The sequence below is a fragment of the Micromys minutus genome, assembly GCF_963924665.1.
Source record: "Micromys minutus genome assembly, chromosome: 32".
Lineage (NCBI taxonomy): Eukaryota > Metazoa > Chordata > Mammalia > Rodentia > Muridae > Micromys > Micromys minutus.
In genome coordinates this window covers 17,509,717-17,581,805 of record NC_137967.1, presented here as the reverse complement: position 1 = coordinate 17,581,805, position 72,089 = coordinate 17,509,717, and the positions used below count along the sequence as shown (strand labels likewise).

At 43.7% G+C, this 72,089-nt stretch overlaps 1 protein-coding gene across 1 annotated transcript; it reads left to right on the top strand.

Annotated features, from left to right (window-relative positions):
* Nucleotides 1-44,979: 44,979 nt before the first annotated feature.
* On the top strand, nucleotides 44,980-71,744 carry LOC308413724 (cytochrome P450 2B1; the record flags this gene model as incomplete). The annotated part of the gene is made up of 9 exons (XM_080908744.1): nucleotides 44,980-45,150; nucleotides 53,012-53,174; nucleotides 53,309-53,458; nucleotides 55,903-56,063; nucleotides 56,787-56,963; nucleotides 57,774-57,915; nucleotides 65,869-66,056; nucleotides 66,225-66,366; nucleotides 71,563-71,744. The coding sequence occupies 9 exons, from the start codon at nucleotides 44,980-44,982 to the stop codon at nucleotides 71,742-71,744; spliced, it is 1,476 nt and encodes a 491-aa protein (XP_080764870.1).
* Nucleotides 71,745-72,089: the final 345 nt, after the last annotated feature.

Below are 72,089 nucleotides of genomic sequence, written 5' to 3'. Positions count from 1 at the left end.
TTGGCTTTGAAGTCAGCCTGTGCTGTATGTCAAAAATCTGTCTCAAACAAAAAGCAACAAATGCAAACATAGTCAAAGAATGGTAGATTGTCTTAGTCAGTGTTCTATTGCTGTGAAGGGAGACCATGACCTGTCAACTCTTATAAAAGAAAATATTTAACTGTGACTGGCTTACAGTTCAGAGTTTTAGTCTATTATCATCAGTTGGGAAGCACAGTAGTATGTAAGCAGCCATGGTGTTGAAGAGGTATTTGAGAGTTCCACATCTGGATTGGCAGGCAGGAGGGAGAGAGAAAGACACTGGGCCTGGCTTGAATATTTGAGGCCCCAAGGCCCACCCCCAGTGACATACTTCCTCCAACAAGGCCATACCTCCTGATCCCTGTTAAGTAGTTCAACTCTCCAATGACCAAGAATTCAAATCTATGAGCCTATGGGACCATTCCTAGTCCACACAGGTTTTGGAGCAGCTGCCTAAGAGTTTTGCTTTATTCTGTAATTGATTCTAAATTGAATTTAATTAGTTGGGAAACTGTTTTTTTTTTTTTTTTAATAAACTTTTAAGAAAAAAATGTGTGTATGGGTGTATATGGGAGAGAAAATTGAGATCAGAGGAGGAACAATCTCTGGGGTGAGCTAGAAACCTAGGACAATGGAAACCCTTAGAGGGTGACGCTAGCTAAGACTCCTAGCAATGAGGGTTACAGAGCCTGAACCAACCATCTCCTATAATCAGAAAAGAATTTCAGTGGAGGGACTGGGACACCAAGTGAGCCACAAAACCTTTAGGCCCACATTTTGTCCCGCCTACAAGATGTGCAGGTGGAGCAGAAGCTGAGGGAATGGTCAACTAATAAATGATTGGTCCAGCTGGAGACCTGTACCACGAGAGACCCCACCCTGGCACTATTAGAGATATCCTGCAGTACTTTCAGAGAGGAGCCTAGCATAACTCATCTGCTGGCCTGGAAAGGCTTTGATGGGGACACAATGACACGGTTCCCACCCCCTGGGACAGGAACCACAGGCATGGGCCTCCCTGAATGTCAAGGTTGCTGTGGGCTTCGAGTTTGTTTGTATAATAATGTACATATTTTACGTTTCACCTTGAAGGAATGTCCTCCTTGTTAATGACTCGAGGATAATCAGAGACAGTAGGAGCCAGGGAGGCAAAGGTGTGGCTAATGTCTCAGCCAAATGGTAAACACTGGCCTCCTCAGAACAGTCCTTAAGGCTGTGGAAAGGAACTCTAAAAACACGGGTTTAGAAATATGTAATTTCTCAACTCTGAAGAAATATAAGGAGGCAGTATGAATTGTTTAAGGGGTTTCATGAACCTAAAGGAACAGAGGCAGCCGCACTGTGAGCCAACTTGTCGGAAAGATACTAACCAGATAAAGAGATTTAGGGAGAGGTGACTGAAGGAGATCCCACCCATCTTACAACGGTTGGCTTGAATTCTTATTTTTAAAGATAAGGGGAGTTTGAGAAGGCAGCTCCTCCACTACCATAAATTATGCACTCAAGTTTCCCACATTTTGGGAAATTGCAGGGGTCAGCACACCCCAAGTGCAATGGGTGAGACTTGCCCTGGGAAAACCACCTGCAGGATCATTGCATCTCCCCTGCCAGGCAGGTATGTTAAAAGAGAATGTGTCCTTGCTGTCTACTAAGAATTAGGGGCCGGGGTCAGGGGATGCTGAGTCATAGGATAATCAAAAGGGAACTGTAAAAGACTGGATTGATGTGTAAAATCTAAGACTAGGCTTATGATCTGCAAGAGATGAGATATTCACAGAAGTTTTTAGAATAGCAAGAGGAACCTGTTTGGAGAACTGAGAGAGAGGGGGGGAGGGAGAGAGGGAGAAAAGATGAGAGGAAGAGAGGGAGGGAGAGAGGGAGAGAGGGAGTGAGAGAAAACCCTCTGGAGCTCTCCAAACAAAGAAAGCAGAACAGAGAGAAAGCAATTTAGAAAGCTGTCTCGAACAGAATACAGGCTGCCAGCTTTGGCCCACGATTTAACTTCAGGTTTTTTTTTTTTTTTTTTTTTTTTTCTCTGCTCTCCAGATGCCCCTTCCTCGGAAGCCCTCTTCAAGCCTAGGCAATCATCCGAGAGGCTTTACCCAGCAGCTGACGGAAACAGATGTAGAAACCCACACCCAAACATTAGGCAGAGCTTGGGGAAGCCTATGAAGGAGGGGGAGGAAGGATTGAAGAAGCCACAAGGAAACCTACAGCACTAACCTGGGCTCATAAGGGCCCAAAGAAGCAGAACATATTCAAGGGATGGACATAGGCCCTCTGGACGTATGTAACAGGCGTGTAGCTTGGTCTTCCTGTGGGAATCCTAACAGCAGTATCAGGGGCTTTACCTGACTGTTGCCTGCCGTTGGATCCCTTTTCCCTAACTGGGCTGCCTTGCCCAGCCACAGTAGGGGAAGATACACCTAGTCCTACTTCAACTATACATGCCAAGGTGGGTAGATATTCGTGGGAGGCCTCCTCTTCTCTGAGGAGAAAGGGAGGACAGAGGATACAAGGGGAGGAGAGGTGAGAGGGAGGTACTGGGAGGAGGGAGGGGAAGCTTCCATTGGAATGGGAAGTAAATAAATTATTAACAACATATAAAAATTGAGTGCATGGGTGTTTTGCCTGCATTTTAAGTCGGTACACATGAGCGCCTGGTCCCGAGGATGCCAGAAGAGGGTGTCTGATCCCCTTGGACTGGAGTTGCTGTGAACTTCCATATGGGCCAAGGTAATTGAATCAGCTCCTCTGGAATATCAGCCAGTGAGCGCCCTTAACCAGTGAGTGAGCCATCTCACCAGGCCTGAGAGCTGGACTTTCAGGACTAGCCCATCTATTGAGTCTTTCTATTGAGCCAATCTATTGAGACTTTCATGAATAGCCCATAGCCAGTCTACTGAGCTGTCATTGCTGTCAGAGGCTGCTGTTTCTCTTACAACCTCCCCCACCCCAGGGAACTTCATACAGCACGTCTCCCCTCCCTCCATTTTGGAGGACTACATGCCAATGTATGTTTTCCTCTCTGGCCAACATAACAAATGACTCCAACTTCTGAAGCATATGTCAACACCAGTTTGCTGTCTGGGGGCTAGTACAGTCTGAATTGCAGAAGGCAGAATGGGGTGTCAGCAGGGTTTATTCCTCCTGGAGGCTGGAGAGGCTAGTCTTCTCCTTGCCTCCACAGACATCTAGAGGATGCTGATTTCCTGCTCTTGGCTCCTGGATAGAAATCATATCTGTTTCTGTTTTTTTTGTTTGTTTTTTGTTTTTTTTTTTTTTTTTGCCCCCCCCCCCCCTGGTATTAGAACCTTGTGATCAGATTTAGCTACCAGGAAAAGTTTGTGGCAGGAGTTCTCAACCTGTGGGTCAAGACCCCTTGGAGCTTGTGTGTGTGTGTGTGTGTGTGTGTGTGTGTGTGTGTGCAAGTGCATGTACATGTTGTCTAGCGACCCTTTTACAGGGATTGCCTAAGACCATGAGAAAACAGATTTTCACATCACAATTCGTAGCAGTAGTTCATTATGAAGTGGCAATGGTTGGGGTTGCCACAGCAAGAGGAGCTGAATTAAAGGGTCCCAGTGTTTGGAAGGTTGAGAAGCCCTGCTCTAGGAGAAGCTCCCCCTATCACCTCTGCAAATGCTCCTTTGCCATGGACTGGGGCCGGGCTGCAGATTCCAGGCAGCAGCGAGGGCGGTTCTTTGGGTTAATTATATCACTAATCATATCAACTTCATTGGATTTAGGTTTACCTAGGAGACGAGCTCCCACAGGTATGTGAGGGCGTTTCTAGATGGGGTGGGCCCTGACTGAATCTAAGAAGCATTTCCTTATGGGCTGAGGTTCTGGACTGAACTAAAAGAAGGAAATGCGTCAACGCCAGCACTCACCTTCCTTTGTGCTTCCTAACTGGGAACACAACCACCCTGTACTTCTAGCACCCCCACTTCACCATCAGGAAGACCTGGACCCAGAACTGCAGGTGAACTGTACCCTGAAGTTCGTGCGAGCAAGAGGCCTTTCTCCCTCACATTGCTTTTGCTGGCTTTTTGTCCCAGCGACGAGAAAGGCAATGGGGTACGGGGGCCATGCTTACAGTCTCACTTTCTGGGACAGGAGGTTTAGAGTCTCAGCCTCCCATAGGAGTCCCCCAGAAACCAAATCCTGGCAGGCTTGGAGCAGAGTCCTTTGGTACTCCACTCCACCCTCCCCACTTCCTCAGCTTGGTTTATCTCTGTTGCTAACTAATCCTGTATCGAGTGTTTACACTGTTACATATGTTTATGAGAGTCCTCCCCTGGGCCGTGGTTACCTGCGATTACATTTCTTTCTCACAAGGCATTTTTCCCCTTAAGTTAACAACTTCCATGGTTTTCGTTTGTTTTACACTTGTAAGTATCTCATTTTTAGACTCAGACATTGGTAAAACTCTGTGGCCAAGCCTGTCAATGACACTCGAAAGAACTCTATGAATCTTTTCGTTAGTTGTTAAGTTACTCTTTTTCTTTCTTTTTTTTTTTTTTTTTTTTTTTTTTTTGAGATGGAAGCATCACTATGTTGTCCTGGCTATACTGTAAGCTACAATGGCTTCTAAGCCCACCTGCCTTTGCCTCCTGAGCGTCTCCATCTCCTGTAATAGCCAGACCAACCCCAATTTGTTACCCATCGGGGATGACCTTGAACTCCTGATCCTCCAGCCTCCACCTCCCAAGTACTGGAATTACAGAGCCTGTATCACCAGGAGAGGCCTGTGCTGCTTAATTCTTTTGTGTCATTTGGGAAGACTTGACCCAAAAGAGTCATTTGGGGAGAGGGACCTTAACTGGGCTATAGGTAAATCTGTGGGGTCATTTTCTTGATTAAGATTCACCCGGGATTGACCGGCCCACTGTGGGTGTGGCCACCATTAGGCAAATGGTGTAGGGTTGTATGAGAAGGATTGGAAAGCAGGTCAGAAGCAGTGTTCCATGGTTCTGCTTCAGGTCCTGCCTGAGGTTTCTGCCTGGTGATAGGCTGTCAAGTGTAAGCTGAGATAAACTCTTTTCTCCGAGGTTGCTTTTGGTTATGATGTTTGACACAGTTGCAGAAACCTAGCCAGGACGGGATGTAAATGTTGTTTTCATTATTCATAGATGAAAAGAAGCCAAGTCCTACCTATAACCCTGGCTACTTGGGAGGCTGAGGCTGGAGGGTCTCAGGTTCAAGGCTACCTGGGCTATTATTAGACTTTGCCTCAAAATAAAAGGCTGGGACCAGCACTGACTGTTGGGTTTGTGCCTAGCAAGTGTGAGGCCCTGTGTTCAATTCCCATTCTACCAAAACAAATAAAGCTAAATTACTTACATATGTGTGCATACATTAATATGTGCGTGACTGTGTATGTGCATGTATATCACACACATATGGAAGTTAGAGGACAACTTGCAGAAATTGCTCCTTTTCTTCCACCATGTGTAGCCCCGGGATTGAACTTAGGTTGCCAGGCACAGCATTAGGTACGTTACCCTCTGATCTGTCTCTGCCAGCCTTCTTTAGCCTTTTCAGTAGAAACTGGACACACTGTACACCGGAATTCCCTTTCTCCCAATCCGAAGGTTTAGTCCTTTCTGCTGTGGTTGAACTCCTCTTTAGCCCCTGTGCTGATAGAATGGAAGCACCGTGTCCAGAAAGACTGGTTCCCAAGATACCCACGTCGTATGTAGTGGCACTGTCTTCTCTGTGCTGTCTGTGTTTACCGTTTTCTTTTCAAGAAAGGATCTGCTAGTGTATTCTGTCTGGCTTTTAACTTACACTGTGGACCAGACTGACCTCCCATTTGTGGCAATCCTCCTGTCTCTGTTTACTGAGTGTTGAGATTAAAGCCATGTGGCATCATGCTTGATCTAAATTTTCTTTCTTTCTTTCTTTCTTTCTTTCTTTTTTTTTTGATATGAGGTCTTGTTTGTAGCTCCTTTTGAAACTGCAAAAATCCCAAATGTTGGGATGTACACACACACACACACACACACACACACACACACACACACACACATGGAAACCACTCTCTCTCTCTCTCACATACACACACACACACATATACACACACACCCAGGCACCCAGGCACACACACTCACCCAGATACACACACACACACACACACACTTACACATACCCACACACTCACTTACAAGCAAACAGACACATATATACACTCACACACAGACACACTCACACACACACAGACATACCCAGACACACACTCACATACAGACACACTCTCATTCATACTCCCATACTACACACACCTACAAGCGAGTGCGCGAGCACACACACACACTGACACACACACACACACACACACACACTGACACACACACACACTGACACACACACACACACACACACACACTTACTCCAAGGATGACCGTGACCTCCTGGTCCTCTTGCCATCACTTTCCTGGAGCTCATTACAGGAGCACACCACCACGCACAGTTAACACTCAGGTGTGCGGTGCTGGGAACCAAACCCAGTTAGTGTTTGCTAGGTGAGCACTTGCCCACTCTGCCAGTCTGCTGTCTGTCTGTCTGTCTGAATAATCTATATGCTGTTATGTCTTTACAGTCTCTCATACGTACCTAGTATTCCTGTGTCACTGACATCTTCTGTATACTTTGTATTTGTAACAATCGGTAGCTATGCAATATAGTATCCAGAATAACATTAATGTTATTACTATATAATTACTGAGGACTTACTTTTTAAAGCTAGATTCAAAAGCTGGTGGTTGCACATGCCTTTAATACCAGTGCTTTGGAGGTAGCGGTAGGCAGATCTCTATGAATCTGAGGCCACCCTCATCCACAGAGCAAAATCCAGGACAGCCAAGGTTACACAGACAGACCCTGTCTCAAAAACCAAAAACAAAAAACTACACAAAAACCAAACCAAACCAAACAAACAAACAAAAAACCAAAATGAACATAAACCCAAAACCAGACCGACCAACCAACCCACCAAACAAAAGAACTAGATTAAATTAGTCTCTTGTTTGTAAAGCTAGTCTAATATTCTCAGCCATGCACATTCACAGGTACCACCATTCCATCTACGCAAGTACCCAAGTGTGGGGCCAGACCAATTCTTGATACTGCAGGGGAGACTCTTTTTTTAAAAAAATTTATTGGAAATTCCATGTATATACATTTCAAATGTTATTCCCTTCCACGCCCCCTTCCATTCACCCTCCCCTCCACTTGCTTCCATAAAGCTGCTCCCTCTCCCAATCACCCTCTCCACCTCAGTGCCTCGGCATTCCCCTATACGTGGAAAACACGCCTTCACTGGACCACAGGCCTCTTCTCCCACTGATGCCAGACACTGCTGTTCTCTGCTACATATGCAACTGGAGCCATGGGTCTCACCATGTGTGCTCAATGGTTGGTGTTTTAGTTCTTGGGAGTTCTGGAGGGTTTGGTTGGTTGATAAAGTCGTTCTTCCCATGAGGTTGCAAACCCTTTCAGCTCCTTCAGTTCTTTCTAGCTCTTTCATTGGGGTCCTCCTGTTCAGTCTGATGGTTAGTTGCAAACATCCTCAACTGTATCTGTATGACTGGCAGAGCCCCTGAGGAGGCATCCATATCTGGTTCCTACCAGTAAACACTTCTCGGCATCAGCAATTAGTGTTTGGGTTCGGTGGCTGCATGTGTGGTGGATCCCCAAGTGAGGCAGTCCCTGAATGATCTTTTCTTCATTCCCTGCTCTTTTATTTGACCTTGTATTTGTGATTTGTTTTCCCTTCTAAGAAGGACTGAGGCATCTACATTTTGGCCTTCCTTCTTTTTGAGTTTTATATGGTCTGTGAACTGTTTCTTAGGTATTCAGAGCTTTTTGGGACTAGCATCCACTTATCAGTGAGTTCATACATGTGTGTTGAAGTCTCCCACTATTATTGTGCGTGGTGCAATGTATGATTTGAGATTCAGTAGGTTTCTTTTATGAATGTGGGTGCTCTTGTATTTGGAGCATAGATGTTCATGGACCATGAACATATAAGAAGCCTACAGAGCTCCAAATAGATTAGACCAGAAAAGAAACTCCTCAAGACACATAATAGTCAAAACACCAAATGTTCAAAACAAAGAAAGAAGCACTAAAAGCAGTAAAGGGGGGGGGGAGAGCAAGAAACATATAAAGGCAGACCAATCAGAATTACGCCAGACTTCTCAAGAGAGACTATGAAACCTAGAAGATCCTGGACAGACGTCATAAGACCCTAAAAGAACACAAATGCCAACCAAGGATACTATATCCAGCAAATTGCTCAATTATCATAGATGGAGAAACCAAAATATTCCAGGACAAAACCAAATATACACAATATTTGTCCACAAACCCATCCTTACAAAGGATAATAGTTGAAAAGCTCCAACACAAAGAGGGAAACAACACCCAAGGACAAGCAAGAAAAAATCTTCCTGCAACAAAACCAAAAGAAGAAAAGCAGACAAACATAATTCTACCTCTAACAACAGGAAACATCACTATACCTTAATGTCTCTTAACATCATTGGACTCGATTCTCCAATAAAAAGACATAGATTATCAGACTGGATATGTAAACAGGATCTAGCATCTGGATTTCATTATATATCAGCAACAGAGACAGATACTACCCCAGTAAAAGGCTAGGAAAAAACTTTCCAAACAAATAGTCCCAAGAAACAAACGGAAGTATCCATTCTAATAGTGAATAAAATGGATTTTTAACCAAAAGTTATCAAAAAAGATAAGGCAGAACACTTTTTACTCATCACAGGAAAAAAATCTATCAAGAAGAGCTCTCAATCCTGAACATCTATTTTTCTGGTGTGTTGGGAAAACCACTACTTTCTGTGGTAGGAGAACTGGGTTCTGATGTTGCCAGGTTGTCTTGGTTTCCATTGCTTAGGTTCTCGAGCTTGCCTCTTGCCATCTTGTTATCTGTGATTGTAGGTGGTCTTGTCTCTGACTGGATCTTGTCTCTCCTGTGGGTCTGTGGGCCCGTGGGCCCGTGGGTTCAGGGGGAAGCTTGCTCCTGGGTGTTCAGCTCTCTGCAGGCAGGCCCTGAGTTCTGATGGAGGTGACTCTGTCTCTGGGCCGGAGTAGACTGTTCCCAGACAGCACTGCTCCTTGTACCTGGAGTTTCCCAGGATAGTCAGCGAGAAGGGAGTGGGGGGCTTAGGTGGGAGAGCACTTCTGAGGCTCTTCTGGGTGCTCAGCAGTCTGCAAGCAGGCCCTGAGTCCTGATGGTGGTGACCAAGCTCTATCTGGGGGCGTGGGTGGGAGGACTCTTAATACTAGATTCCAGTAACTCCAGACCTTTCATGGCCTTTCACATACAGCGTTCCACAGATATATCTGTGCTCAAACAGAACCACATTTCTTTAAATCCATGACACTCACAGACAAGACTAAATGCTTCGCAGGCCTGTTTGTTTCAGCGAGAAGTGATTTACCTTCTGGAGCCTTAGGTTCATTTTTTTCCAGTTCTGTGTCCCCCATCCTACTCCCGCTTCCCAGTAAAAGATGTGAACCTCCACACCACCAGGTGGCGCTGTAAGCTCGCAGATCACTGGGAGAAACTACAGTTCGGTTCTGTGGGAGGAAGATAAAGGGGAGAGAACCACAGCTCCCATTCAGTTTTCAAAAGTCCCCAGGAGGGGCTGGAGAGACAGCCTGGGCGTTAAGATTGCATACTGCTTTTGCAGAGGACTAAATTTGGTGCCAAGCACCCACACTAGGCAACTCACAACTACCTGCAACCCCCCATCCAGGGCACCTGCCCTCACTAGCACGGACCCTCACTCAGACAAATAATGGAATGTAAAACGGATGTTTTAAAATCAGCCCCCAGGAGAATGTGCTTAAGATTCTTCCCTTCCAGATAAACTGAGGCTCGGGCAGTCAACGCAGCTGCTTAAATTAACACGAAGCTCAGACACAGTACAACGTGGAGAAATTGGCAGATTGATTCAAGAAACTGACCAGGTGCTGGTGGCACATGCCTTTAATCTGAGTACTCCAAGAGCAGGGGTAGGTAAATTTCTGTAAGTTTGAGGACAGCCTGGTCTACAAAGCAAGTTCCAGGATAGCCAAATCCACACAAAAGAACCTCGTCTAGAAAAACCAAAAATAAAATGAAACAAAGGAAAAAAAAAAAAAAAAAAGGAAGAAAAAGAAAAAAAAAAAAAGGAACAGCAGAGTAGAAAGGGGCACTTGTTGAGTATACTACAAAAACACAACACACATGGGTATACAAATTCCAGGATAGCTAGTTGTCCCCCGCAACCGTCTCGCCTGCAAGAACGACGCGGCACACGAAATAGAATCCTTCTGAGGTAAACTTTATTGCTCTGGAAAACCAGTACTTGCTTCACGTGACGAAAAGACGAAGAAGGCGGAGAAAACCAAAAGACGAACACGATGAACAAGACGGACGAGCCCACGAACCAGACCACGAACGGAAACACGCGGGACCAACGAGCGGGGAAGAGAGGGGGAGAAGAGAGGAAGAAGAAGAGAGAGCTATCCAGCCCGTCCCCTTATAAAGGGATCAGTCCTTGCCTTGGACGCGGAGCCCCCTGATTGGTTGAAACTCACCAGGCCCTATGACGCCACGGAAGAGGCGGAACTCATGAAGCGGAAAAGTTACCCAGCCTGTGCGCACATGGCTTGTTTACTGCTAACTCCAGCCGGATATCAGCACCATCTTGTAATGGCGAATGCGTGGGAATGTGTGGGCGGCGCCCCACAGCTAGTTATCTCATTTAAAGGGAAAAACATCATGAGAGAGAGAGACATAGAAAGAGACAGAGAGAGAGGGAGAGGAAGAGAGAAAAGAAAAAAAAAAGATGAGGTGCTAATGTAGAGTAACAGTGATGTCACCAGGGTGCCCTTGTTCTATAGTGTAAATCCAGGATAAGGGGAGACACCCGGTCAAGCGCACTGGCTACTCTTCCAAAGAGTAGTACAAATTACCATCTGTAATTGCATCCAGTTTCCTCTTCTGGTGTGTCAAGGACAGTGTGCTCATATACATAAAATAAATAAAACTTCAAAAAAGAGATTTATTTACTTAGAGTGTGAGTCCTTGTCTCAGAGACCAGAAGAGGGCGTCAGATCCCCCAGATCTAGGGTTACAGATAATGTGAGCCACCAAGGAGATGCTGGGAATTGAACCTGGGACCTCTGTAAGAAGAGTGAGTGCCCTTAACCACTGAGCCATCTCTCCGCCCTCCAGGAGCCCATAATTCTTTAACTTACAATGATGCCATATTAGATTCCTCACCATTTTAGATCACGCGGCACGATCCAGGTCCAAGTTTCTTCTGCCTGAGGCATTTGAATAGACACAGGCTTTCTATGTCATTCTTTTCCTGGACTGAAATGGAAGATTATGGAAGCCTAAAGCTTGGAAACGTAGCGGCTGGGAGGCTAAGGCAGAAGGATCACGAGATTAGCACCAGCCTGGTTTACACAGTGAGACCTTGAGTCAAAGCAGCACATGGAGATAAGATGGTCGGATGCTTGCCTTTGAAGCCCAAGGATCCAGAACTGACATGAGTATCCAGGAAAAATTGTCCAACGTTGTCTCAACGATCTCAGCAGCTGGGAACCAGTGACTTGCCTGCCAGCCTGACAAATGGGCAGGCTCCAGCCAACGACCGACCCTATCTCACAAACATGGTGGCAGGACAGTGAACGGCTTCGTGGAAGAGGTGCTTGTTGCCGAACTGGAGGACGTAAGTTCAGTCCCCTGAAGTTACTGCAGGGAGAGAACTGACTCCTAAAAGTTGTCTTCAGACCTCTGCACAAGTACCATGGCATGCATACTTCCCTTGCCAAAATAAATGTAAAAGAGAGTTGGGTTGCATTCTGGAGAGACCATGCCCACATGCATGAATGAACATGTACAACCCTGTTCCCTGTGCAGCTGTACATACATGCACACACTCGTATAATTTTAAGCAGGAACACACAAAGAAACACAAAATCAAGTTATCATATAGGCTGGACTTTTATTTATTTTTTGTGAAGGTTTTATTTATTCCATGTGTGTGAGTAAGTACATCATCACTGTCTTCAGACGCACCAGAAGAGGGCATCAGATCCCATTACAGATGGTTATGAGCCATCATGTTGTTGCTGGGATTTGAACTCAGGACCTCTGGAAGAGTAGCCAGTCCTCTTATCTGCTGAGCCATCTCTCCAGCCCTGGACTTGTACTTTAAGCAGAAGGTAAATTATTTTTTTTTGCCTGTGTGTGGAAGAGTCGCTTTTGGTGGAAGACATGAATTTCACTAAGGGTCAAGCCAGTGCGTCTCTATTTTATCTTCCAAGTCATGGGCTGTCATGTCCCAAGACTTACATATTAACTGTTTATTATTATCATGACCCATGGTCATCTCTCTTCATTTGGTGACCATCTGCGCTGGAGAACTCTTCCTTTACATCACAGAACTCACTTGGGTCGTCACACACCTTGTCTGGCTTCTTTCATTGCCTTAGCCACTTTTCAGATGCTGTGAAGAGACAGCAGAGCCACTGTTTAGTTTATTATTATTAGAAAAATAATATTTATTCTGAGGCTTACGGTGGATTTACATGGATGTAGAGTCCATGACATTACTGAGGGAAGCATTGTGTGTCGGATAGGCATGCTACTGTAGCAGTAGCTGAGAGCACACCTGATCTACACGCTAACTAGGATTGCGGGTCTTTGAAACCTTAATGACACACCTCTTCCAATCAGGCCAGGTTTCCTGACTTTTCTCAAAGACTTTCACCAATTTTGGACCAAGACTTTAAACAAATGAGCCTATGGGGCCTGTCTAAGTTAGGGTTTGACTACTGTGAACAGATGCCATGACCAAGGCAACTCTTATAAGGACAATATTTCATTGGGGCTGGCTTACAGGTTCAGAGGTTCAGTCTATTATCATCAAAGTGGGAGCATGGCAGCATCCAGCCATGCATGGTGCAGGAGGAGCTGAGAGTTCTACATCTTTATCTGAAGGCAGCTAGGAGAACACTGACTTATAGGCAGCTAAGATGAGGGTCTTAAAGCTCACACTCACAGTGACACACCTACTCCTACAAGGGCCATACCTACTTCAACGGGGCCACACCTTCTAATAGTGCTACTCCCTGGGCCGACCATATGCAAACCATCACCTTCCACTCCCTGGCCCCCATAGGCTTGTTCAGGCATATGAGTCTATGGGGGCCATACCTAAACATAGCATAATGCAAAATACATTTAGTCCAACTTCCAAAGTCCTCATAGTCTGTAGCAGTCTCAACAATGTTAAAAGTCCAAAGTTCAAAGTCTCTTCTGAGATTCATTCAATCACTTAACTGTAAGATGGTAAACCAGCTAGCCAAATGCCAAACTCTGCATCTCCTTGTCTGGTGTCAAAGCGGTCTTCAGATCTCCAACTTCCTTTTCATCTTATTGACTGTAACAAACTTCTTTCTCCTGGGCTTGTTCCGCTTCTTGTTAGCAGCTTTCCTCAGCAGACAGCCCATGGTTCTGGTATCTTGAACATCTTGTAGTCTCCAAGGCAACTTCCATGTTACAGCTTCCTGTTTCAATGTCTGGGATCCACACCAGTTCAAGCTCAACCAAAAGTAAAAAAGAGAGTGCTAGAAAGATGGCTCATGGGGTTGGAGAGATGGCTGAGTGGTTAAGAATATTGAATGCTCTCCTAGAAGACCTGGGTTCAATTCTCAGCACCCATATAGCAGCTCAAGCTGTCTGTAAGTCCAAGATCTTACACCTTCACCCAGGTGTACATGCAGGCAAAACAATGTACATAAAAAAAGTAAAAAAAATGTTTTTTTTTGTTTTGGGGGCAGTTATTGGGTGGGTTTACCAGTCCCAATAAGAATGATGTCATGGAAATTGCCATGCAGACAGTGGTGGTGGCGATTCACAGTGTAAGGGTCCAAAAATCACTGAAGGAAGACCCAGTATGCAAAGACAAAGAGCATTTATTCTCCAGAAACTTCCAACATGAGCACTGTGTGTGTGTGTGTGTGTGTGTGTGAGAGAGAGAGAGAGAGTGTGTGTATACTGTTCTCCAAAATGGTGATCCCAGACAAAGGCATGCAGGCCTTCTTTAGGGAACTGGGAGAACTTTCTAGAAAGATTAGGTAACCTAGAATTTCATTGGTGGGTGCAAAGGGTTCACAGGTGGTCAGTGGTCTGCATTCTTACAAGCGCTCCATAGGTTGAGGTAGGGCTGCCCAGCACAGATGGCCCATTCTGAGATAGATATTTCCTCGTTTTTCCGGTTATCCCTAGGCTGTTCCTTGGGAGGAGGTTTGTTCTGGATTTTATAGTCTGTTCTTGGAGTTGGTGCCTGATAGTCTTTATTCAAAATCAGGTCTGCCCCTTAAATGGAGACAAACCGGGTCTATGTTGTCCTTTCAACAGGGAGAGAGAAGTGAGGGGGTTGGGGGCTGTTGGTGGTAGTGACACCAAAATGTCTGTTTTATATAGGTAAGTGGCTGGAACATTTAGGGCAGAGGGTGGGATATGCCAGCCACACCTTGTAGGTAGGGACTGAGGAATGCTGGGAGAACGTGGAGGTCAAGTCTGCTTTGATGTGTTAAGTAAATACCTCAGCTGCTTGTCCTAGATTTGAAATGAAGAACCCTTTCACAGGGATCCCCTAAGACCATCAAAAAGCACAGGTATTTACATTCTGATTCATACAGTAGCAAAATTACAGTTATAAAGTGGCAGCAGTTGGGGGAGGGTCATCACAACATGTATTAAAGGGTTGCGTATTAGGAAGGTTGAGAACCTCTGCTCCTGAGGTCCAGGTTTGGTTCTCAGTACCCATGTGGTAGCTCACAATTGTCCTTAACTGCGGTTCCCAGGGACCTGGTAACCCTTTCTGTCCTCTGAGAACACCAGACACTCTTGTGCTGCACCTACATACATGAAGGCAAAAACTCATATACATAGAATAAAAAGAATAAATACAACTTTGAGATTATATTTTATTAATTGGGGAGCACATGTTGAGGTTAGAGTATAATTTGTGGGAATCAGTTCTCTTACTGTATGGTCTTGGGGATCAAATTCAAGTCATCAGGTTTGGCAGCCAGCACCCACTGAGCCTTTTTCTAGTCTCAAGTCCAGCCCTTTGCCATTGCAAAATGATGCTGTTCTGTACAAAGTTCACACGTCAAGACAACACTATCAAACTGCAAAAACTGTTTATTTATTTATTTATTCAAAATAGCTTCATAGGTATGTATACACACACAATCCAATATTCTTCATTTTTTAGCTTTATCTCTGCCTTATCAATTTATCACTGAATTCCTTCTTCCTCCCAAGTCTGTCCACCTTTCTAATCATTTTGTTTTATGTGTGACCCACCGAATTTAATAAGGGTTACTGTGTGAGGATGGGTGGGTTGCGGAGGGGGTTATTGGCCTGTGGGCCAGGGGTTGGACACAGGGGCAAGGTCCTGAGAGAAAATGCGTGAGAGAATGGGCTGCAGTGGGGGGTGGGTGGGTGTGGTAATCTGAGGCCTATCAGCTTCAGCCTCCTGATCCTGATTGGGGATTGGCTGGAGGAGGTGGATGTGATCACAGTTTCGGAATTCCTTAGGCACTTTTAGCCAAAGGAGGCTGCGAAAGCAAAGTACACTGGAATGTCAACAGAGGGAGGCTTCAAGCCAAGACTGTTCTCTCGTCTGATTGCTGCCATGTTTGTGTTTCTGTCAATTGCAGCTCCCAGCTCGCACAGGTAAATTACAGGAGCAAGGTCCCTCTCTTCCAATGGTTCCCAAGAATTCCCAAGAGTGTCAGAGTAAGGGCGATGTCCTGTCTACCATTCCTGTGTGGACTTGGAAGCAGCTTCACTTCTGACCCCTGCTTGCCGGCGACCTTGTACAAATGCATGAAATGGGAGTTGGTTTATGAAACGCCTTGGCCAATGTCTAGGCAGGAATGACTCATGGTGCCACAGCAAGGCCAGTTTTGGTATGACTGTCGTTAAAAATATGAAAGATTGGGTTAGGTGTGCTGTGGTTCACCCTTGAGATCCCAGCATTTTGGAGGCAGAAGCAGGAGGATCACCATAGATTTGAGATTAGCCTGGTCTACACAGTGAGGTCCATGCAAGCCAGAGCTACATAGTGGGACTCTGTTTCAAACCCTCTGAAGTGGGTTGGCACTTCCTTACTGGATGTATGCATGGTAGAGAGCACCTACACAGCACCCAGCTACAAGAGAGATGGGGGCATGAGGATTGCTTGAGTTCAGGAGTTACAGAGACATCCTGGGCAATGTTGCAAGAAAAAACTGGGATTGTGGATGTAGAGGACATGGTAGAATGCTTGTTTAGCATGGAAGAGGTCCTGGGTTTGAGCCCAAAGACTGCATAGAATTGGTGTCATGGCTCATGCCTCTAATTACAGCTTCTGATAAATAGAAGGAGGGGAATCAGGTATTCAAAGTCATTCTTGGCTACATACTGTGTCCAAGGCAAGCCTGGACTCATGAGAACCTGTTCTCAAAAACATAAAACAAGACCCAAACTGGCACTTTTAGAATTTGGAGGTGTTTTAGTTGCTTGTCTTGTTGCTGGGATTAAAAAAAAAAATTACCCAATACAAGCAACTGAAGGAAGGATTGACTTATCTTGGTTCACACTTCAAGGGCACCATCCACCACAGAGTCAGGGTAGAGATGGCAACAGGAACTTGAGGCCACTGGTTACTCCAAGTCAGGAAGCAGAGGGTGATGGATGGTAATGCTCAGTTAGCCCATCCCCTTAAAAAACACCCTCTTTTCTTTTTCCATTTTTCAGTGTGTGTGTATTGTGCATGTATGTGTATGCATGCTTGCACATGTGTGAGCATGTGTGTGTGCATGCTTGTAGTTGCATGGCACTGTGAGGTTGATGTCAGGGATCATCCTCCCACCTCGTTACATCGAGGCAGGCTCTCTCAATCAAACCCAGAGCTTGCTGATATGGCCAAGTTCTTTAGTCTGCTTGTTCTGCAATCCTTTGGCTTTGCTTTCTGAGGCTCGGTTACAGATGGACCAGTTCACCTCCCACCTGGTATTTTGTGTAGGTGTGGAGGATCTGAACTGTGCACTCTTAGCACATGCTCAGAGTGTGAGCTACTCTTCTGCGGCTGTGAGAAAACAGTATGGCTGGTAGTGATCTAGAAGAGGAAGAGTTTATTTTGTTGTTCTAGAGGGAGGGTTCATGGTGGCAGCAGAGGGAAGGCAGCTGAGACTATATCTCCAACCACTTGCAGAGGGCAGAGGGGAGGGGGATGGAGGATGGGGAGGGGGAATGGGGAGGGGGATGGGGAGAGGTGCTGGGGACGATACAGACCCTCAAAGCCCACCTCCAGTGATGTACTTCCTCAGCAAGGCTCCACCTTCTAAAGGTCACATGACCTCTCCACCAGCAGGGAACCAAACGTTCAAATATGTAAGTCCAAGGGGGACATTTCTCATTTAAATCACCACAACTGCTGCACCATCTCTATAACCCCAAGTTTCTCCTGAAAGGGATGAGACAAGCCTGTCTGAAGGCAGTGAGTTACCCCAATCATTTGCTTATAGCCACTTACAGATTGAACTCCTATACTTTCCCTCCTTCTCAGTACTGCACTTGACTAGAGAAGCCCACCGACCCCCAAACTCCCCTAGTGTGTTTTACACTGGGCCTGTGGGCTCACTTTGGAGGGGGTGGTCTCTCTATCTTGGTAATGGGAGACCCCAGCGTGCTGGACTTCCGCAGAATAAAACACTCTGCATTTATTTGAGTCCTGGGTGTCATTCTTCAGTGAATCATGACCCCTCAAACTCCTTTTTAATGTAGTATAGTGTAGGACCCCCTTTTGGGGACCCCCACTCGAGTCTCGGGACACGGGGTTACCCAATGAAATGCGAGAGACCTTCTTGCTGCAAAAGCATGAGGTAGTTTAATGGCGGAGCTCCAGGCCGATACGTATCTCACACAGGAGATAGAGGTACTGACCAGGAGGCTTGAAAGCTGGGGGGGGGGTTATAGGGAGGGGGTTGGGAGAAAGGGTTGGGGGCTGGAAAGTACAAAGTTTACAAAGTTTACTCAACACCCATAGCCTAAGTGCAGTTAGGAAGTCAGGACACATGTGATTAACATCTAATTTACATTTGAATAGACTCAGGAGGGGCTCATTTGACAGAGGACTCAGTTGTAAAAGACAGCCAGGACAGGAATGTTTTAACAATGGGCTTAGCTGGGCATGCCGGGACTTGTTTTACAACATTCTCAGTCCTAGGCCTTTAAGCTCACAAACTAACCTTTTTTGCCCCAACTTACGTGAGTTTTTTTCTTTTTTAGACCTTGAATTTAATTTCCTTTCAATAGGACTTCTGCTCATGGGATGGTGTGTGCATGTGCATGTGTGTGTGATGTGTGTGATGTGTGTGTGTATGTGTGTGTGCATGTGTATGTGTGTGTGCATGTGTGTGCATGTGTATGTGTGTGCATGTGCATGTGTGTGTGTGTGTGTGTGTGTGTGTGTGTGTGTGTGTGTGTGTGCATGTGTATGCTTGAGGAAGCCAGAGGACAATCTTGGGCATTGGTCCTTAGGTTCACTTGGCTTTTGAGACAGAGTCTGTCGCTGGCACTTGAGGCTCACCAATGACGCTAGCATAACTAGCTGGTGAGCTTAAAGGATCTGCCCATCTCTGTACTTCCTGTACCAGAACCCCAAGTGGGTTCCACCACACTTGGTTTGTTGCACGGGTGCTGGGTATCAGACTCAGATCTCCGAGCTTGTACACCAAGAATGCTGCTGACACCAAGAATGTGATGTCTCCTCAGCACTTCCTGTCAATATTTTGCTCTCAGGGCCTCTGTCTTCCAGAATCAAGAAACAAGGATTTCTGTTGTTGAAGGTATTTTGTCTTCAAGGCTTTGTTCCTACAGCCTGGCTGACTGCCACAAATGCTACCTTGCTCGATGTGGTGACATATAGCTTTACTTCCAGCACTCAGAAGGCTAAGATAGGATAGCTGAGAGCTGGTCTATGCTACACAGTGAAGGCCTGTCTTTAAAAAATATTTACTTATTCCTGCAGTGCCTGTGGAGGTCGGTAGAGGGCATCAGGTCCCATGGAGCCAGAATTTCAGGTGGTTTGAGTTGACAGGATGTTGGTATTAGGGACCAAACCTGGCTCCTCTGCATGAGTAGTGAGTTCACTTAACCTCCGAGCTATTGATCCAGCCCCTATTAGTTAATTTTTGTTTATTGAGACAAGATCTTCCTTTGTCGTCTTGGCTGTCCTGGAACCCACTTTGTAGAACCGTCAGGCCTCAAACCCATATAGATCTGCCTGCCTCTTGTCTATGCCCCCTGAGTGCCTCACCACCCCTGGCTCCAGACTCAATTAAAAAAATGTCTTAGCACTTCATACATGAGCACCGCATCTACATCACCTGCCGTTCTCCCCCCTCCAACTCCTCCTATGTCTCCCTCCTTCCAAGATTCATGACCTCTTTTCTTTAAATTATTGTTATAATTTATGTTTTTATTATCCGTGTGTGTGTGTGTGTGTGTGTGTGTGTGTGTGTGTGAATGCAAGTTCCAACAGAAGCCAGAAGCATTAGATTCCCCAGGAACTGGAGCTGAAACCTACCTAATATGGGTACTGGGGATGAAACTTGGGTCCATTGTAAGAGCAATACCAATTCTCAACTGCTGAGTCATCTCTCTGGTTCCCAAAGCTCTGTGTCAGAGGGGCCAGAAACCTCTGAGAAGCTGGACCACAGACTCAATTGATTGGGACCTATGGAGACTCAAAGAGATCAGAGACCCTGTAGGGGTCTGACCTAGGTTCTTTGCTACGGCTGAGTATCTTGGTGTTGTGGGGGCTATGATAGTGTAAGTGGGCCTGTCTTAGATCCTTCGCCTACTTGTAAGACCCTATTCTTCTGCTGGGTTGCTTATCCAGTGATGGCATGTGTCTGGTCTTACTGAAGTTGCGTTTGGTTGACATCCCTGAGAGGCTTGTTCTTGTCTGAGGGGATGCAGAGGAGGGGATGGATCTAAGGGAGAGGGAGGTAGAGGACAGAAACTGGGGGAGGGGAGGGAAGGGAAACTTCAGTTAGAATGAATATATGAGAGAAGAATAAAAAAAAAAAAAAAAGAAGGTAAAAAACCCAACAATAACAAAACGAAACAAACCACTATAATAGCAAAAAGCAGGTCTGATGGTGTCTCTACATTTGGTTTCTGGGATAAGAGCTTAGCTGAGGGCAGGTCACACTGTTGGGTCACTTGTGGTATCCAGGTTCCTTGTGTTTCATCTTCTAACCTTGGTGTTGTTCACATGACAGCTTCATGCCAGGCTAAAGCCCAGAGTTCCCCTCTGCCCTCTCTCATAGCCCTTAATTCTACCTGAGGTAACAGTATATAAGCAAGTGTTTATCTGGATTTTAGAAAATTTGTACATATGTGATGAGATGTTTGGAAGATGAGATTAAACTCTAACCCCTAAACTTTATATTCTCCATATGTATCTATAGATAGCAGGAAGATAACTCTATACAGAATTCTACTTACACCCCGTTTTTAAACATGTAGTCAGATGTGGAAATTACTCACTAGAGGCCTTCCGTTGGAACTTAAGAAGCTTCAATTTGGGGGTACTTTTACTATTAGGGTTAGAGATAGTCAGTCAGTGGTATGGTAAAAATTAGGCCTCTACGTTGGGCACATGATTGAATCCAGTGCTACGAGGGTGAGAATAGAAAGTTCAGAAACTCTGGGTTACTCTTAGCTTCACAGCAAGTTGGAGAGATCCTGTCCCAAAACACAGAAACAAAACTAAACCAAAAGAAAAAAAGAGTTTGGACCTTGCTCATTGTCACTGACGCTACTTCCAGCACTAGAATGAGACATGTGTCAGGGCATTGTGTCTGCTCATGCCAACATAAGCAAAGGCCACACAGTGGCTCAGAAACTAGGAATATTTCTTTTCACAGTTTTGGAGGTAAGGTTCAAGGTCAAGGTCGAGTTGTGGGTGGGTTTAGTTTCCTCTGAAGCTTCTGTCCCTGCAGGTTACTGCCTTCTCTGTTTTTCCCCACAACCTTTTCTTCTCTTTTTGAGACAGAGTCCCACTCTGTGGCCCTGGTGTAGAACTTGTGTCGACCAGTTCATGGGAATCCACCTGCCTCTGCCTCTCAAGTGTTGGAATTAGAAGTGTGCTTTGCCACTCCTGGATTTCATGATTTTTCCCAACTGTGCACCTGTATTTCTTTACATATTTTAGTAGACATAAGCCCCCAGAAGTGGAACTTTCTGGTTTGTTTGGAAAGTTGGTTATGTCATATGATGTTTTTTTCTGGGGTAGACATGTGAGAGAATGCATGATGTTTAGAAAGGATATAAATATGACCCCATGGGGAGTGGGAGGAGGCTCTGGCATTGGTTCACCTTGCATCGATTTGCTGATCTTCGTTTGTTGTCATGACTTCGTAGAGAGTAACGTGCCAAAGAACTTCTCATGATAATCTGGTGGCTTTTTTCTGTGTCTGTGGATTTGGGCTGATTGGTAGAGCCATATGCTTTCTTCTGGATTGAACACTGCTGCTGATTCATGTTGGTGCTTTGCTTGAGGAGCGAACTGCTGATAACTAAACAGGCCCCAACGCCCATTTCCTATTAACCTTTCTTTTCCACTACCGCGAGTGGGTGGTGGGATACGCGGGAGGTTGAAGAGTTAAAGAACCCTTATTAAAGTAGGTTTTGAAAATCTAAGCATACCCTCCCCTACCCCCAAGGCAAAAGATGAATATAAGTGCTTGTGGAACAGTGAAGGGATATGTGTGAGCCCTGATTGACCTCTGGGTTGATCCTATATAACTCTGTGTTAAAACTACTGCAGCAAGCTATCACTGATTGGGTAGAGTCAATAACAGAAATACTGGCTCAGTTTTTGGAGGCCAAAGTCCAAGACCAAGGTGTCTTCAGGGTTGAGGCAAAGTCTTCTTTTATTATTTAGTATTAGGGGACTGACCTAGAGCCTTGAACATACTGGATCAATACTCTGTCATTGAGTCCTGTCCCAGCCCCTCACTGGAGGATTCTAGGCAGGGGTTCTACCATTGAGCCACGCTTCCAGCCCCTTATTGGGGGATTCTAGGCAGGGGCTCTACCACTGAGCCACGCCCACAGCCCCTCACTGGGGGATTCTAGGCAGGGGCTCTACCACTGAGCCATGCCCCCAGCCCCTCACTGGGGGATTCTAGGCAGGTGCTTTGCTGCTGAGGTCAATCTCCAGTCCACCATAGTGGAGAAGGAATGGCAGTCAGGTATCTCCTGAGTTGTTTGCGGTGCAAAAGCACTGACACCTGGTTACATCTACCAGACAACCAGGAAACAAAGAGCGTGGACATGAGACTTTCTGAAGGTCCCACAAGTTCCCAAAACAGAATCACCCGCTGGAGGCCAAGTGTTCAAACATATGAGTGTGTGGAGGCCTTACCAGAAAGCCTGACCCAATTCTGAGGGTAGAGAGTTAAGACCCTGAATGCAGGACAGCCTTCTGGGGCCCAGAGAGGGTAGAGTCCCACATGCGACACTTGATGTCCCATGATCCATTCCATTTACACAGATCTCCGTCATTCGCACAGAGCCTTGCTCTTCACAAAGGAAGGTTGCTTCTTGTCGGCTTCTGCCTTCCAGCCATGCCTCCATCATTGCATCGAGGAAGTGAAGTGGGCAGCCTGAACCACTAAAACAGTGAGTTCGAGTTCAGTCAGGTGTGGAAGTGCAGTGTTTGGGAGGCTGAGGCTGGAGGCTTGCTGTGAGTCTGAGGTCAACCTGGACTCCATAATGAGCCCCAGGCTGGGTTGAAATATATAATAAAACATTGTCTCAAAATAAAGCAGGACCCGCTGAGATGGCTCTGTGGGTAAGGATGCTTACAGCCAACCCTGACGACCTAAGTTGCATCCCCAGGACACACCCGACAGAAGGAAAGAAACAACTCCTTATAGCTAGCTGTCCTTTGACCTCTACAGGCATGCTGTGGCTCCCCCTCCCTAAAAATTAATGAAACAATAGGAAAATAATCAAATCTCCCTTTCTCTGAACCGGAACCCCACTCAATCTCATAAGTAGTCTTATACGGTCTGCAGGGCCTCCTCGATTGGTTGGGCTCTCAGTCTTTCTTCCTGACATGACTTGGCTCCACGTTCTATCTTCTCAGACTCTGGAGGCTCTCTTGAAGCTAAAGTAGTGCTTCAGTAATAATCCGTGATGGCAATGGTTAATTCACCGTCTTTGCTTATGGATGGCTATGGATTGCCTACCCATTATCCCTCTCTACAACCCCTGCCTCGCCAAGTGTACTGTCTGCTCTTGCTTCCCAATGGGTCAATGTGACGAAGGAGACAAGTCTCCCATGAGCTCATTTTTCCTGTTGTCCATTGCAGCATGTGCTTTTTGTTACCATCCCATACCTCACACATTAAAGAAAAATAACTTATAAAATTCTACTGGCTTGTTGCTGCCAGAGGTCCATCAACTGCTGCATGCACGTGCCTGGTGTCTTATTTAGGGTTGCTATTGCTGTGATAAAAAGCCACGCCCAAAGAAACATGGGGATGAAAGGTTCATTTGACTCATACTTCTATATTGTTGTTCATCATTGAAGGAAATCAGGACAGGAACTTAAGCAGGGCAGGAATCTAGAGGCAGGAGCTGATGCAGAGGCTGTGGAGGGTTCCTGCTTACTGCCTTGCTCCCCATGCATATCTCAGCTTGCTTTCTTATAGAACCCAGGACCAGTCCAGGGACAGCCTCACCCACAATGTTCTGGGCCCTCCTCTATCAATCACCAATTCAGAAAATGCTTTATATCGGCTTGTGTACAGCCAGACCTTCTCTTTTGTCTTTTGGAGGTATTTCCTTTTTCTTCCTTCCTTCCTTCCTTCCTTCCTTCCTTCCTTCCTTCCTTCCTTTCTCTCTCTTTTTTTTCAGATTCTTTCATTTATTATGTATACAGTGTTATGCCTGCACGTATGTCTTCGTACCAGAAGAGGGCATCAGATCCCATTACAGATGGTTGTGAGCCACCATGTGGTTGCTGGGAATTGAACTCAGGACCTCTGGAAGAACAGATACTGTTCTTAACCTCTGAGCCATCTCTCCAGCCCTGGAGGTATTTTTTTAAATTGTCATTTCCTTCTCTCAGATGGCTTTAGCTTGTGTCAGGTTGACATACAACTAATCGTTACAATTGATCTTTCTCAACTTGACACAGAAACATATTGACGTAGGAGGAGTTTCCCTAATTGTTGATTGGCCAAATAAAGAACACAGAAGCCAATCACTGGGTGAAAGATAAAGCTGGATTTCTGGGACAGAGGAGTGGGAGTTGGATTAGGCAGGAAGTGGTTAAGAAACTGCAGACAAGGTCGCTCTGGGCACAATTTGTAGCATCTGCAGGCAACTGCAGAGGCCAAGGAGGGTAGGGCATGCCTGTGAGTTATCTGGCCAGTCTAAAATACAATGTTTCTAGTGTTTTCTTTCCTCCGGGCTAAAGAGAGCTGGGTGAAGCAGCCATTTGCAGCACCAGGCAAGTAGCAAGCAGAGACCAGGGCAGCTAGTGTTGGAGCCCAGTAAGACTGGGGCAGTTGTTGGTGGCTTGATGAAATTAGCTTGCAAAAGGTTGAAATAACTTCAGTGGAGCGGTTGAGAAGGAGCAAGCATGGGTGGTTGTGGAAAAATGCCAGTCAGCAGCATGGTAGTGGCTGTTCTCAGAGCATAAGCCAGGAGGGGAGAGCACTCCTGGTTTGTGGGAAAAGCATTAGCTTGCAGGCAGATGGCTGCTAGTCCCAGAGCCTACCTGGAACTAGCATCATTTTCTAAAATTACGCCCAACATCACTGTTAACCCCCCACCAGCATTCCTTTCTGATTCATCACCAAGATCACATTAACACTATAATTAACTTTAAAAGTACAGTAGTGTTTACAAATTCAAACCCATTAAAAATCAGTTCCTTTAAAATATCCAGTCCCTTTAAAAATCCAAAACCTTTTAAAAAAGTTTGAAGTTGCTCAATTGTAGGCTTCTGTGAAAAATCAAAATTAAGTTAAATATTTTCTTACTTCAAGAGGGAAGACCCAGGGCACAGTCACAGTCAGATAAAAGCAAAACCAACACCTAACAGCGTAAATAATGCAGTGTCCAATGTTTGGGATCCACTCATGATCTTCTGGGTTCCTCCATAGGTTTGGATGAGTTCTCTAGCCTCACTCTCTGCAGCAAACACAGCTTGACTTCTAGGCTCTGGCTGGCTGCAATCCACTGCTGCTGCTGTTCTTGGTGGCCATCCCATGGTACTGGCATTTCTAAAATTCTGGAGTCTTCCGCTGCAACTGGGATCCACTTTCACCAATAGCCAGTCATAGGCTCTTTTTATGGTACCAAGCCTCAGCTTGTGCATGATCCCTTCAATACGGGGCCTTCAGCTACCACAGCCGCTGCACCGTCATCAACGGTCTCTTAGAGTGCCAAGCCTCAGTTGCTCCTCACGGCTCCTACATGCCCTCAAAATTGGTATCATGCTACAAAATTTGGCTCCCAGTGAGAGGTACAACCTTGGCTGCCTCTGGAACACAGCTTCTGTGTGCTGACTCTTATGAGATATTTCCTAGAAGACTTCAGTTTAATGATGCTGGTCTCTTCTTAATCACTACTAATTTCTTAGCTTCAGTTAACCAGTGTCCACTGTCCTAGAGTAACATGAAAGTTTCAATTTAGTAGTGCCGGTCCCTTGTTAATCTTGATTGACTCTCCATCCCCAGCTGACCAGAATGACAGAATCTTACTTCAATATAGCAAATGGTTAGAGTCCTTAAACTTCCCTCTGAAATGTCATAAGCCAGGCCCCCATCTTCCACACTCTCAACATTTTTATCTTCCAAGCTAATACAGAATACCCAACTGAGCTCTTTCTACCCCAGTGTTTCAAAGTCCTTCCACAAATGGTCAGGTTTCTCACAGCTATACACTGCTATTCTGGTACCAAATTCTGTGTTAGTTAGGGTTACTATGACTGTGAAGAGACACCATGACTCTTTTATAAGAGTTTTATGAGCAACTCTTATAAAAGAAAGCATTTCATTGGGGCTTGTTTACAGTTTCAGAGGTTTATATCATTTCTATAAATGGTGGGGAGTATGGTGGCAAACAGTCAGATAGTGGTGCTGGAAAAATAGTTGAGGGTTCTTCACCTAGATCTGAAGGCAGCAGGAAGGAGAGTGACTGGATCTGGCCTGAGCTTTTGAAACTCAAAGCCCAACCCACAGTGAAACACATCCCCCAACAAGGCCACACCCACTCCACTGAGGCTACACTTTTGAATCCCTTTCAAGCAGTGCCACTCCCTGGCAACCAAGCATTTAAATATATGAGCCTATGGGGGTCATTCCTATTTAAACCACTATATCTGGGGGCCTGTTCCATTGGTGCTGCCTACCACCTTGACATCCCTACCTGGCTGAAGTTGACAGTTGATATTTGATGACTAGAAGAACAGACTTACAAACTGGCCAAGAAAAGCCTAACTCCCTTACAATTAGTGTGATCTGGGAGGAACTCCCATTGTGTGGAACTGGTCCATTTTATGACTAGTAATAAAACCTTGAGGATCTTTTAAATCCAAATATCTTGTGCCTGACCTCTCCAGAGATCTCCACCATTTGGTTAAGGAAGCAATCACCATCTACATTATCTTGAGAGGAGCAGAAATGATATGTATACTATATTCTGCCAGATTCTGACAGGGAACAGACTTTACCAGCTTGCTCATTAGTAAGATCAAGAGTATTTGGAAATATGAGAATCCACAGTCTCTGCTCTAGTGGCATACATTCTCATGTGTATGTGAGCAAGAAAATCACTTTAGAAAATGCTTCTGATTTGAACCTGGACATTCTTTTCTCTCCCTCTCTCCCTCCCCCCTATTTCTCTTTTCTTTTCCTCCTCTTCCCCCTCCTCCTCTTTTTCTGATTCCTATTCTTTTTGAAACAGTGTTTCTCGGTGTAGCCCTAGATATCCTAGAACTCACTCTGTAGATCAGGCTGGACTCAAACTCACAGAGATCCACCTGCCTGTTTCCCGAGTGCTGGGATTAAAGGCATGCATCACCATGCTTGGCCTTGGATAGACTTTCTTCCTTCCTTTCTTTCCTTTCTTTCTTTCTTTCTTTCTTTTTTTTCTTTCTTTCTTTCTTTCTTCCTTCCTTCCTTCCTTCCTTTCTTTCTTAAAAAGATTTATTTATTTATTTTTTCTTACAACTTTATTTAAAAAAGAGAGATACATGTACAGATTTTTTAAAGGCATTTTGGCATAAAATTATATGAATATATTTTTGTCAGTACTTAATTCTTTTAGAGGTTTTATAGTATGCATTGAAACCTTACTAGTTACCATAAGCATAAAGTACATGTAGAACAGAACGTAATATGGAAACAGCCAGAATTTTCTTAGTGTATATAGATTAAACATAATGATTTTGAATACCAAAAATTGCCACAAGGCTATATCCTTAGCTCTTGAATTATTAATGATTTAAGGTCCAGGTGTACCACACTCTGAGAGGGTGCTATACACTTTTTTTTTCTAAGGACTGAGGCTTTCACTTTTTGGCTTTTTTTTTTTTTTTTTTTTTTTTGAGCTTCATATGGACTGTAAGTTGTTTCTGGGGGTGTTCAGAGCCTTTCTGGGGCTAATATCCAATTATCAGTGACTGCATATTATGTCTGTTCCTTTGTGACTGGGTTACCTCACTCAGGATGATATTCTCTATCAAAATAGGAATTTTGAAGAATCATTGTTTCTAATAGCTGAGTAGTACTCCATTGTGTAAATATACCACAATTTTTGTATCCATTCATCTACTGAAGGACATCTGGGTTCTTTCCAACTTCTGGCTATTATAAATAGGGCTGCTATGAACATTGTGGTGCATGTGTCCTTATTGTATGTTGGAGAATCTTTGGGGTATATGCCCAGAAGTGGAATAATTGGGTCTTCAGGTAGGACTATGTCCAATTTTCTGAGGAACCGCCAGACTGATTTCCAGAGTGCTTGTACCAGCTTACAACCCCACCAAAAGTGGAGAAGTGTTCCTCTTTCTCTTCATCCTCACCAGTATCTGCTGTCATCTGAGATTTTGATCTTAGCCATTCTGAGTGGTGTGAGGTGGAATCTCAGGGTTGTTTTGATTTGCATTTCCCTGATGACTAGGGATGTTGAGTACTTCTTTAGATGCTTCTCAGCCATTTGATATTTCTCAATTGAGATTTTTTTGTTTAGCTCTGTACCCCATTTTTAATAGGATTGTTTGATTCTCTGGCATCTGACTTCTTGAGTTTTTTGTATATATTGGATATTAGACCTTCATCAGATGTGGGGTTGGTAAATCTTTCCCCAATCTGTTGGCTGCCATTTTGTTTTCTTGACAATGTCCTTAGCCTTACAGAAACTTTGCAATCTCATTAAGTCCCATTTCTTGATCCTTGGTTTTAGAGCACAAACCACTGGTGTTCTGTTCAGGAAATTTTCTTCTATGCCTGTGTATTCTAAAGTTTTCCCCACTTTCTCTTCTAATAGTTTCAGTGTGCCTGGTTTAATGTGGAGATCTTTGATCCACTTGCACTTGAACTTTGTACAAGAAGATAAGAAAGGGTCTATTTTCATTTTTCTGCATGATGACTGCCAGTTGAGCCAACACCATTTGCTGAAGAGTGTACTGGCTGTTTTTGTGTCAACTTGACACAAGCTGGAGTTAATCACAGAGAAAGGAACCTCAGTTTGGGTATGTTGTGCTTTCATTTTCATTAAATTTTAGAAAATTCTTAATTTCTTTCTTTATTTCTTCTTTGACCATGCTATTGTTGAGTAGAGCATTGTTCAGCTTCCATGTGCATATGGGCTTTTTGTTGTTTTTGTTGTTATTAAAGACCAGCCTTCTGTATATGTACATTAATTCCATTTGGTTTATAACCTCTGCTAGTTTCACTGTGTCTCTGTTCAGTTTATGTGTCCATGATCTGTTTATTGGTGAGAGTGGGGTGTTGAAGTCTCCCACTATTATTGTGTGTGGTGCAATGTATGTTTTGAGCTTTAGTAGGATTTCTTTTATTAATATGGGTGCTCTTGTGTTTGGAGCATATATATTAAGAATTGAGAGTTCCTCCTGATAAATTTTCCCTGTAATGAGTAAAAAGTGTCTTTCCTTATCTTTTTTGATAACTTTTGGTTGAAAAATCTACTTTATTAGATATTAGAATAGCCACTCCAGCTTTTTTCTTGGGGCCGTTTGCTTGGAAGTCTTTTCCCCAGCCTTTTATTCTGAGATAGTGTCTGTCTTTGTCTCTGAAATTAGTTTCCTGTATGCAGCAAAATGCTGAATTCTGTTTATATATCCAGTCTGATAGTCTATATCTTTTTTATTGGGGACTTGAGTCTATTTATGTTAACAGATATTAAGGAATAGTGGTTGCTGTTTCCTGCTATTTTTGCTTTTAGAGGTAGAATTATGTCTGTGTGTCTTCTTTTGGTTTTCTTGCTTAGTTATTTTCTTGCTTTTTCTAGGATGTAGTTTCCCTTCTTGTGTTAAGCTTTCCATCTATTATTCTTTGTAGGGCTGGATTTGTGATCAGATATTGCATAAATTTAGTTTTTTCCTGGAATATCTTGGTCTCTCCATCTATGGTGAGTGAGAGTTTTGCTGGGTATATTAACCTGGGCTGACATTTGTGTTCTCTTAGGGTCTGTATGATGTCTGTCCAGGATCTTCTAGCTTTCATAGTCTTTGTTGAGAAGTCAGGTGTAATTCTGATTGGTCTGCCTTTATATGTTACATGTCCTTTATCCCTTACTGCTTTTAGTATTCTTTCTTTGTTTTGAACACTTGGCATTTTGAACATTATGTGTCAGGAGAAATTTCTTTCCCGGTCCACTCTATTTGGAGTTCTGTAGGCTTCTTTTATGCTCATGGTCATCTCATTCTTAAGGGTAGGGAAGTTTTCTTTTACGATTTTGTTGAAGATATTTACTGTGCCTCTTAGTTGATATTCTTTGCCCTCTTCTATTTCTATTATCCTTAGGTTTGGTCTTCTCATTGTGTCCTGGATCTCCTGGACATTTTGTGTTAGGAGCTTTTGGTTTTTGCATCTTCTCTGAATATTTTGTCTATGTTTTCAATGTTGTCTTCAGCCCCTGAGATTCTCTCTTTCATCTCTTGTAGTCTGTCGGAGATGCTTGCATCTGTGACTCCTGATTTCTGTTTTAGGCTTTTGATCTCCAGGTTTGTCTCTTTTTTTTTTTTCTTCATTGTTTCTATTTCCATTTTTAATTCCTTCATCTCTTTGGTTGTTTTCCTGTACTTCTTTGAGTGATTTTCGTGTTTCCTCCTTAAAAGCTTCTATTTGTTTATGTGTGTCCTCCTGTGCTTGTTTAAGGGAGTTATTTATGCTCTTCTAGAAGATCTCTATCATCATCTTGAGGTATGATTTCAAGTCTGAGTCTTCTTTTTCTGGAGTGTTTGACAATCTACTACTTTCTGTGGTAGGAGAGCTGGGTTCTGATGTTGCAAGGTTGTCTTGGTTTCCATTGCTTAAGTTCTTTTGTTTTCCTCTTGCCATCTTGTTATCTGTGATTATACGTGGTCTTGTTGTCAGTGACTGGCACCTGTCTCTCCTGTGGATCTGCGGGCCCGTGGACTCAGGAAGAAAATTGCTTGTGAGTGTTCAGCTTTTAGTGGGCAAGCAGTGAGTTCTGGTAGCAGTGACTCAGCTCTGTCTTTCTGGGCTCAGGTGTGGGAGCTCTTGTGAGGCTGTTCTGGGAGCTCAGCTCTGTGTCCACAAAGGCAGGGACCTGGCTCTTTCTCTAGGCCAAAACAGACCCTTTTTCAGATAGCACAATACTTTCTGCTCTCTGAGAACTTCCGGTGTGCCCTCCCTGGTCCTTTTTGCCAGGCTCCCCTCTGGTCCAGGTGTATGAGGGCCTGTAGAGCTGAACTTCAAGCATTGCCTTTCCAGGGCCGACTCCAGTTCCCATTGACAAAGGCCTGTGCCTTACTGTGGGCCTGTGTGTTTAGTCTGTGAGCCTGAACTTTCCGGGAAGATCCCGAGTCCCTCTGCCAGAAGTCCCACCCTACTGTGGGCCACAGGGGCATGTTTTTCTTGTGTTCTGCCTAACCCTCTTTGCACTTTGGTTACTCACAGCACAATCTCACCTGGCCTGTGTCCCCGGATTTCTGCTGTTCCAGGTGGCAAAGGCTTATTTATTTATTTTATGTGAGTACACTGTAGCTGTCTTCAGACACACCAGAAGAGGGCATCAGATCCCACTACAGATGATTGCGAGCCACCATGTGGTTTCTGGGAATTGAACTCAGGACCTTTGCAAGATCAGTCAGTGCTCTTAACCACCGAGCCATCTGTCCAGCCTCTTTCTTTCTTTCTTTCTTTTTTAAATCATTAGTCCCTACAGAGTAGAGGCTACACCTATCCGTATGGTATTCACATTGCATTAGGAATGATGAAGTATCTTGATATGCTCTGGCACGTAGGTGTACCCTACCTTTTGACATTGTAACATAATGTTGTCATCTATAAAGATCTGTGCAATCAAGTTATATAACAAAAACAGAAACAAACAGAAGCTAAAGAGATAGCTTGGCTGGTAAAGTGCTCACTGGGAGCACACGAACACCCATCTCTAGCCCCCCCCCCCAGCCCTGCAATACTTTACTATGGCTATCTTGCTGATGAACAGATTTGTGAGACCTGGGCTCTTTACTGTGGCTCTTTTCTCTCTAGGTTTATAAGTCCTTGCCCTTTGGCTGTCAGCTAGGGGAAGAGTGAGTGAGAACTGTTTGTTTTACAGGCTCAGATCTGGCAGAGACCTAGAACTCAGTCACCTGACCATACCTCACTGCCCAACAAGCTGAGGAATGCAGTGTAGCTGTTTTTGTGGAGCAATGAAGAGGTGGTGTGTACTGGTGTTGGTTAGGTTCTGTTTGACGACTGGGAAGGGAGCAATGTATCTGAAGGTGAGCTGGACTCTGTGGGACAGAAACTCATGCCCTTCCTGATTCTGTTTGAGTCCACTTGCTGTTTCTATAACTGAGTAACTGAAGCTGGAGACTTTATAAAGTCCAGAGGTTCCTTTCGTATATGTGCTTCTGGAGTGAACATGGAAACATTTCTTTAGCTCATAGTTCTGAAGGCCTCAGAGCATGATGCTGATGTTTGCTGGAGCTCTGGTAAGGCCTCAATCCCACGGTGATGCCATGTCAGCATATGCCCCTACGCAGTGTGAGAATAAGAGATTGGCAAGTTGGTATGTGGGGAAGAGACTGAAACACCGAGGGTAACCTTGTACTGCAATAACCCATTTCTGTGATAACTAACCTGTCCCCGAGAGACCTAATTTAGTCTTTTGAGAAAGACATTCATCTTCATTAATTTATTTCTTCTTCTTTTTGTTTTCATCCTCTTCCAGTTGTCTGTTGAGAATACTTATTTTTTTACTAAAATAAAAAATTGTGTGTGTGTCTGTGTGTGTATATATGCACACTTGTGCAGGTGCCACTGGTGGAGTCCAGAAGATGGGATCAGATCCCCTGGAGCTGGGGTTGTGAGCTGCCTGACATGGGTGCTAGAAATGCAGCTCGGGCCTTTGGGATGGGGACTGCACACTCATAACCGCCGAGCCACCTCTTCAGTCCTCTTGTCTTTTGATACAAGGTCTTACACTGTAGCTCGGATTGGCCTTGGACTCACTATGTAGTTTAGGCTGGTTTTTAACTCAAGTCAATTCTCCTGCTGTAGCCTCCTGAGCAGCAGGACCACAGGTGTGGACTGCTTTGTGCCATTATTAATTTGTTCTTAAAGCGGAAGCCACCACGACCTAATTCATTCTCATTTATATTCTTTCTCTCTCCTAAACCAGGGGATGCTGAACCCATTTCTGGTCATTCAATCATGTTATTTTTTTTACATTCCAGTTATTTATTGCGTACTAAGGTGTGTGGGTGGAGGTCAGAGAACAAACTGGGACTAGATTATTTTCTTTTACCATGTGTGTCTGAGGGACAGAACTCAGGTCATAAAGTTTGGCAGCAAGCATCCCCACTCCTCTTATATCTTTTAAGAGATAAAGACTCACAGCTCCATTTTACAGATGAGGAGGGTGAGGCCAGAATTTGCAATGTCCTTACAACAACTCTGTGCTAAGTCTTGCTTTGCTGAGTTGTGGCTATATAGAACTCTAGAGACAACTCTGGAGTGAGACTCTGGTCATCTGGTCATCTCGCACTGAGCAGACCTGCTGGTCTTGGGTCCTGCTAACAAGCCTACAGTATTCTGATCTCAAGGCTTTGTTCCAAAAGAAATTCCATTGGAGATTAAAAGCTTATTGTTTGAGGTTTCTATTTACTCTCCGAGGAGTGTTCCTGTGAGCCCTGCTGGTAGGAATGTCAACAGAGAACCCTCCCTTACCCTCACACTTTCTGTTCATCAATCTTGCTTTTGTTGGGTAAACTTACAGCATATCCAGTCTTTTTTTTTTTTTTTTTTTTAACCAACTTCCCACATTCTGCTTCAAGTTTTGAACCCTGCAGGGGCTGGACAGTGTCAGCCTGTCTTTCATGGATGAAAGTCAGCACCTGTAAGCAGTGTGTGGTGACTTGTGTCTGTAATCTCAGCAAGTGAGAGGTATACACAGGAGTTCAAAGCCACTCCTAGCTGTATAGCAGGTTTGAGGTTAGTATGGGCTACCTGAGACCCCCGTCTCAAAAAGAAAAGTGGGATCTGACATCTACAACCTGCTAACTTGATGACCTTTATGACCTTGAGAAAGGCCCTTGGCCTTTATGTCTACCCTCCGCCCCTCTCCTTTCTCACACAGCTCCAGCCTAGTTCCTGCACAGGCTATGGCTCTGGTTCTCATCTCGGGAGGTTTTGCACTGGCCATTCATCCTGCATAGAATGCTTTCCCTAAAAGGTCCAAGTGTCTCCCATCCTCACTTCCTTTATCCCATCAATTACCTTGTCAGGGCAACCTTTCCCCCCTCCTTCTGTGATGAAAATCACCTCCTCTCTCCGCCCTCAGAATTACCTTTGCACCCTCTTTTCTTCCTGTGATACTTGTTGTCTGTTTTTCAAATGACTGAGAACAAGGACTCTTCTGGCAATGGACATATATTTTTAGATGGGGTTTTGTGTAGTCCAGGATGATCTAGACGTTCCTCTATAGTCAAGGGTAATCTTGAACCTTTGCTCCCCCTGTCTCCTCCTCAGTGCTAGATGACCAGAGTTTCTCTCCAGAGTCGTCTCTAGAGTTCCAAATAGCCACAACTTAGCAAAGCAAGAGTTAGCACAGAGTTGTTGAAAGGACATTGCAAATTCTGGCCTCACCCTCCTCATCTGTAAAATGGGGTTCAGCATCCCTGGTTTAGGATGAACAGTTAGTTAATAAAAGCAGTTCTTTAGAACGAGTAGAAGAGTCTATTTCTCTGTGTCTTTGAAGAATCCATGCTCCTAAGATATAATCTGTTTGTGCTTTAAATTCTTTAAAATTCATAACCCTGAGGCTGGAGAGGTGGCTTAGAGGTTAAGAGCTCTGTCTGCTCTTCCAGAGGTTCCAAGTTCTAATCCCAACAACCACATGGTGGCTCACAACCATCTGTCATGGAATCTGATGCCCTCTTCTGGTATGTCTGAGGACAGTGACCGTGTACTCATATAAATAAAATAAATAAATCTTAAAAAAAAGGAAATTCATAACTCTGTTTTTCCTTAAAGGAAACCACATGGTGTAAAATCTAATTGACACTAACTAGGAATCATATAATTGCCCACACTGGGATTATTTTGGAAGGCAGGTTGTTAATAATTAACACAAGACAAGAAGACAATCTTAAAAAAGACAGATCTAAAAGAATCAACCTTGCAATAAAGTCACCACAGACATGGGCCAGCAGTGAGCAGATGTTATGAACTGGATTTACAAATCATTCTCCATGCCAGCCACCCTTTGCATAATTCTCGCTCAGGACTGAGTTACCTAAGATGCAGGGTCAAGCTGTGTCTTCTGAACATTCTTTGGCTCACAGGCAAGGACATGTGAGAAGTATGGCCTGCCACCCCACTTCAGTGGGATCTGGATGGTTGCGGGGACACAGAGGAAGTGAATCTGTGGCTCCTTCTCTGTAGGCAGCTTCAGCTCCCTGGGTACAGAGAGATCAAGAGAATGTACCTATTCCTACAGTCACTTGATATGCCAGGAGGGTTGGTACTCAGTGGGGATTCTTCCCCTTCTCCTGAGAGGAGGAGCTATGTAAGGGGGTGACTGAAAGTCGGGGCTGTGATCAAGATGTAAAGTGAATAACTTAATGGAAAAAGAAAAAAAATCTCTCTAAAATATAAACAAAAATAGGGTTGGTGTTGGTTCCAGGGCCAGCCTGGGCTATGGAGTGGGCCCCAGTCTCGGATAAAACCAGGCAACTCTACTAGAGGATATAGCTTGGTTTTCAGCAGTGCTTGTTCCTCACTGTCAAAGCCTTGGTTCCATTTCCAGCATGGCATGAACTGGAGTTAGTGGCTCACACCTTTGCTTCTAGAGCTTGGGAGCTGCAGGAAGTGTGCTCAGGAGTTCGAGGTCATCCTCTGTTACATAGAGGATTTGAGGACAAGCCTGGGCTACATAAGATACTGTTTCAGTTTTACCCCTATCCCTACCATACAATAGAAAGTCCCTTTAACTTTAATTTTTTCAAATCCTATTTTTAATGATAGTTCTTAAAATGTTCTAACTTCCCTTGTAGCTCACCACCCACCAGAGGTAGTGGATCAGAAAGGATACGGGGGAAGTAAACCTGTTTAGGAAGGTTCTTTGGAGGAAATCTCATCTGTGTTGCCTGGAGATCAGAAGTTCGGTTCACAGATTAGTCATGGCCGCTCTATTCTAGTTTGGTAGAGTTGGGTCAGCAACAGTGGTGATGGGGCCTAGCAGAGACAGCCAGGTCTTAGCCTCAGCTTGAGTGAGCAGGAAGGACCAACAGGAACACCAGGAGAAGTTCTCCATTGTGCCTTTCTCGAGGAAGCAAAGATCAGTGAAGACGTGAGACCCACCAGCATTGCGCAGCGAGCCGCACCAGCAAGCCAAGCTCTGTCTTCGTCACCCCGTGGAGTCTTATTTATACCCTCCAGACATCACATGTCCTCCATGTGCCTTGCCTCAGCACGTGCATCCAATCAGCTCAAGTGCACAGAGTCTCAACAAATGCACTTCAACTACCCAGTGTAAGGCAAACCAAAACATGCGTGTTGTTAGCTAAGAACCCTTCATCATGTGTCCTTTCATGTGTTTACTTTAGCAGAACATCTTCTCTCCTATGTCTACTTCAGCTGAACATTCCTTCACGAGTCTTTCACCTGTGTCCGCATTAGGAATACCCTCCTTCATGTGTGTGCCCCAGCAAAACACCCTTCAACATAACTGCCTCTTCAAAGAACCCTTACGTTTCTACTTCAGTCCCCAAATAAAAAACAAAAACGCAAGTCAGGTACTGGGGTGTTGTATCTCAGTGGTACTTAGGTAATTTTTAATGCCTAGGACCCTAAACCAAAACAGACAAACCAACAAACAACCAACAAAACAAAACAAAACAAACCCCCCCCAAGAATCCTATTTGGTCAAGTCTCTGCTCACAATTTTCCTGTGCTTCGGTCTCTATAAGCAATCCATTCTCCTTTGCCCCAGTGCTGTCAATCACTCATCTATCATCCTGTCAGTCATACAGTACAATACAGTCATTGGCTCAACACACCAAATGGGTGGAGCTATCTCTTTGGCCTGTCCCTAGTAGCCCTATCTAGGGTGAATAGCTGTATGTATGCTCATGCCTCCCCAGGAAAAGTCACACAGCAGACATGTATCAGAGACAGGGAGATGGGGGGAGGTGAGGGAGACAGAGATGGTGGGAAAGACAGAGCTCAGAGATGGACAGAGAGAGAGAGAGAGAGAGAGAGAGGGAGGGAGGGAGCTCTTGATGAGACAACGATCAACGATGAGAGTGTGAGGTAGGGAACAGATCAGAGGTGATTTCTGAGCCAGTGTTTGAGCCTGGCTTAAGCAGGACATAGCAGTGAGCACCTATAATCTCAGCACTTTGGAAGCTTAGGCAACAAGACTGTGAGTTGGAGACAAGCCTGGGCTACATAGATCCTGTCTTAAAAGAATATTAAACTGTCATGGTCTGTTTTATGTTGCCACAGCAGACTATCCCATATTGGATGACAGAATAGAAGTTATTTGTTTTTGGTTGCTGGCGGGGAGTCTGGTAGCATAGTGTTAGCATCTGGTTATGACGGGGAGTCTGGTAGCATATTGTTAGTATCTGGTTATGACTTCTGTGCTGTGATAAGCATGGCATAATATACGAGGTGGAGAGGAACTGAGGAAGATGACTCACCGGGCATTATGGTAAATAAAAATGTGCCGGCACCATTAGGGTCACATGGCACTGAGGGGTTTCTTTATTTCAGTGGCACCATGCTGCCCCCAAGTACTCTCGGACTCAGGCTCCCTGCCAGCTGGGAACTTAGCTCACATTCTCCACAGCCCAGTAAAGCCACGACTCAATAATCAATAATTTATCAATCAGACTTATATGTTAAATTCTCAATCCACAATACATCCACACAATTAGCTAATGACCATTTGACAAAGATGTAAACTGCCCACCTAGATAAAACAAATTGACCCATAGAAACTCTTAGAAATAATCAAATCTACCTATTGCCAATTAAGACCACCTGGGTCTAGAACCTCCTCCTTTGGCTCCATCTTGACTCTCCCTCCTTTTCTCTTGCTTTACCGAAACTTTATCCCCGCTCCATTCTCTACCATCCAATCATGTATCACATTGACCTAACTAGTGCTACCCCTTACCTGAAATTAGACATCAACCTACACTGGGGGATTCTAGGCAGGGCCTCTACCACTGAGCCACGCCCCCAGCCCCTCACTGGGGGATTCTAGGCAGGGGCTCTACCTCAGAGCTACATTATTTCTTTGAGATAGGTTCTTGCTCTGTAGTCCAGGCTGGTCTTAAACGTGCATTAATTCTTCAGTTACCCAAGTACTGGGATTACAGGTGTCACTACTCCTGCCTCTTGACTTAAATTTTTTAAAAATATATTTGAATATTTACTTGCATTTATGTTTTTGTCCTTTGGAGGTTAGAAGAGACTATTGGATCCCTTGAAACAGAAGTAACAGATAACTTTTAGCTGCTATATGGGTGATGTCAACCAAACCCAGGTGTTCTGGAAGAGTATCTGGTGCTCCTAACCACTAAGCTATTTATCCAGCCCCTGTTTTTTTCCTCTCCTATTTTTACAAGTGTTCGCATCTCACATACTAGTCAAGATTGAACTATTTCCCAATGTTTGCATTGCTGTGTAATTTTTACGTAACTCTAACAAAAGTGGTTATGAAAAAAAAACTATTTATTATTTTGGATTAGATGTGCTGCTAATTTGGAACTTTCAGTGTATACTTGAATTTAGATTAAAAAAAGAAAGCAAATCAGCATTGTTCTAACAACACCTTGGGTGTTTTCATTGCCTGGCACAATCTGGATTTCCTGAATGAATTGGGCATGCTCAGGAATAAGTATAATTGGGGCAGATCTGGGCTTCTCTTTATTCCATTCACCTAACCCTAGCTGCACCACCTGTCAAAAGACAGGAACTGGCTCACCTTAAAGAAGAAAGAACAGAGAAATTTGGAATTCTCCCCAGAGTCACACAGCACAGACACTGACCTAAAGAGAGGGGCAGCAAGGCAGACTTCCTCTTAAAAACTGCTTAGGTTGGGATGAAGCTGGGTCCTAGAATTGGTCAGGACCATGGAGGATGGAGTGGAGCAATGGGAGAACTGTGGTACCCTGTAGGGGGAGCTGGCACAGATGATCATGGCTGCTTACCCAGAGATGGCCTCCTGGCTATGTCCCCCAAACTCTAGGGTCTACTAGGGACAGAGGGTATGAGAGTGTAGATATGAAGTTAGCTGTCTTGCTGGGCTTCTATAACCTTCTCCTACTGTAACATGTGCATAATCGTGTCTGTCCAGTACAGCCAGTGAAGTAAAGATTGCCCTGTCTTATAATGGGACCGCCAATGGCCCAAAACTTTAGTGGAGGTGAATGATGTATCAAATGACCAAACACACGAATGGCTTTAGCACCATAATGGCCTGCAGTGTTGTGACTGTGTAGTTGATAGAGACAAGTTGTTCTCCACTCACGGGGGGGGGGGAAGCGCTGTGTGTGGCTGATACAGAGCGCGATCACAGTTAAAAACTCCCAAGTAATAAAAAGATGGCCCATTGCTTAAATGCACTGGCTACTCTTGCAGCAGTTGCTGGTTTGACACCCCACACCAACATGCTGGCTCATGGCCCTATGTAAATCCAGTTCCAGGGGTTACATTCCTTCTGGCCTCTGTGGGTACCTCACATGACACAGGCATTCATGCGACAAAACAACCTCAAACTGTCCAGCCTCCTGGTCCTGTCCCCAGCCCCCTCCCCCAGTCCCCAGCCCTCTCCCCCTGTCCCCAGCCCACTCCCCTGTCTCCAGCCCCCTCCCCCTGTCCCCAGCCCCCTCCCCCTGTCCCCAGCCCCCTCCCCCCTGTCCCCAGCCCCCTCCCCCTGTCCCCAGCCCCCTTTCCCTGTACCCAGCCCCCTTTCCCTGTCCTCAGTCCCCTTGCCTTGTCCCCAGCCCCCTCGCCCTGTCCCCAGCTCCCTCAGTTTGCTGTGTCTCTCTGGCTATTTTTAGCTTTCTGTGTCCTCTGCTGTATATGTGTTGGGGGCTTCATATCAGCCTGTGTATGCTGTCTGGTTGGTGGCCCAGTGTCTGAGAGATCTCAGGGGTCTAGGTTAGTTGAGACTGTTGATCCTCCTACAGGGTCGCCCTCCTCTTCAGTTTCTTCCAGCTTAAAAACAATTCAAGTCCAATTTGGGCAGCAACAGTCTTTTGTCCCAGAGAGCATCAAGTGGATTGTGTTGTGCAAAGGATATCATGTTCCCTGGGGTGGGAGTGAGGATCTGACTCGATCATTAAAGAGCAAGGCTGTGGGTTCATAAAAGTCCAAGGTGGCATCTTGCCAAGCAACAGTGCAAAGGTCAGGAGTACTCTGTTGGTTCTCTCTCATGGGGTCAGAAGAGTATATGTGACCTCTGTCTGACCGCCCCACCTCTACTTCAGCCATCTTCACCCAGACCAGGATTATCAACAACAGGTCTGCTTGCCTCTGCAAGCTGTAGCTTGCTTATATCCCCTTCCTTAAAAGATCCATCCTGGGATCCCTTACCAGCTACTTAACCTCCATGGTGTTCTAAATGAATGCTCATATGTAAATGCCACACAGAACAGAAACTGTACAATGTTCGTCTTTCTGGGCCTGAGCTACCTCACCCTAGACAACCATTTCTAGTTCAGCACAGTTACCTGAACATTTCAAAATTTAATTTTTAAACAGCCAGATGATAATTAACTGTGTAAATAAAACACATTTAATTTTTCATTATCCATTCATCACTTGACGGGCATCTTGACTGGTTCCAATTTCCGGCTGTTATGAATAGAGCAAACTCGGAGAGCAGGTATCTGTGTAGTTAAATGGAGAGTCCTTCCGGTTCATGCCCAGGTACATGCTCCAGTAGTGTATCTGGAGTCTTGTGGTAGGTCTATTTTCAGCTTGTTGAGGAACTACCATAGTGATTCCCTTGGTGGCTAGACCAGTTTGCACCCCCATCAACTATGAATCCGTGTGGCCATTTTCCTGAATCCTTACCAACATCTGCAGTCATTTGCTTTATTAATCATGGCCATTCTGACAGGGGTAAGATGACATCTCAAAGTAGTTTCTTCACCCTCTTCCTCCTCCCCCTTTTCTTTTTGAAGAGATTATCTTGAAGCAGCTGCCTGGGTCCTCTGGCTCTCACAATGTCCCTGTGATGTTCCTTGAGCCTTAAGTACAGTGTTTTGTTTGTTCGTTTGATTTTTCTAGTGCATTTACTGGGTACAGGTGCAGTCAGTTGATCTCTGCATCTGACTCGTTGTATCTTTCTGTAATGATCTCTAAGGGGCTTCTTTGATGAAGCCTCAAGAGATGCACTTACCCATGGAGAAGATCTATTTTTTTTTAAGTACGTTATGTGTATAGTGTTTTGTCTGCTTGAGTTTTGTCTACTTGCACACCTGGCCCCTGCGGAGGCCAGAAGAGGGTATCAGGTCCCCTGGGGGTGAAGCTACAGACAGTTGTGAGACACCTTGTTGGTGCTGGAAGATCAGCCAGTGCTCTTAACCTCTGAGCCATCTTTCCAGCCCCTGCCCCAAACTGTCTGATGTTCTGCTTTGGGTGCTTTGTTTCTGTGCTTACAAATGGGAAAAAATCTAAAGTAAAGGCAAAGTTACATACACAAGACTCACACAACCATTTCATCTGTGCCCAATCGGTGTACACTATTCAATGCTTACAAAATGCTTTTGTTTTCCTTTGAAAAGGTCTCTCTTTTTCCCTTTCTTTCTCCCTCTCCCTCTCTTCTCTCTCTCACTCTGCCTCTCCCTCTCCTTTCCTTGCTCTCTCCCCCACCACAAGCATGTGTGTGGCGTATGTGTCTATGCTTCTGTGTAGCAGACAGATGGTGATGTTACTATCTTCCTCAGTTGTTTTCCACTTAATTAACTGATTTAATTAATTTGAGACAGTCTTTCAATGCACCCGAAGCTTATCAGTTCAGTTAAGCTGGCTGACTGGCCAATGAGATCCAGGGGTCTATGTCCCTCTGCCTTTGTACCCTTCACATGCAGGGTTTGCAGATATATGTTCCATTATCCATGCCTAGCTTTTCTGTGGATGCCGGGGACCCGAAATGAGGTCCTTGTGCTTTGGAGGCAGGTACATTTCTGGCTGAGCCAGTTCCCCAGTTCCTCTTGAGCTTTTCACTAACTTTTGCAGAATATAAAACGATGGATGCCATTGAGAAATTTCCATACACATTACACTTTACTACTCCACTACCCTGTCTCTCTCTGTAGTAGGGATTGAACCCGTGGTCTCAGTTATTCTAGGCTAGCGTTTTACCATGGAGCCCCAAGCTCCTACTGTTGTCAGAGTCTAGGTATGGTCGTTTGAGTGACAATGGCTCATAGACCCATAGACCCAGTTTCTGAAACTGTTGGTGAAGGATTAGGAAATGTAACCTTTGTAGAGGTGTGTTATCAGGAGTGGGCTTTGAGGTTTCAAAATCCCACACCATTCATAGTTATTGGTTCTCTCTCTCTCTCTCTCTCTCTCTCTCTCTCTCTCTCTCTCTCTCACTCTCTCTCTCTCTCTCTGCCTTATGCTTATAGACAAAGATTAAGCTCTCAACTAGTGCTTAAGGGCCATGCCTGGCTGCCATGCTCCTTGTCATGATGTTCATGGATTCTAACCTCTGGAAATGAAAGAAAGCCCCAATAAACCGTTTCTTCTATAAGTTGCCTTTGCCATGATGTCTTTCTACAGAAATAGAAAATAAACAAAGATACCAGGAAAATGGTCTACCACTATGGTATATAACCGACTCTTTTTTAAAAAGTTTTGATTTTGAGATTGGGTCTTCCTAAGTTACCCAGGCAAGTTCTGATGTTTAATGCCAACCTTCCTAATGCTGAGACGAGAAACAGGGCTGCCTGCCCATCCTTGGACCTCTTTCTTAACAACAATTTATTACCCTTTAATGGGGAGAGAGATGGAGGGAGAGGAGGCAGCACCCTTATTGTGATGTTCAGCCAATGCTTGTCTGGATCCAGGACACGTGGAAGATGTGCACTTCAGTGATCTCAGGGGAAGGTCAGAAAACCATGGAGATTTCAGACACAGAATCTGTACTTTCCTGACCTTGGCACAGTGCCACCATCAACTTGACTGACACCAGGACCTTGCTCCTGCCAAGCTGGATGATCTCGTGCTGAACGCAGGTCATGATTCAAGCCCAGGATTTCCAGTGGCAGCCTTGAAGGGCATTTTACTCAGTAACTGGCACAATCTTCACATATGTAGAGGTTTATTGCCTTCATCTCTTAATAGACAGAAGTACAGAGAGATTAAGAGCCTTATCTAAGGCCACACAGTAGATTAGAACTACAGTGCACACAGGATAGCTACTTTTCAAACACGACCATTGAGCACTTGAACTGTTCCAGATGTGGCAGCACACGTCTGTGGTTCCAGCAGTGGAGAGGCCAGGGAGAACATTATGAATTCAAGGCCAGCCTAGGATATATAGGGAGAACTTGTCTAAGACAAACACATGAAAAGTCCAACCAATGAATTTAAAATGTTTGGTGGTTTGAACCTATTTACTTGAGAAGTTGAGGCAAGTGGTCCCCATGTTAAAGGCCAGACTGAGCTGCAAAGGGAGACCTAAAACAGATAGCTGTATATGATAGCACGAACATGTAACCTTTACACTTGGGAGGTAGAGGCAGAAGGACTGAAAGTTCAAAACCAGCCTGGGAAGCACAGTAAGACTCTTTTCCCCCAAATTCCTGCTACAAAGCAACCGAGAAGAAGGATTTATTTTCTCTTAGTTTCATTGCATGGGAGGTATGACATTCGAGGCTTTGGCCTCCATTTCTGTGATAAACAACACAACAGAAAGCCACGTGGGGAGGAAAGGGTTTATTTTGCTTGCACTTTACAGTTTGTCCTCCAAGGAATCCAGGGCAGGAACACAGGGCAGGAACCCGGAGGCAGGAGCTGATGTAGAGGCCATGGAGGGGATGCTTCCTACTGGCTTGCTCATTATGGCTTGTTCAGCCTGTTTTCTTATAGAACCCAGGACTTTTGTATAGAGGTCCAGGGGTGGAATTTCCCATAATGGGTTAAGTTCTCTCCCATGTAATCACTAAATAAGAAAATGCTCTACAGGCTTGCCTGCTGTGAGATCTTATAGACACGTTTTCTCAATTAATGTTCCCTTCTCTCAAATGACTCTAGCTTGTATCCTGTTGACACAAAACTTAGCCAGGTCAGAGACCCAGAGGCTCCAACTCTTTCACTGTTAGGTTTCATCTTTTCTCTTTCTCCACCTGACTCCTGAGCCTCACCACTCCTGAATCAATGACTATCATTTCTCCCCGCCCCCACCTTTCTCCCATCGGTGGCTATCTTGGGCCAGAGAGTTAAATGGAGACTCTTGTGAAATTATATCTGCAGACTTTTGGAAAACCTGGGCCGGGAAATGAACAGACAGAGACACGCACAGGATCATGGGACACTATTCTTGTCAACTCAAACATAATCACATTTACACAGGACAAAAAGAACATTCAAAGATGTCCTTATAATTTAAGATTATATATATAATATATATAATATATATATATATATATTGCAGATACTCAAGAATAGACTAGACAGCACATCTAGACTTAGATACAGAAATACACATCTGTGCATTCATATCAGAAATGATCTTTCATGTATAAAATGGATACAGCACACACACAATCCCATGCCCTAGTAAGTAAACAGGCAAAAATGTGCTGAAAGTGCACACTATCACCATAAAACAAGAGGCGTTACTCCCAGTGCCCTTTTGCCCTGTGTATGTTTCATGGTGCCCTTGCCAACATCCACGGTGCGGGTAAGGGAATGAGAAGTGAGCAGCCAAACAGGAAGTTGCTATGGGTGCTCAGTCTCTGGGCAACGAGAGAGAGGAGGCGGGATCATCTGATGTTGCATAACTGAGTGGAGAGGTGGTTCAGCATAAAAGATCCAGTTGGAGTGTGCATTGAGGTCAACAGTGGTTAGATCAGGACCATGGAGCCCAGCATTTTGCTCCTCCTTGCTCTCCTTTTGGGCTTCTTGTTACTCTTAGTCAGGGGACATCCAAAGTCCCGTGGCAACTTCCCACCGGGACCTCGTCCCCTGCCCCTCTTGGGGAACCTCTTGCAGATGGACAGAGGAGGCCTTCTCAATTCCTTCATGCAGGTGAGACATGCACAGGGCCTGAGCCCTGTGGGTTTAGCCCTGTGTTTCCTCTTGGAGATCACTCAGCAGGAAGGGCAAGGGGCTCCTTCCTGGCTGTAGGTTCGGGTTGGAAGGTTGCTGAGGGGAGAGTGAGATATTTATTCATGGGGGATGATGCTCAGATGGACAGGCAAGTCATGCTGTTGTGTGGGGGCACTGTGCTTAGTGAGTGAAGGTGTAGAGGTATTAGGTATAAGCAGTAGAATTTTACTCCTTGGGGCTTGTCTGTTCCAGAAGAGAAAGACAAATATCAGAGGCATCTACATGAAGGTTTGCTTCTGCCAACAAGAGATTAGCCTGAGGTGTTCTAGGACAAAGGTGAAGAAAGGCAGGGCAGGAGGAGGGTTGTGTAGGAGTGTTTATCAGTTTATTCCAACAGCTGTCTTGGCATTTACCCACCAGCATCTTATTGGTGCTTCATACATGGGGTTTCACATTTCACTACCACTTACTAATAATCATGAGAGAGCTGAGGCAGTGAAGTTCACCCTTCTGTCTGCTGCAATGGCTGTGGATGTCACAGTCTTGAAGCTTCAGCCTGGTTTTAAAAAGATCCTCCTTTACCCCAACGCCAATGGTAAATTCAGTTGTATTCATTTATTTTTTGGGATGGGGTCTTCTTGTGGGCTTTTTGGTTTTTGTGTTTTGTTTGTTTGTTTGTTTGTTTGTTTTTGTTTGGCTTCCAACTCATAATTCCCTTGCCCTAGCCTCTGGAATAAGTGTGTCATAACACCCTGCCACATGTGTTTTAAACACACGCCTCCCATGTGTGATAAAGGTCAAGCCAACATCCCATTTAATTTATTTTAAGATATCCATTGAGAATTTAATGTACACACATACTGGATCTTGTCATCTGTGACCCCTCCTTTCTCTCTCTCAGAAATCTTTCTTTTGGCTAACACTACCTTTCCTACCTTGATATCCCTTTTTTGTTTCTACCCACTGAGTTTGGTTAGGGTTGTTCAGGGTGGGTTGATGTGTGGTTTATTTCTTGGAGATCACTTAGTATAAAGAGAAAGGTTGGATGCCTTCTGGGCTCTAGGTTTAGTTGGGAGGGTTGGTGAGTAAAACATGAGATGCTGGCAACTTCCTGATTGTGTGGGGACAATTTGTCATAACACGAACTCAAGAGTAACTATACCACTAAGTAATCAACTCCCTACCCCAGCCATCTGCGCCACTCCCCACAGTCCCACAATGCTGCATCTTTCCTCTGCAGTGAAGGTGATCTTTTCCCATTAATTAACTAATTGACTAATTAATTAACTTAGCGGACACTCAAAGTCCCATGCTAACTTCCCACTAATTAATTAAGTAATCAATTTGGGTGTCCCTCATCACCTCCCCTTCTCTTCCGAGAGGGTGGAGACTCGCTGGGTATCTCCCCCACCTTGACACATATGTGAGGCTAGGCACACCCTCTTCCACTTCAACCAGACAAGGCAGTCCAGCTGGAAGAACATATGCCACAGACAGGCTTTTGGGATAGCTCCTGATCCAGTTGCTTGGGACCCACATAAAAGCCGAGCAGCACCTCTGCTATTTATTTTCAGGAAGGCCTAGGTCCAGCCTGTGTATGCTTTTTGTTTGTAGTTCAGTCTCTGAGACCTACAGGGGTCCAGGTTAGTTGACTCTGTCGGTCTTCCTCTTGTGGGGTTGTTATTCCATATGAAACCCTTAATCCTTCCCCCAACTTTTCTCTAAGACTTCAGGGCTCCATCCAATGTTTGGCTGCAGGTCTTTGCATCTGTTATAGTCACTACTGGGTGGAGTCTCTCAGACAACAGTTAAGATAGGCTCCTGTCTGCAAGCATTACAGAGAATCATTAATAGGGTCAAGGATTGGTTCTTGCCCATGGCATGGGTGTCACACTGGGTTAGTTATTGGTTGGTCATTCCCTCAGTCTCTGCTCCATCTTAGTGACAGTGACCTTAGGTTATGACCACACAGGGCTCTTAGGGTCTAGGAAATGTGAATTTGGCAGGAAATCAGAGCCTATACCAACTCTGATGTGATGATCTGGTTGCCTTTCTAACTATACATTTTGAACAATAAAGATTCTCCTGATTGACTGCTTAGCAGTCATAGTGGCAGGATCAGAGAATGAGGCTGCGTCCCTGACACCCGAGAGGTGACAGTCGGGGTAGAGATGTAGGATAAACTTGTAGACGTTTTTGGACCTGTTACATGTTCACCTGGATGATACAGAACATAGGTAAAATAAGAGGATGTTTCCCCATAAGGTTTGTAAGTATTTTATTTGCATGAGGGCTGCCTGCATGTGTCCACGTGCATTACTGGTGCTCAAAAAGAGTGTAGGATCCCCTGGGAATGCATTACAGGTTGTTAGAGCCATGCAGGAACTGGAAACTGAGCATAGGGCTTCTGAAAGTATAGCAAATGCTTTTAAACATCAAGCTATCTTTCCAACCCTCAACCCAATTGAGTTTTGAGATCATCTGTATGCCCATAAGGGTTTATATAAGATGTAAAATCTGATCAGATTCATTCAATGGAGTGAAAATAAATGGGGAAACAAAGGTGATTCCGGGCAGCAGTGAGGGGCAGATGAGGAAGGAGCAGGTCCAGGTGAACAAGAGAATGATGTAATGGAAGAGCTTAAGTAATGTTGAACTTTGGGGTTATGGGGAAGAACTGGTCTGAACGAAACAAAGCTAAGTTAGCAGAGAAACAACCCACCTAAGCCAGCAAGGTAGGTTTTTCTGGTGTCTTGGTTTTCTGTTGTTAAAACAATAAGCAAGAGGTCTTTTATAAAGTAAGGAGGTGTATGGATCTAGAATGATGACTCAGGGGTTAAGAATGCTTGTTGATTTTCCAGAGGACCCAGATTGGTTCCCGATGTCTGTATATGACAGCTAACAACTACCTGTACTGTCAGTTCCAGAGAGCTGACATTTTCATCTAATTTTTGGGAGTACCCACGCACATGTGGCAATACACACACAGGTACACACAGACATCACATAGTTACACACATACACATACACAAATGACAGTTAAAAGCTAAGAGGTTCATTCATCTCATAATAATGGACATCAACAGTCTATGATCAAGCACTCCTTTGGTTCAGCCTCTGGTGAGGACCCTCTGCATGTGTCACAACATAGTGGAGAGGAGAGAAGAGAATATGTCACATGCAGAAGATGCTGACCATGTCAGGTGACCTCATTTTGTAGTAATCAGTCTGCAAGGATCCAGCCATGTCTGCTGGTTCGGTATGTAGGTATCCTGTGGATCTTCTCTGAAGACCCAATCATTCTCCCTAGTATCCAGCACTTAAAGACTTAACCACCTCTCAACACAACTAACTTGAGGACCAAGCCTCCAGCATGTGAACCTATGGAGGACACTTAAACCATGTTCAAGGCATAGTACACGGAACAGGCAAGAAGCCAAGGGTAGCTGATCCAGAAAGTTGGCCCTTGATGCCAAGTGGTGGGTATGTTCCAGGAGCCCCAGGAGAACCCAGCTTGGCTGTGTCAAGCGTGTTGCAGTTGAGCCAGGAGCCTGACTCAAATACAGCTGCTAAGGGCCATGTCAGCTCTGTGAGTTCTAGCTCAATTCCAAATTGCTTGTTTTAGGTTATGTGCTAATGGGCCTGGGTTTTCCAGTATGCCTTCTGGAATGTTCTCTGGAAACTTCAGCTGTGGCTCAAGAAACTGAGTGCTACTCTCCCAGGTGTCTGTACTGCTGAATGTTATTATGTGGGCTTTTTATCAAGTATGCATTTTTGAGAGTGATTGTTTAAGTACAATGACATTCTGTTGGGCAGGAATAGAGTAAGAAGCCTAAGCTTTGGCTTCCAGCCACTGCCAACACTTGCACTAAAAACATCCAACTAAAAATTTGCCTTTCTCAGTCTTTAAGTCCTTTTGAACCCCAAGGATGATTTTATTAGGTTTTGAGAGGAAAACACCGAGGCAGACAAGTTGTGAATATTGGCAGCTGCCAGAGGAGAAAATCAGAGATAGGAGGATGGTATTTTATGCTGTTTGTAGGCTGCCACATGGTGAAAGAGTGCGTGTAGGAGGTATAGTTTCAGAGAGAAGAAAGCTGGCACACTGTTACCATGGAAACTGGCATAGGAAATGGATGCAGAAGGAGCTTGAGGATAATCTTCTTAGAGTGTGAGATTAAAAACACAAGGTTAGGCAAGTGGTAAATCTTGGCAGGTACCAGAAGAGGTAGATGGGAGCGAGAGGAATCTATGCCATTTGCAAGCATCCGTGTGGTGAGAAACAAGTGGAGGAGCTTTGGAAAAAGAAAGGGAAAAACTCAATGTCTGGGAAAGCCTTGGTTTAGCATCTGAAAGAACATGCGCTAGAAAGAAAGTTTCAGAAGAGGCACGGTTTTTCTGAGTCGGGACTCAGAAGAGGAGGCAGTCCCCATGAATAGAGGCCCCCCAGCACTGCTTGATGGAACTTCTTAGAATTTGGATAGAATTGCAATTAATTATTGATATGTTATTTCTCCACTGGTGAAATGAATCAATTCAAGCCAGATTAGGTTATACTGAAGGCAGGTTTATTGGGAAGCTGTAATGGGGCGAGGTCACTGACCCCAAGGACTGAGACTGGGGAAGCTGCCATGAGTAGAATTGGGGAGAAGAGAGAGTGAGGATGTGCACAAAGAGATAGAAGAAGAGGAGGAGGAAAAAGAGGAGAGAGGGGGAGAGAGAGAGAGAGAGAGAGAGAGAGAGAGAGAGAGAGAGAGAGAGAGAGAGAGAGAGAGGACTTGTCAGTGCTTGTTCTTGTAGAATTTTAAGAAGGCTTCTAGGAATAATCTGGTTTATTCATTTGCTGAACACAAGTATGCTTTTTTTTTGTTGTTGTACAAGCATTTGGAGGTGAAGTTTCTCTGCATGTTTATGTTCAGCTTCAGATGTTATAGCTGATTCTCCATAAAGGCTGATTCTCCACTCACAGATTCAACCAACCACGGATTGTAAAATACTTAGAACAAATGCATTCAGGTATAAGCGTGTCTCACATCTGCAACCCTAGCACATCTGGGAATAAGGCAGAATAATGAGAAGTTGAGACAATTTAAGCAACATAGGAAGTCCCAGGTCAGCCTGACCAATATCATGAGATCCTGTCTCAAAACATAAACACATGGAAATCAAACATGCAGTTTTTTTTCTTAGCGCTATTTCATAAACCACATGGGGGGCGCTGACCATTAGCCTTTAATTTCTATTATCTGCATGGAAATCTGAAGTGAGCTAATGGTTACTAGTGTGTAGCAGTGAGTTTAGCTACTCTGCTTTATGCTCTGGTGGTTATACTTCCAGCCACCTGCATTTCAGCCTTTTGGATTTGTGAATGAAACACACACACACAAACACAGACACAGACACACACACACACACACACACACACACACACACACACACACACACACACACACAAGTTTATTTTTGAAATGACTCAGCTACTCAAAGGCTTGGCTGTTCTAAGCCTTCCAAGGCTAGCATGCTTTTCCTACTGGTGCTCCTGGGTCAATATCTTCTCTATCTATCTACATTTTACTTTGCTGCCCTGTTAGGCCTAATGGTCTTCACTGCCCAAGATGTTTCTGGGCATCCCTTCTGGGGACCATTTTCTCTTTACTCCTATATTTCAGATCTTCCCTCTGCAGCACTAAATATCATTCATCTCACTCCCCTGAGTCATGGTGATCTCTGTCTCCTCCTTTGCATCCTAGCCTACCCAAATTTAAGGGTTCCACCCCATTTCTCTTTTCCAAGCCATTGGCTGCTGGCATCTTTATTGATCTATCAAAAACCAATTGGGGATTAGGACATTTAGTGTTTGGACTTGTAGAATCAAAATTGAATCAAAGCACTAGAACCAGTCTTCAGTACAAGAGGATGAGGGTGGGTTATTTGCAAACATTCTATTCATGGGTTTTCAGTACAAGAAGGTTTTGATATTCCTGGTGCCAATTTCCTGTAGATGCCCAGAGATGGTTATACTACCAGGCAGTTTCCTAATCTGTATTGTAGTTATGATTGACAGTCAGGATCATCACCAGGGATCATCAATTTCTTCCCCCAAGTAACCCAGTGACTGGGTCAGGGCCATTCTCTCTGACTGTTGTCAGGAGGCTTTGATCAGGTTGAAGCTGGGTCACAGGAAGAATGAATGTTTTTTGGTTGAGATTCCAGAGCCAGTCAGACTTAATGTCATAGACAAGGGTCTTTATCTATATATATCCATATCCACATCCATATCATATACATACCTGTGTATATATTTGTATCTATCCATATATATATATCAAGAAGCAGGTTAAGCCCTCTCCTTTCACCAGTAAGAATTTACTCCAAACTCTTGAGAAATAAAGAGAAAACTCTTCAATAATGCGCATCTGGTTCTGGCTGTCAACCTAAAGAAACTAAACTCAAACAGAAAATTTGCTATCATCTGTAAATCTGTTTTAAGATTTACAGCCTCATCCTCACATTAGATTTTGAGCAATTAAACAATCTTTACAGAGCCGTGAATTTCAAGTCTGCCTGTTTCAGGTAAGTGGGAGATTTACAGCAGAGATATTGTCATCATCACTTTTTAGACCAGTGCTGTCCCCTTGAGTGGTTGTCACTCAGGGTCTCAGTCACTGTTCTGGCTGTGATGTGACACCAGAGCTGAGTGTGACACAAAGGCCAAGGCAGCTCTCAGGAGAAAGCTTTTGTTGGGGCTGAATTGGAGTCTCAGAGACTTAGTTCATTATCATCATAGCAGGAGCATGACCACAGGCATGTGCAGAGCTGGAGCAGCAGCCAAGAGCTACACCTGGATCTATGGACAGACAGAGTAACTCTGGGCTTGGTGTGTAGGCTTTCAAATCTCAAAGCCCACCTCCAGTGACACATTCCCTCCAACAAGGCCACACTTCCTTATCCTTCTAATCTTTTCAAATATCATCAATTCCTTGCACCTTAGCATTCAAATATAGAAGCCTTGGTTGACTATTCTTATTCAATTGACAACACCCAGGGTCATCCTGCCCTCATAGAAGAATTACACTCTTCCTAATGAAGAATTGGGAGTTAATGGTGGTTGTTACCAAGTGCTATCCTATTTGAACTGCCCTGTGGAACCATGTTCTTTCATATGCAAGCCAGCCTAATTGACAACAATCTTAAGAAATAAATCTTAAGAGATGCATATTATCAGCAAACCCAAGCTTCAATTGTGTTCAAGGCACAATTCTTCTCCATAGTTTCCAACAAGTCTGGTTATTTTATATTACTAACCCAGTCACATTAGAGGTGGCCCTTAACCAAACCCTACCTTGTGAAATGTAGTATTTCCCAAGCAAATAGTTTGTGTATCTTTTGTAACATCAATTCTATTTTATTGAATTGTTTTTATCAATTTTATTGAAGCGGTTTATTATCAGTTTTTCTATATCATATCTATAACCTATTTATTTTTGAGACAAGGATTCATGTTGCCCAGGCTGGCCCCCAGCTCAACAGCAGCCAGAGATGCTCTTGAATCTCTGGACCTCCTTATTTACTTCCCAAGTGCTGAGTGTTTGGCACTAGCCAGGCAACAACACACTAGCCCAGCCCCCACTGTTCTAGTGAAACACAGTACTGCCTGGAACATTTAAGCAGTAAAGGGACACCTTCCTGTTGGTGGATTCACCCTGAAATTTCTAGGTCCTAAGAAATGGAAGGGGGTCCAGGGCCAGCCTATTTACCAATCTTTATCTAAGTGTTTTAACAATTTAACAACAATTTCTATTCTGGCTAACACCAGTCCTGGTTCCTTTATGTTTGGCAGCTTCAAAAAAAATATGGAGATGTGTTCACAGTGCACCTGGGACCACGGCCCGTGGTCATGCTCTGTGGGACAGACACCATAAGGGAGGCTCTGGTGGGCCAAGCTGAGGCTTTCTCTGGCCGGGGGACAATTGCTGTGGTAGAGCCGGTCTTCAAGGACTATGGTGAGACTCTCAAATGTTGGGAATAAGGGGATGGAAAATGGCCACAGAGAGTTGATTCTCATAGAGGGGAAAACCCCAGATTTCTTTGAACTTCCTGTATGACCCGCCCATCCGAGCTTCCTTTATTTTCTCAGGTGTGGTATTTGCTAATGGTGATCGCTGGAAGGCCCTTCGGCGGTTCTCTCTGGCCACCATGAGAGACTTTGGGATGGGAAAGAGGAGTGTGGAGGAGCGGATTCAGGAGGAAGCACAATGTTTGGTGGAGGAACTTCGGAAATCCCAGGGTGAGTCTGGGAGAATGGGCACGAAGGAAGATGGCAGAGACATGAGTGTACAGCCAAAGAAAAAGAGACATCCATGGGTAGAGAAACACACACACACACACACACACACACACACTCATACATACACACACACTCACACAAAACACATACACATAGACATGTATTCACATATAAACATAGGCACATTCACTCACATACATTCACACAAACACATACATACACATAAACACACACCCAAACATCCACATTTACTCACATACACATACAGAAACACACACATTGACACAAACACTGTGGGGGAGAGAGAGAAATACATAAAAACAGGGAAAGAGACATGAAGATCACAGTGTCCAAGAATAACTCAGAAAAATAGATTGCATGATTAGCATGCTGGGTTCTTCCAGTCTAGGAAATTGATGCCCATGTTAAGATTCTATGTCAGGAGGCATGAGGGCAAAAGCCTTTCCTCCCAGAAGTCAGAGACCTGAGAAAGAAGGATTATAAATTCAAAGCCAGTCTGGCTACATCATCAATTCTTGTCTCCAAAAGAAAGAGTTGATGCTGTGGGTGGACATGCAGCTCTCGGTCTGATCCCCAACACCACAATACTGGCAACGTTTTACATGCTGGTCTTCATAGTGTATCTGTGGTGGAGCCAGGAGCTTAGAGATCTGAGGTCATTCTTGACTTTAGATGGTGTTCAAGTTCATCATGGTTACACAAAACAGTCTCAAGCATGGTCTATGTCCAATTCATGTGTGGGAAGCAAGAACCTGTGTTTTAATTGTGGATAGGTGATTTATGAGACAGTGATCAAAGACGCCAGGTGGGCTGTTTTACTGTGTGGTAAACTTTGGACCACTCTTAGGAACCTCCTCACAGGGGCATACTGGTGACACAGTCTGTTGTTTGGTTCACCATACTGCTGTTTGTCTTTTCTTAAGATTTCTCAGGAGATCATGAAATTGTATGTACCTGCAGAAGCTAGATGGGAGAAGAAGGAATTGGGAGACCAAGAAAAAAGATAGGAGAAAGCAGGGTGACATAGAGACCAGGAAGCTGAGCTAGAACTAGAGCCCCACAAAAAAGTAGCAGGAGTCAGTGGGGTGGGAATAGGTGGTAGAGAGTGGGAAGAAGTAGGTAGGGGGAGGGACAAATAGAAAAAGATGGAAATACTGCAGTGGTTTAGACAGAAAACTAGAGTCAGATTGTAAGACCCAAATTTAGTCTTTCCTATATGAGGCTCCCAAGATTGAGACGAGAGATCGAGGATCAATGCAAAACAAGAGGTTTATTAGTACAGTGCACTGGGGTGACCTACATCCAGAAGAGAGGTGACCCAGAAAGGCTGTTACAAGCAATTTTTATACTGTTTAGGGGTACAGGTCACATGAGTAAGGTTACAATTTAAATTCATGGGTAAGCGTATTAGCCTTTAAATCTATTGGCTAGCAAGTATGTGATAGGCCATGTGATCAGAGGGTCAGGTGACTATCAGTCAGTACATTCTGCAGTTTTTCAAGAATGTTTGTGCTCCTCCCAAGAACTGTGGGTGGAAAATGGAACTTGGCCTAGCTTTGACCTGAGGCAGTGGGTGTAAAAGGCAGGCAAAAGCCCCTAGGGTCTTTCAAATTAAAGAAAGACTGGCGAGCATCAGGGAACGATCTGCAGAGAAATCAGAAGGCAGACAGCTGAGAACCAGAGAAAACAGCGAGAACAAGTTTTCAGCACAAAGGAAAGTTATTTGCCCCGGAGAGACAGAGGGAGTGATAATCAACAAAGTAGGAGTCAGAGGAAGAGGGATAAGGGGAAGAGAATAAAGTAGAGGGGAGAAAGGGTGGCAAGGGAGAGGGAAATTTTTTTTGCCCTAGGGAGACGTAGGACTGCCTCTGTATACAGGGGACAGATGTGGCACATGGGTCAAATGGTGATATATTAAGGTAAAGGGGGAACCACATGTTAGGATGAAATGTTTAATTTTATTGGGGCCCATTAAATAGTTGAGCCAAGGAAGCTCTTAATTGCTGGGCTTCAATACTTGGATAGCTGGACACTGGTAGTCAGTCTCAGGATGAAGTGGACAAATATAAGAATAGACCTTGAAGGCTGTTTTAGGATTTTAATCTAATGATTTTATTTTATTTTGAAAGGAAGACGGAATGGTCAGAAGGGGTAAGGCCTGCCAGAGCTCAAGTGGGTTGGTGTCCATTCATTAATAGGATTATATTTCATGTATAATATTAGATAAATTAAAATTAGATAAGTTGTTGCATGCCACGCTGAGTGCAGGACCTGGTGCATCATAAGTGCAGGCTTGGCAGCTGATGCTATGCTTTGAGTAGTGATTGGAGGAGACAGTTTTTCAGAGATGGGGCCAAAGCCAAATGTTGTACCATTCATGACACCATGTCTGCTGTCTCCTGTCCTGCCTTCTTATCCTCCAGGAGCCCCCATAGACCCCACCTTCCTTTTCCAGTGTATCACAGCCAACATCATCTGCTCCATTGTCTTTGGAGAGCGCTTTGACTACACAGACCGCCAGTTCCTGCGCCTGTTGGAGCTGTTCTATAGGACTTTTTCCCTCATAAGTTCATTGTCCAGCCAGGTGAGTGTGTGGGAAGAGAAGAGCATCCAGGGCAGAGGAAGCAAGATACTACTTTGTGGATGAAGGAGGGGGTGTCTGAGGGCTGGAAGGAAAACAGAGGCAGCATGGAAGGACAAGGAGACTGAGAACTCGAGCAGAGGTATGGATGGTTAACAAAGAGCAGAGACTTGACTGTAGCAATACAGAGCCATGTATCCATGAAGATAATAATGAATCAGGGGCAGTGGCTATAGCCAAGTGTATACAGTACTTATCTATCATGTACTAATCCCTGGGTTCATTCCTAGCATGACACTAGCCAGGTGTGGTGATACATATATGCAATCCAAGTACATGTGTGATCAGAGTTTACAGTCATCTTTAGACAAGTATTGAGTTTGAGGACAGTCTGACAAACATGATATTTCATTTAACAAAACAACCGAAACCAAAACCAAAATGATGGTTTAGGAAAGAGAAGAGAGCAAAAGAGGGTAGAGAATACAAGGCGAGACAGTGCTGAGAAAGATTCAGAGATTTTCTGATAGAACGCTGTGTGTATATGCATCAAAGTGAAAATGGAGAAACAAGAGAAGATGAGCAAGAGAGGGAGGAAGGACTGAGGGAGGGAAGGGGAGAGGACAGAAGGGAGAGAGAGAGAGCATTGTTTCTAGGGAGCCTAGAAACACAGCCTTCTTGAGTCCTGATAGCTTTAGGTGACCTCCTGGGCCCTTCTTCTTGCAGGTGTTTGAGCTCTTCTCCGCCATCTTGAAGTACTTTCCTGGTGCCCACAGACAAATCTCCAAAAACCTCCAGGAAATCCTGGACTATATTGGCCATAGTGTGGAGAAGCACAAGGCCACCCTGGACCCCAGCGCTCCACGAGACTTTATTGATACCTACCTTCTGCGCATGGAGAGGGTTAGTCCAGCCCTGATAAGAGATGTTATGGGAGAGTGTGAAGGATGAGGATGTGATCAGAGGAAAAGAGTGGAGGGGGTAGAGGATAGAGAGCAGATGTAGTAACAAGTGGAGGAGATGGGAACATCTGAAAAAAAGACATGGGGAGAAATTATATAGGGAAAGAGAAGGGGTGTGGCTAGATAAGAAACACAGAGCAAAGGGCAAAAGTAGAAAAGATCACAGAAGAACAAAGAGTCTGGAGACAGAACATGATAAACCACTAAACAAGAAAGGAGAGAGAGAGAGAGAGAGAGAGAGAGAGAGAGAGAGAGAGAGAGAGAGAGAGAGAGAGAAGATAGAAGGAACTGAGGCATATTGTATAGGGCAGTGCTGTAGTTAGGGCTTTATTGCTCTGAACAGACAACATGATGAAGTCAAGTCTTATAAATGACAACATTTAATTGGGGCTGGCTTATAGGTTCAAAGTTCAGTACATTATCATCAAGGTGAGAACAAGGCAGGCATGGTGCAGGAGGATCTGAGAGTTCATCTGTATTTCATGAACAAACTGAGCATCCTCAAGCAGAGAAGAAGAGGATGGCCAAACCCATCCCCAGAGTGACACACTTCCTCCAGCAAGGGCACATCTTCTAATAGTGCCACTCCCTGGGCCAACCATATGCAAACCATTACAGGTTGAGTAATGTCCAGAGGTACAGATAGTATGAGACTCACCCACAGAAGGACAGTGCTCAGGGATGTATGTGCATCCCCTTGCAAAGGTTCAATCAACCCTAACCCATCCTTCTCTCTCCCATCCGGAATCAGGAGAAGTCGAACCAACACACGGAGTTCCATCACCAGAACCTCATGATGTCTGTGCTGTCTCTCTTCTTTGCTGGCACTGAGACCAGCAGTACCACGCTCCGCTATGGCTTCCTGCTCATGCTCAAGTACCCCCATGTTGCAGGTATGCCACGCATTGGCAGTTGTGGTATCTTCTAGTTCCCTTTTGGATTTGTAAGTTTGAGCGGATGAGAGAGACATGGACCATTTTCATCTGGAACTCTCAATGTTTTGTTCTACTTGTAAACTAAGGCAGGGCTATGGGTCGTGAATAGATGAACACTCAGCTGTTGTCTTCTACTTAAAGGTTGATCCTTCCCTTGCTTTCTCGCTTCTTTCTCACCCTGCTTCCTTCTCTCAATCTTTAATTCATCTATTCTTCATATTTCTATCCATCCACCTCTTCATTCATCTGCTCATTTGTGGCGCCCAACCTCGACCAGCACGGAAGACACGACCTGGGGAGGATCTTCTTCAAGCAGTTTATTCAGGATCCTTAAACAAGCTTCTGCTTCTGCCTCTGCCTCTGCCTCCGCCCCCCGGGGAACGCCCACACAGGCTTAAATCCCCTTGTGCCCACCAACCCCTGTAAGCCATGTGGGCCCTGCAGATAGGCTGCTTCGATGCGGAAGCAGGGGAGCTGAACAGGCACAGCCACATAAGGACTTGTTTACCACTGAGAGCACTCGCCATCAAGGAGGTGGAAGGCGGAAACCAGCGCCATCTTTGGGGCGTGGCACCTTGCAGTTCTCATTCTATTCATTTTATTCATTTACCCATCTTTTGTCCACCCATCTATGAGCCAGTCATCTGCCTCTCCCTCCAATCATTTACTCATCTAAGTATCAATCTATTCAAAGACCTATTTCTTCCATCTTCCCACTAAGCACATATTCACACTCACATGCACACACAGCATGAGTGTACACACACACATACACACACACACACACCCCACACGTGTGCACACACAAGCATATATTGAATCCATCCAGTCAATCATTTATAAATTAACTGATTAATTATTTGTGTACTGATTGATTCTTTAATCACCCAATGATGCGTTTCATTCTTTTATTTCAATGAATCAACCTAAGTGTTGCTCCTTTAGTCAGCAGAGTTGAATAAACTAGTGGCCATCAATTCATTCATATTCTCATCTCTCCTTTTATCAACAGGTCCCATTTCTTGATCCTTTCACTAAGTGGCCTTTGAATTCCCCTTTGTTTGTCTATCTAGTCTCTCATTCATCTAACAATTGAATCAATCATCTGTTGACTTACAAGTTGAATACATAATCCAGTGCTTACTCTGTTCCTTTCATTAACTCATAGATCTGTTCATATATTTATTTATTCATTGATGTTTTTTTACTTATTCATTTCTTCACGTATCTGTTGATGGCTTAATTTAGTAATCTACCTACTTCACTGTTATTTCTGAGGACATAGCTTTAAGTTATTAGTATAAATTCTATGTAAAGTTGTGTGTTTCTTGTGTGTGTGTGTGTATGCGTGCGTGTTTAGTCAATTAATTTTTTATCATTTTTATTGGATAATTTTTTGTATTTACATTTTGAATGTTATGCCCTTCCTCCCAACTCCTATCCCCCTCCCCCTTTTTTGCTTCCATGAAGATGCAACCACCTTCTCTCACCTCAGTGTTTTTTCCCCTACACTGGGAAAATGATCCTTCACAGGACCAAAGGCCTCTCTTACCATTGATTTCAGACCAAGCTATCCTCTGCTACATATGCAACTGGAGCCATGGGTCTCTCCATGTGTACTCATTGGTTGGTGTTTTAGTCCCTGGGAGTTCTGGAGCATTTGGTTGGTTGATAATTTTGTTCTTCCCATGGGGTTGCAGATCCTTTCAGCTCCTCAGTCCTTCCTCTAGCTTCTACATTGGGGGTCCTCTGTTCAGTCCAATGGTTAGCTGCAAGCATTCTCATCTTTATCAGTATGGCTCTGGTAGAGACCCTGAGGAGGCATCCTTATCAGGGTCCTGCCATTAAGCACTTATTGGCATCATCAATAATGCATATGGGATGGATCTCCAGGTGAGGCAGTCTCTGGATAATCTTTTTATCAGTTCTTGCTCCTCTATTTGTCCCTGTATTTCCTCCCATGAGTATTTTGTTCTCCCTTCTATGAAGAACTGAGGCATCCACATACTGCTCTTTCTTCTTTTTGGGTTTCACAGGGTCTGTGAATTGTTTCGTGGGTATTCCGAGCTTTTTGAGCTACTATCTGCTTGTCAGTGGGTGCATACCATGTGTGTTCTTTTGTGACTGGGTTATGTCATGCAGGATGATAGTTTCTAGTTCCATCCATTTGCCTAAGAATATCATGAAGTCATTGTTTTTATAACTGTGTAGTACTCCATTGTGTAAATGTACCACATTTTTCCTCTTCATTCCTCTGTTGAAAGATATCTGGGTTCTTTTCAGCTTCTTATAACTATTATGACTAAGGTTTCTATGAACATGATGAAGCTTGTTTCCTTGTTATATGTTAGAGCATCTTTTGGGTATATGCCCAGGAGTGGTATAGCTGGGTCCTCCGGTAACACTATATCCAAATTTCTGAGGAACCTCCAGACTGATGCCCAGAGTGGTTGTACCAGCTTGCAATTCCACCACAATGGCAGAGTGCTCCATTTTTTTTCTACATCCTCACCAGCATCTACTGTCACATGAGTTTTTGATCTTAACCATTATGACTAATTTGAGGTGTAATCTCAGTGTTGTTTTGATTTGCATTTTCCTTATGACTAGGGATGTTGAATATTTCTTTAGGTTCTCTCAGCCATTCAGTATTCCTCAGTTGAGAATTCTTTGTTTAAATCTGTACCCCATTTTAAAAATAGGATTATTTGATTGTCTTGTGTCTAACTTTTTGAGGTCTTTTATATATTTTGTATTAGTCATCTATCAGATGTAGGATTAGCAAAGATATTGTCCCAATCTGTTGGTTGCCATTTTGTCCTATTGACAGTGTCCTTTGCCTTACTGAAGCTTTGCATTGTTATGAGGTCCTAATGTAAATTTTTTTCATAATTTTAATTAGATACTCTGTATTTACATTTGAGATGTTATTCCTTTCCCCCACCCCACTCTCATTCCTCCCATTCCCCCTTCCCTGTTCATTTGCCTTCACAAAGGTGCACACCCTCCTCATCTCTCTCTTCACCCCTTTAACTTGGCTTTCCCCTACATTGTGAAAACATGCCCTCCCTGGGTCAAAAGCCTCTTCTCACATTGATGTCAGACACTGCTATCTTCAGCTACATATGCAGCTGGGTCAGTAGGTCTCTCAATGTGTGCACAAAGGTTGGTGTTTTAGTCCACGTGAGTTTTGGAGGGTTTGGTTGGTTGGTGATGTGTTTCTTCCCATGAGGTTGCAACTCCTTTCAGCTCCTTAGGTCCTTTCCTTAGCACCCCCATTAGGGTCCCGAAGTTCAGTCCAATGGTTAGCGGCAAGCATACTCAGCTATATTTATGACTCTAACATAGTCCCCGAAGATGCATCTCTATCTGGTTTCTGCCAGTAAGTATTCCTGGGATCAGCTATAGTGCGTGGATTTGGTGGTTGCATATATGGTGGATCTCAAGGTGAGGCAGCTTCTGAGTGATCTTTCATCAGTCTCTGTTCCTCTATTTGACCTTGTATTTCCTCCTGTGAGTGTTTTGTTATCCCTTCTAGGAAGGACTTGGGCATCCCTCTTTTGATCTTTTTTTTTTTTTTTTTTTTTTTTTTTTGACTTTCATATTGTCTGTAAATTGTTCTTGGGTATTCAGAGCTTTCTGGGGTTAGTATCTGCTTGTCAGTGAGTGCATACCATGTGTGTTCTTTTGTGAGTGGGTTACCTCACTCAGGATGATAGTCTCTAGTTCCATCCATTTGCTTACGAATTTCATGAAGCCATTGTTTCAAATAGCAGTGTAGTGTTTCATTGTGTAAATGTACCACACTTTCTGTATCCACTCCTCTTTTAAAGGACATCTGGGTTCTTTCCAGCTTCTGGTTATTATAAATAAGGCTGCTATAAATATGGTGGAACATGTGTCTTTGTTATATGTTGGAGCATCTTTGGGGTGGAATAGCTGGGTTTTCAGGTAGTATTATGTCTAATTTTCTGAGGAACTGACAGATTGATTTTCAGAGTGATTGTACCAGGCTACAACTCCACCAACAGTGGAGGAGTGTTCCTCTTTTTCCACATCCTCACCAGCATCTGTTGTCAACTGAGTTTTTGATCTTAGCCATTCTGACTGGTGTGAGGTGGAATCTCAGGGTTGTTTTGATTTGCATTTCCCTGATGACTAGAGATATTGAGCATTTCTAGGTGCTTCTCAGCCATTTGATCTTCCTCAGCTGAGAATTCTTTGTTTAAATCTGTACCCTATTTTTTAAAATAGGATTATTTGATTCTCTAGAGTCTAGCTTCTTAAGTTCTTTGTATATATTGGATACTAGCCCTCTGTCAGATGTAGGATTGGTAAAGATCCTTCCCAATTTGTTGGCTGTTGCTTTTGTCTTCTTAACAGTGTCCTTAGCCTTACAGAAGCATTACAATTTCATGAGGTCCCACATGTTTATTCTTGATCTTAGAGTAAATGCCATTGGTATTCTGTTCTGGAGTATTTTGATCTTCCTATATCTGTTGACGCCTGTTTTGTGACCGACTATATGGTCAGTTTTGGAGAAGGTACCATGCTGTGCTGAGAAGAAAGTATATTCTTTTGTTTTAGTATGAAATATTCTGCAGATGTCTGTTAATTCTAGTTGGTTCATAACTTCTGTTAGTTTCACTGTGTCTCTGCTTAGTTTCTGCCTCCATTATCTGTCCATTGATGAGAGTGGGATATTGAAGTCTCCCACTATTATTGTGTGTGGTGTAATACATGCTTTGAACTTTAGTAGGATTTTTTTTTTTTTTATAAATGTGGGTCCCCTTGTATTTGGAGCATAAATGTTCAAGATTGAGTGATTATCTTGATTGTTTTTTTCCTGTGATAAGTAAAAAGTGTTCTTCCTGATCTTTTTTGATAACTTTTGGTTGAAAATCTATTTTAGTTGATATTAGAATAGCTACTCAAGCTTGTTTCCTGAAACCATTTGCTTGGAAGTCTTTTTCCCAGCCTTTTACTCTGAGGTAGAGTTTTTGTCTCTGAGATGAGTTTCTTGTATTCAACAAAATGCTGGATCCTTTTTATGTACCCAGTCTGATTGTCTATGTGTTTTTATTAAGGAATTGTGTCCATTGATATTAAGAGAAATTATAGAATTGCGATTGTTGTTTCCTGTTGTATTTGTTGTTAGAGGTAGACTTATGTTTGTGTGCTTTTCTTTTTTTGGTTTCCTTGTGTTATGATGATGATGATGATGATTATTTTTTTGCCTTTCCTTGGGTGTAGTTTCCTTCCTTGTGTTAGATTTTTTCATCTATCATCCCTTGTAGGGCTGGATTTGTAGACAGATATTGTATAAATTTGCTTTTTTTTCTGGAATATCTTGGTTTCTTTATCTATGATAATTGAGAGTTTTGCTGGATATAGTAACATGGGATGACATTTGTGTTCTCTTAGGGTCTGTATGACTTCTGTTCAGGATCTTCTAGTTTTCATAGTCTCTGTTAAGAAGTCTGGTGTAATTCTGATTGGTCTGTTTTTATATGTTACTTGTCCTTTTTCCCTTACTGCTTTTAGGATTTTTTCTTTGTTTTGAATATTTGAAGTTTGAAGATTATTTGTTGGGAGGAATTTCTTTTCTGGTTTGATCTATTTGGAGTTCTGTAGGCTTCCTGTATGTCCATGGTCATCTCGTTCTTAAGGGCAGGAATATTTTCTTTTATGATTTTGTTGAACTCAGGTACTGACCTTGATGGTGGTCACTCTGCCCTCTCACTGAAAGGACCGGATCCCAGAGTGCACCACACTATCTGTCTTCCAGGAGCTCCAGGTGATCCCTCCTGTGACAGTGTGTAGGGTGTGTGGCAAGCTCCCTGTAGTCTCTGGCAGAAGAGCACTTGCAAAGCTATTCTGGGGTCTCAGCCATCTGTGGGCAGGTCCTGTGTCCGGATGGTGGTCACCCTCTTGAACCAGCACCATTTGTTAAAGATGCTGTGTTTTTTCATTTGAATATTTTTAGAATTTTTGTCAAAGATCAGGTGACCATAGGTGTGTGGGCTCATTTCTAGGTCTTCAATTCTATTCCATTGATCTACCTGTCTGTCTCTGTACTAACAACATGCAGTTTTTGTCACAATTGATCTGTAATATAGCTTCAGGTTAGAGATGATGATTCCCCTAACCTGAAGTTCTTTAATTGTTGAGAATAGTTTTTGCTATCCTGGGTTTTTGGTTATTCCAAATATATTTGCAAATTGCTCTTTTAAACTCTATAAAGAATTGAGTTGAATTTTGATGGGGATTGCATTGAATCTGTAGGTTGATTTAGGCAAAATGGCCATTTTTACTATATTAATCCTGCCAATCCATGAGCATGAGAGATCTTTCTATCTTCTGATATCTTTGATTTTTGTTCTTCAGATTTGAAGTACTTGTCATACAGGTCTTTCACTTGATTAGTTAGGGTCACACCAAGGTATTTTATATTATTTGTGACTATTGTGAAGGGTGTCAGCTCCCTAATTCCATTCTTAGCCTGTTTATCCTTTGAGTAGAGGAAGGCCTTTTCCCCTTACTGCTTTTAATATTCTTACTTTGTTTAGTGAATTTGGTGTTTTGACTATTATGTGTCAGGAGAAATTTCTTTTCTCATCCAATCTGTTTCGAGTTCTGTCGGCTTCTTGTATGTTCATGGTCATATCTTTCTTTAGGTTAGTAAAGTTTTCTTGTATAATTTTGTTGAATTATTTAGTGGGCCTTTTATTTTGGAATATCTACTCTCTTCTACACCTATTATCTTTAGGTTTGGGCTTCTCATTGTGTCTTGGATTTCTTGGACATTCTGGGATAGAAGCGTTTTGCTTCTTGCATTTTCTCTGACTATTGTGTCAATGTTTATTATACTACTTTCTGCATCTGAGATTCTCTCTTTTATCTCTTGTGTTCTGTAGGTGATGCTTGCTTGCATCAACAGCTCCCAATCTCTTTCCTAGGTATTCTATTTTCAGGATTGTACCATTTTTTGTGATTTCTTTATTGTTGATATTTCTATTTTTGTATCCTGAATGGTTGTGTTCAATTCCTTCATCTGTTTGGTTGTGTTTTCTTGTAGCTCTTTAAATAATTCTTGTCTTTTCCCTTTAAGGGCTTCTACTTATTTACCTGTGTTCTCCTGTATTTCTTTAAGGGAATTATTTATGTGCTTCTTGAAGCCCTCTATCACCATCATAAGGTGTGATTTTAAGTGCAAATCTTGCTTTTCTGTTATGTTAGATATCTACTACTTGCTGTTATGGGAGAACTGGGGTCTGATGTTGCCAGGTTGTCATGGTTTCTGTTGCTTTGGTTCTTGGGCTTGCCTCTTGCCATCTTGTTATCTGTGATGCTAGTTGATCTTGTTTCTGACTGGTGCTTGTCTCTCTTGTGGGCCTGTGGCCTCTTGGTTTATGAGTAAGAGCACTTCTGGGTACTCAGCTCTCTGTGGGTAGGCTGTGAGTCCTGAAGGTTCTAGCTCTGGGTACGGATGGAAGCAGGAAGGGGGTCAATTTATTTCTAAGGTAAGAATTTCTCTTGCTTTCGCCCCCCACTCTTGTCTCATTATGGTTGCTCTGAAGTCTCCCTGGGTAGTAGCTCTTTGATGTCTATTATTTTTTCCATAATAAACCAAAGCCCATGCTGAAGTGAGGTTGAAGCTCATGGAAGAGAGACTTAACATAGTTTTGAAGATAGGCACATTGAAACAGGCATTTAAGAATGAGACAATTGTTGGTACCCTGAAAATCTTTCAGTATCTCAGCAGGTTTTTTTTTTTTTTTTTTTTTTTTTTTTTTTTTTTTTTTTTTTTTTTTTTTTTCTACATCAATTTCCTGGGTCCTTTGCTGATAGAATACAGTATCATTGCTACGAAGATGCTGAAGCAGGTTCATCTTTCCCTTTTCTATGCAGAGAAAGTCCAAAAGGAGATTGACCAGGTGATCGGCTCACACCGGATACCAACCCTTGATGACCGCACCAAAATGCCGTACACTGACGCAGTCATCCATGAGATTCAGAGATTTTCAGATCTCATCCCTATTGGAGTGCCACACAGAGTCACCAAAGACACCATGTTTCGAGGGTACCTGCTCCCCAAGGTGAGACCAGCTGTGATTCCTCATTGCTACTCCATGAGCATACCCCACTCTTAATCACCAACCTCATACTGTCTGTGGTTTTCTAGCATTCGGTATTTTTTATGGACGGACTGTTTTGCATATGGGAGTCAGGGTACATTAACATCTTTGTCTCACAACTTCTCCTAGAACACTGAGGTGTACCCCATCCTGAGTTCAGCTCTCCATGACCCACGGTACTTTGAACAACCAGACACCTTCAATCCTGAGCACTTCCTGGATGCCAGTGGGGCACTGAAGAAGAGTGATGCTTTTCTGCCCTTCTCCACAGGTGAGACAGACCTGCGTTTCCTTTCCCAGACACCAGAGGGCAGGCCCAACCTCTGGGACACAAAGAGCAATAGGTCCCTGTTTACTGAGTCTATTCAGCTGCTTTGTCTGAACCACTTATCCACCCTGGCTACAGCCCCATGAGGGGAATCTTGAACTAAAGGATCATGCAGGTCTTGGAAATACTTTTGGAAAGTATTCAAGGCAATGATAAGAAATTTAACACAGTGGAAGGCAAGGTTAAGGGAGTACCTTCCAGGCCCATGACAAAGTGTCCCATGTGACAGATGTGGCATAATGGAGGTTTATTTGGGGGCAAAAAAGAGACAAATAGTAAAAACATAAAGAAGAGAGACAGAGGAGGGCAGAAAGAAAAACAGAAAGAGAATCTGGCCAGGAACATGGTGTGTGTGTGTGTGTGTGTGTTTGAGGGGGTAGAAAAATAAAAAGTGAGAGAGAGGTGGGTGTGGGGGGAGACAGTATAGACTATGGAATAAAGGGAGAGATAGAGGGGAGAGAAAATCTGGGGTAGGCAATGGTCCTTTTTGTATGCTGTTGCTGCTGCATCTGACTTTTACCTGGCAGGCATTGGTGGCAGATGATGATGCAAGCTGTTGCTAGGTCCCTGGGGGAAGTCTAGTGGAGTTGTCTGTAAGCCAGCATTGCTCTTTTCTTGTTTAAATAAAAATGAGGAACTAGAAAGGGGTAATGTTGAAGCAGGAATGCAGTTGTTATATTCTTTAAACTACTTCCTGCTAACTTTGGTTTGATGGTCTGACTTTAGGAACCCTAAGAAAAATTTGATGCTTGACAAGTCCAGAGAAATCTGGATGTTCCACTGCTTTCTAGGATCTGTGGGATCCTGTGGGGCTAGGGAAGTGCAGGGTCAGTAGAAGAGCCTGTGAGGGCAGACAGGAGCACCTGTGGGTAGCTTCTCCGGGACTGTTCTGGATGCAGATTTTGAGTAAACATTTGGAGTTGACAGGATAACCTTTTTCTTAGGTGCACCTTTAAAACTCCTAGGTCCATGGTCTTGGTAGTTGGAGGAATGAAGTCCTGAGAGCAAGGAAGGGGGTTATCCGTCCATCTAGAATAGGCAACAGGTGGAATGTTAGGTTATTGATTGACAGGAACAATTATCCAGATAGAGTCCATTTGACTGTGAGAGGTGAATCTGGCAGAGTATCTTTCTTGAAGCCTATGTGAAGCTTTTTAAGTTTACAAAGATACTTTTAAGAAATGTTAATTCTAGTCTGTTTTGAAACTCACATTGTAGAAAAAGGTAGTAAATACCATATTGTGGTACAGCGGAGGTTGGTAGGCAACATTTGTGAAAAGCATGAGCAGTCCTTAAGGTGAGCTCAGGAAAGATAAGAGCCTTCCTTGAGACAGAAGGGAGGAGAGAGACTTTCCCTCTATTCAGAAGACTAGATGTACATTAGAACAATGAGAAACATCTTTAAGCAAAGGAAACTTAACATCTTTAACTTGTGAGTATGAAAGTGGACCATATAGTGTTATGCTTTACCAGAGTTAGGCTAATAATTTATCAGAACTTCATTGATTAGTGTCAGAATTCTGAACTTTTAAAGTCCTAACATAATGGTAGCATAGTGGAAGAAATCTGAAGAATGTATTCCTTTTATATACCTTAAACCATTTGCCTATCAATATCCAAGTTTTTCACATATTGCAACCTTCATAACTTGCATTTACCAAGCTAAAAACATTTTCTTAGATTCTCATAACTTAAGCTTTTATATTCTTAGACCTTGAATAAATTTTTACTCTTTTTTCTAGTCAGTTATTTACAATGAGATACAGGTGGTTGATCATTGGGAGCAGTCACTACAAAGTGAGTGCCTTTAGATGAGAAAATAGCAGAAATCTATATCTGAAACCTGTTTATTTTTTAACATGAAGCCTGTGAGCAAGCCAAACCTGTTTGCCTTTCTAACGACAGATCTGGTTGTTTTAACCAGGTAATTAATTGTCTCATTAGTTAACATGTTTGCTGAGTTACATGTGGTAAGGCGCTACTTGCCAGTTGTCTGCTGTCAAGCAACAGTAAGCTTAGATGTCAATATGATCAGAGATCTGAGAGGATAAGTTATAATTCATGTGCCATATATTGATTAAAATGAAAGATCAGTTCATAATCTGCTATCTAGACAGTTATCCCAGATTCCTGTGGTTTTCATTGCAACACAGAAGAGGCAGTCTGTTCTTCAGGCCCAGAAGATAAGAGGCTTTTTATTTTCCCTGTGGAGGAGGAACATGGGAGAGAAAATCAACTCTTTGGGTGTTGTCTGTTTTTCCAGAGTTAAGGCCAGTCCCTGACAGTGGGCAAGACATTGAGACAGTCTTTGCCTAATGGTAAGGGTATTAAAATCCTAGTGGAGTTCTTCAACACTACATATTTTGAGACGTTGGGTGTGTAACTATTAGAATTAGGGAGACTCTGTCTGTCATAGTAAATTTAAATCTTTAATGTTGTATTCAGCAGATCCCTGAGAGGTTTGAAAGTCAGAATTTATAAAGTATATCTGGGGTAAACAACTTATGTTTGTTTCTAGTCATCTGCTCTAAACTGCTGTAAATTGTAGCAAACATAAAACATGAGGCTAAATAAAGTCTAATATCACAATTAACTACATCAATTTTTAGTATGCTTTTAAATATAATTTTGAAATCATTAAAGGGTATGGCCATTTGTAAGGTTACTGACATTCCATTTGTTTTTAATTATAGTAGCTTTTGGGACTAGAACCTGTTAGGTTTGAGCCTTAAAACAATCATGATTTTGAATTGAATTTCTTCTTGCATCAGAACAAGAATTATAGTTCAATCTGTAAAGATACACTTTAATCTGTAAATATAGTCTATAAGAAGTCTAGAAACATTTTGGCCTTTATAGTGTATATTATTATAAAAACCTATAGCTTTTCAAATTCTTAAGGCTATATTATAGCTTAATAACATTATCAAAAACAAGGCCAAACATATTTTTAAGACAGTAATCTCTAACATCTTTAATTTTGTAATTCTTCCAAGATAATATTAAAATAAGTCACCATTAATAGAGCAAAAACATGGGTAATATTGTAAACCACTTGTCAAGACAGTACAGAAATTATACAAACTTCACAATACAAAAAGACCAGTGAAGACCAGGTTCCTGTTCTGCTGAAGGCACACGTTGTTGCTCTTAAGATGGCAGTGAAGCCATGAGTAGGAGGCATTTATCTGTGAGCACTAGGGAGGTGGCACATGTGTTGACATGTTTGTCCCTGTTTGCATACTAAAGCTTGTTATGTTGTAAAAGAAATAAAAATCACGAGCCTTTATTTGAGCAAGGAAAACCATTCATGATGGCTAATATCCTGATCCAGAGAATGTTCAGCGTTACAGCACCCAGTCAGCAGGCTGTGTTTGTAGACAAAGGAGGGAGCTGGGTATGTGACATGGTTGATTGGTGCCAGCTCATTGTACCTTACTTGGCTATGCAGGAGGAGTTGGCAGCCCAGGATTGGTCAACTGAAAGAGTGACTGAGCCTTGTGCTTTGGAAGAATATAATCTTATATTACTGTGTAGTCCTGTTGACTATTGTGTTTCGTTATTTTATTATATACAGAAGCCATCTTCAGCCAAATTCAGTTAGTTTAATGGACTCTATAACATGTAAACTTGGAAACTTTGTGTTCAGGTTACTTTCTTCCTTTATTCTTATAAAGGACAGCTGGACCTGGCTTGGGGTTCCCTGAGCCTGCGTGGAGGTCAGGGCTGGATGCCTCCAGAAAGCTGAGAATGGAGTAGGAGCCAATGGGGTGTATCCAACCCTGGGCCTGAGGAGAAAAGAGGGGGACACTCCAGATCATCTCTTGGGTTGGATGATGGCTTGATGTTTGGACTTGGTTGGTGGCCATGGCTAGGAGTGCACAGAGGTCTTGTATGGAAGATTAGGTGTCACCTTGTAGGCGAAGGCTTTCTCCAATGGCTCCTCACAGCAGATTGCCATGAAAAGAGGCAGTCCATGATTTTAAGGCATTTATTGTCATGGCAGAATAGTGGATGAGTAAAACTATACCCTACTTATCAGGGTGGGCCTGAGATTAAATATCTTCTGCAGGAAAAAGTGTCTGGGAAGGGAAGGTTATTGATAAGCCTCCAGGCCTTTCAGCACCTCATTATAATGTGTCATGAGCCTATGTGACCTGTGGTCAAGTCCTCTACCTGTAGAGGAGCTTGGGGCATTGCCCTTACATAACTGATGGCCACAAATCTATGGAGGGCTGTGGCTAGTGACAGGGACCTGGTTTCCTGGAGTCAGGCAAAATGCCTATGGTCGCTTTAGTGTCACTGGGGTTTCTAGCCTTAGCTCAACCAGGAACCAGGGTACCTTCAACAGTCCCACAGGATAGTTGGACAGGTTCTTGCTTGACTGTTTTCTCAGTTTTTCCTCAACCTTTGTCCCTGCATTGATTTTAGATAGGACAAAATTTTTATTGGAAAGCTCTGTGTGGGTTGGTTTCCTAAGCATCTACTGGAGGTCCTGCCTGGTTACAGGAAGGGGGCTCTTCAGTTTTCCATATCTGCATATCTATAAGGCTCAGCTAAAGTCACCCCCACAGCCTCTGGGGGTCTTCCCCATCTTAGTTCTCTGGGATTTTTAAATATTTCCCCATCTTCTCTCCCTCTAACCACTTCCCTGGTGGCCGAAAATTTTCATTCATTCTCCTGACCCTCTCTCCTGTCTCTCTTTACTCCTGATTTTGATTTCTCATCATCCTCTCCATGCCATCTCCCACACTTTCTCTCTCTGACTTCTATGACTATTTTATTTTCCCTTCTAAGTGAGATTCAAATATCTTTGCTTGAGCCTTCCTTCTTGTTTAGCTTCTTTGGGTCTTGGGTGAATATCCGTGATATGCTGTATTGTTTTCATAGTATCCACTGATCAGTGAGTACATCCTGTGCATGTGCTTTTGGGTCTGGGTTACCTCCCTCAGATGATAGTTTTTAGTTTCATTTGTCTGCAAAATTCTCTTAACATTCCTACTTAATTTGTAGGTTGATGATTAAACCCACTGTTGTTTATTGCAATGGGCAGAAATGTTAAAATGGGTTTTGGGACGTGACAGTCCAAAGGCTATACACTAGATGGGTGCTCACATGAATTTGTTTTTGTGCCCACAGGAAAGCGCATTTGTCTTGGCGAAGGTGTTGCCCGAAATGAATTGTTCCTCTTCTTTACCACCATTCTCCAGAACTTCTCAGTGTCCAGCTCTATGGCTCCTAAGGACATTGACCTTACTCCCAAGGAGAGTGGAATTGGGAAAGTACCCCCAACATACCAGATCAGCTTCTTAGCCCGCTGATTAGACTGAGGCAGTCAGTGTCCCCACTTGTGTGGAGCATGTCTCCATCTTTATGCCTCTGAAAAAGCATCTGCAATCCCAGCCCAAGGTCACTGCTCACAACGTCCTATTGTAATTCTCTAAAGTCCCACAGCCTGTTCCCTTTCCCTGTGAGTGACACTGAAGAAATAAGTCAACCATGTTTCTTGACCTGTGTATAGAGACACCTTGAGGTCACATCTCATGCTGAGTCACTCCCATCTTCCTCCCAACAGCCCAAGTCCTCTCTTATCTGTTCTCCACACTCGGTGACCTGTGCTAATGGACTCTGTATGTGGTCTCAATGCTATGTCTATAGACTTGTAT